We start from the raw sequence: 72,089 nt of genomic DNA on the forward strand, positions 1-72,089 counted from the left end.
TTCAAATCGAATCATTCAACTTAGTGAACTTATCCGATTTAATTTGCATAATAAGACTTAATGATAGATCTCTTCAGAATTTCGATAAAAAGAAAAATATATCTTATAAGAGTACCTGATATACAAATTACAATACAGTAACTTTTGTTAGGGGGAACACATATACGATAGTACCACAAGATAGACCTGTGAACGAAACAAAGATCCTACTTGTTCAGGGAAGACTACGAACTATGTATTTTAGAATGTTTTGTTCTTTTATCAAACCAAAGCTTATTTATATACACGAATGCCCTCTTCAACTTCATACTTTTTGGGGACTTTTTAACACTTTTTTGATTCGAGCGTGACTGATGAGTCTTTTGTAGACGAAACGCGCGTCTGGCGTAAATATAAAATCCTGGTAGTTATGGTGAGTTTATTTAAGACTTAAGTAACTTAAAAGAATGAATCTTATAAACATCTTTATCCTCATATCCTTGTATCCTATAAACGATTTTTGTATTGTAAATTAATACAAACGATCGAGAAAGAATTTTGAACATCTGTCCCGCAAAAATTGAATTTGTGATGAAACTTAATCAATCGGATTATAGGGTTGAACTCTAAGTGTAACTAACTACATGCTTATGGACATGAACAAAAAACAACTTTCATTTTAATCAAAGTTTATATTTTACATTACTGGGTATATTTTTATGGACGATATCACGAGTTGGTTGACAGTTACGGAATACTGTTTCACAAATGATATCGGATATGTTCCTAATTTCGTAACTACAATCACCTTCCCTTTTTACGAATATGACCTACAAAACTAGACTATTTACCGTGTGTGGTATAACATGAGCAACACGACGGGTGCCACATGTGGAGCAGGATCTGCTTACCCTTCCGGAGTACATGAGATCACCCCTAATTTTTGGTGGGGTTCGTGTTGCTTAGTCTTTCGTTTTCTATGTTGTGTCTTGTAAACTATTATTTGTTTGTTTGTCTTTTTGTTTTTTAGCCATGGCGCCGTAAGCTTGTTTTCGATCTATGAGTTTGAATGTCACTCTGGTATCTTTCCCCTCTTTTATAATATATTACACGTATAACGGATATCGCTAAAGCAGTATTATAATTCTGATAGCTTAAGCAAATCGCTAGATTTGGAGAAAATAATGTATTAAATTATTGGTTGTAATTTGATTTGAACTAAATTTCAAAAACTTCGAGTACTCTTATTTCGGTGCTTGATGTCTTTTGTTTCATATTAGTTGATTCAGTATTTTACCTTTTTTTAGTAAAACCAGTTGCTACTGATTTGTATAGTTTGTTCTTATGCTGTACTGTTACACCATTGTTCCAGGTTAGGGCAGAGTTGAGCGCTCCCGAACATGTTTCAACCTAGAGACCCGTCACATCCTTCATGTGTCTGTCCCAAGTCAAGGGTATGTAGTACAGGCACTTGTCTCAGAAAAATTAATTAAGGTATACAGGAATTTTTTTCTGAGACAAGTGCCTGTGGTCTGTAGGTCAGTGGTTTTCCTTGATTATGTCTGTTATATTTGTTTTTCGTAAAACTTTTTTGTTATAAACTACGCCACCAGTTTTCTCTTTGAATTTGTTTTACATTTTTATGAAGGGACCTTTATAGTTCTTTATACGGTATGGGTTTCTCCCATTGTTAGGCTAAAATGTCGCCTGTCTATAATCTATAATTACTTACATCCACTTCACTCTGGTAGATATTTGTTTCATTGGCTATCATACCACATCTCCTTATTTTCATTTTATACAACTTTTTGGTACATAGTTCAGCAAGTCTAATTTGTTTATGAGTAATAAGTTTGTGAAATATACATCGTGTTCATTTTATATCACCTAAAGTCTTTTAAAGTCGTACATGCTTTGCACTTATTACACATATATCTTTGAGCAAGGTTGTTCCGAGGATCACTCCCATCATATAATCTAAATTACAATGTCATTTAAGGATATAAAATTTTGCAAAAACTTAATAATAATTTGATGTAAATCAAAATTTTGAAACAGCTTATTATATATTGATACTTTATAACAATCAAGTAAAAAATAGAAATACGACCTTCAACACTGAGCAAAACTAATCCTTTGTTATAGTAGTAAGCTTTAAAAGGCCTTGGTATAACAAAATGTCAAACAAATTTAAAATAGAAGCTTACAGTTTCATACAACAACAGTTAATGCAAATCAACATTATGACAGACAGCAACACTAGTTATCAAAGGTACCAGGATTATAATTTAATACGCCAGACGAGCGTTTCGTCTACATAAGACTCATCAGTGACGCCCAGATCAAAATAGTTATAAAGCCAAACAAGTACAAAGTTGAAGAGCATTGAGGACCAAAAATTCAAAAAAGTTGAGCCAAATACGTCTAAGGTAATCTATTCCTGGGATAGGAAAATTCTTTCTTTTTCGAAAAAAAAAGTTAACAGGAAGTTTATAAAAATTACCATATAATGACAAACCATTGGATTACAGGCCTAACCTTCGGTGGATAGTCACATACATGTTTTTTTAACCTTTAGTCTTTTGACTACGTCAGAGAAACAAATTAAAATATTTGAATGTCCCTCTGTTATCTTTCGCCCCTCTGTAACTGTTATCTTTCGCCCTTTGTTATCTTTCGCCACTCTTTTAAGGTCAAATTGGTCAAACAGAATTTCTCTGTAAATAGAAAAGAAAGGATATGGACATTCATCAATGACATAAAGCCAAGACACGAACAGAAAACATACTAAAATCAATGGAACAGCTTTTTAATTACTGTTCTTCATCTCGTAGTCACAGCAAGACCTTCCATACGGAGCAAACAATATCACCTCATTGCAAGTTGTTTAACATAACCATGGAGTAAATTCTGTCATAATTTAGCCTGACAATTATCAGTTTACTACTAGGTACTGACTGTCAGTGTGGTCAAACATGTAATTGATAGAAACAACTTTCTCGAAGGAATCGTATTTATAAGATTAATGTCATCGACGTTATTCATGAAACAGGTTTATATTCAGGCTTGATTAATCATGTCAACATTACAGATTAGTAATGTATATATAACCATGGAAGTATTTTATCAATATTATACTTCCATGATATACATGTATAAATCTTGTTCTGGAATAATCTGAGATATATTAGTATTCGCTAGATATTTCCAGTTTTTTCGGTTGTAAATCAACAAGGCGGGCAAACAGTATTGTGCTTCATTTACTTAAATAGATTTTGATTTAAATCTAATTTATAGAAGGGTTTCCTGTCGCCTTTACTATGCTGGTTTATGAAAAGGTTGGAAACTAAAACTTTTAAAACCAGGTTTATACCACCATTTTCTACATCAGAAAATACTGTACCAAGTCAGGAACATAACAGTTGTTATCCATCCATTCATTTGATATGTTTGAGCTTTTGATTTTGCCATTTGATTAGGGATTTCCGTTTTGAATTTTCCTCAGAGTTCATTACTTTTGTGATTTTACTTTTTTCAGAATTAGGTGCACCATAGCTCTTCATCTTTTTAATAAGTTTTGGATTTTCAAATATTTTCACCTATCAACCGAAGTAGGGGAAGGATTTTATGATGGACATAGTCAATAATAAATAAATTAATAAAGATGTTTCCTTAAACATTTTTTTGTTTATTATAGCTTCAAGTATACAAGGTCAACGACCATATTTATTGTTTCGAAATATATAATGTTGACCCCAGAAAAACACGTTTCATCACAATTTAAGTCGATTCAAGCATGTCGGAAGTTGACAAAGCATTTGGAAATTTATGTTTTTACATGAAATACTCAGATGATAGCGGATATGTTCCAAATGTCGTCACCAAAATCCTGTTCTCTTCCCCCCCGAATGTTGACTACCGAATAAGACGTCTTATCGATTTTGTATTAAAATAAGCAACACGACGGGTGCCACATGTGGAGCAGGATCTGCTTAACCTTCCAGTTTTTGGTGGGGTTCGTTGATGATGGAAGTGTTTAACGACCTTGACTTGCTTTACAGCTCTCGCACGGTCGGCTCGATGCCCAAAGGCGTTTGGTGAGCGTTGAAATATTTTCATGCGTGACGATGGGAAGGACGGCCGCCATTTTGGTAAGATCTGTTTGTTATGTTGAATATTTTGGTGTTGTTTACTGGGGTTCGTGTTGCTAAGTCTTTAGTTTTATATATTGCGTTTCGTAAACTATTGTTAGTCTGTTGTTATTTTCCTTTTTAAGCCATGACGTTGTCAGTTTATTTTATGAGTTTTAGTATCCTTTTAGCATCGTTCGTTTCTCTCTTTTATACACAATTCTAAGTAAAGATATTTATAGAAAAGAAACAAAACTAAGAACTAAGATTATAAATTATGCTATTGGCAAGTCATGATAGATTAAACAAAAGGCAAATCGAGAAAAGAAAACAAATATTCGCAAAACAACAAACGAATCTTATCGTCACTTTGCATTGCCTTAACTTTGAAGTAAACTAGTTGTCAATTTGAACGTTTCAATCGTATAGAATTATCAAGAAAGCTTCATTTAAGCGCTTTGAGCTATATCCGAATAAATGACATCTGTTATTTCTTAATGGGATATCTTGTAGCTGTAGCTAAGTATTACACATACGTGCGCAGATGTTATTTCCTTATTTGGGATACTAGTATCTATTCTTGTATCTTTTATCTTTAACAAAAAACTTTAAATGTTCGAAGTACTAACGAAAAGGCTTTTATACCTCAGCAATATATTACCTTATCTGTATTTGGCAAAACTTTTAGGAATTTTTGGTCCTCAATGCTCTTTAACATCCATGGTACTTTATTTGGTCTTTTAACTTCTTTTTTTTTTCGAGCGTCACTGCTGAGTCTTTAGTAGACGAAACGCACGTCTGGCGCAAAAACAAAATGTCTATCCTGGTATCTATTTTGAGTTTATTTCTAAGTATCACACATATGTGAGCAGATGATGTTGGTCTAAAATCATGGTACTTACATCTAGCAGAATTCATAACATTCATTGTTAAACTATTGTTTCAGGTTAGGGTGAAGGTTGGTGCATAAAAAAAAACGTTTAAATTCCCTGCACCAACTCTAATTCAGGAACCTGATGTCCAGTGGTTGTCTTACTATTACTTGCCAAAGCATTATTTGATGTAAGTTCATGTTCTTTACTAGGTCGTCTCAATTGGCGTCTGTTTTCGGCATTAAATAAATCATTATCTCTTTCGAGCTTTATAAAAGTAGTTTCTACTTATCGAATACTTTCTATTGAACCATGTTTTTAATCTTAAAGCTTGTCATATAAACGATTTTATGTATCTTCCTACACGTTTCTGCCGAAGCGTTTGTCAAATTCTTATTCATTTCTAAAACTCAAAACTAGTGTTTAGTATATTAATTGATTGCGTTATTATTATTGTTGATGCAGTTTTTTTTTGAAACAGTTGGCCTCGGTCTAACTAATCGAACTATACTGTACCACTAGCATCTGAAACAATGTGGTTGTATGTTTGACTCCAATCTTAATTTACTAGGATGGTAAGTTTTTCTACCGTTGGTCGGTCGTATTCTCCGGACTTTTCGGCTTCCTCCACCAAAAAAACCCAAACAGCAACGAAATAGAACAACAACAAATGGAAGTTTTTAACGACCTTGACTGACGTTACAGCCCTTGCACGATCGGTAAATAGAACAAATGTGCTTTACATGGCGTTAAACACCTACCGGTATCAATCAATTACATGGCGTTAAGCACCTACCGGTATCAATCAATTACATGGCGTTAAACACCTACCGGTATCAATCTTTACATGGCGTTAAACACCTACCGGTATCAATCAATTCCTTTACATGGCGTTAAACACCTACCGGTATCAATCAATTCCATTACATGGCGTTAAACATCTACCGGTATCAATCAATTCCATTACATGGCGTTAAACACCTACCGGTATCAATCAATTCCATTACTTGGCGTTAAACACCTACCGGTATCAATCAATTCCATTACATGGCGTTAAACACCTACCGGTATCAATCAATTCCATTACATGGCGTTAAACACCTACCGGTATCAATCAATTCCATAACATGGCGTTAAACACCTACCGGTATCAATCAATTCCATTACATGGCGTTAAACACCTACCGGTATCAATCAATTCCATAACATGGCGTTAAACACCTACCGGTATCAATCAATTCCATTACAGTTACAAGACCAGACAAGAACTTCATTACGTAGCGTATTTTGGTTTCCTTCACTTCGCCACCTCCTGATTTTTTTTTAATAATTTGTTTGTAAATATATATGTTTATATGTTCCCTTATGTTTTAAATGTATATAATTGCTACAATTATACCATATTGGTAGTGGTAGTGCTCCACAATTACATCAAAATGCCTTGAGTGTGTAAGTAAAAGTACTATATTTGGTTAGCTTGCTTGCTGTCTGAACCATGAGCTCATTATTATGTTAGGTATACTACCCGCCTTTCGGGGTAGTCCAGTCCTACATAAATATATATGTGTATCTGTCGGACTAGTCTACTCTTAAAGGGTATAGTATATCCTTAGGTTAATAATGACTGCACGGTTCAGCTAGTTAACAAGCTAACTAAAGTCATTACATATACCTATATATATATAATATTGGAACAAAAATAACTCCAACAACAATCACAGTATTCCATGTTTGAACATCATAACTCAAGAGATTTGGAATAGACAAACTTTCAAAATGCTGAAAATTTTACCGTGCAACCAAAAATATGTAGTACTTAAATTTCAAGTACAAGTACCTAAATATTACAATAATTTTAAAGTAACAAAATTACTTGATTGTTAAAAGTAGATTTCCAGTACTACAGATTTTTGGTACAGAAATAGTACCTATGTGAAAGTAGCTGTGTAACATGTCAGTATCACACTTTTAATCTAACATGCTAACAACTGACTCGTCACGTCCAATATAACTGGGTAAAAATCCAGTTTTTAAATTAAAGTCTAAACAAGGCAATATGACTTTTTTTCTAAGTTACTATTGTTACTATGTATGATAATCATGTATGACGATATTTTGGTTTGTTTGTAGACATGTTGGATGTTATTTACGAGGAAGACTGGTAATGGAATAAGCGGTACCGATTTTACTGTAAAGAATGGGTAAAGTTAAATTCAAATAATATTTTCACACAGTCCAGAGAGTGTGATACGTTGATAAACATTTCCAACATCCTCAATTACATGATACATGTAAACATGGTCATACAAGTGAGAGGTTTAACCAGCTAAAAAAACAGGTTTAATCTACCATTTTCTACACAAGACATTTTCTACACAAGAAAATGCCTATACCAAGTCAGGAATATTTTGTCCATTTGTTTGATATGTTTGAGCTTTAGATTTTGTCATTTGATTTGGGGATTTTCCGCTTTGAATTTTCCTCGGAGTTCAGTATTTTTGTGATTTTATTTTATACTTGTCCAAAGGGCGATAATCCAAACTTTCACTTGTAACAATTTGCAGTCGTTGCTGTTAAAAATAAGTTGACATTAAATGTAGATCATTTGCAGAATATATAATGTATTAATTCTTTTAAGTTTAAGCATGACTATGTGTTTGACTCTTTAAAGTTGGTAAATTAAAATTAAGGTTTACCTGAATTGGCAATATTTTTTATAATAATACACCTACCAAGTATATAAGAAATTGTTGACTATCAACTCTTCACCCCAATATGTGCCGTGACTTAGACGATCTAGTTCACCAGTTCACGTGTTCTTTGGTCGTTGTCTGGAATTCGTCTATAGTATCAATGTCTTTTTTATTCCCAACCTTCCCTAGACATGTTATTTCTATCACAACTGTACAGGGTATATATTGACATATTGTAGGTTTCGTTCAAGAGAACGTGACACATGCCCGAATGTGACTTTTTGTCCTTGACATTTTGTCCTTTGACTTTTTGTCTTTCATTCTAAAATCAGAGGACAATTGATACATACTTGACCAGAGCTCCATAGCATCTTCTCACTCATTGTACTACCTACGTGTCTTCACATGATTGTCTGTGGACCTAATATTGGCTACATATTATGATAAGGTAATGTTTAATTTCTATCGGATTCAATGGTAACTTTCGCGGAATTACTGCTATCCTACATGTCACACGAGAAGCACAATATAAGTATTGTTCATATCGAATACTCGCTTCTTTTTTTTTTTAGATAAGATGTTAATTGAGAAATGAAGGTATCACACTTAAATAAGAGTTACAAAATAGCAGGCCAGATAATTTTGTCTGTTTAGAACAATTTATATGTGAACAATTAAGCTAACATTTTAAATGTAAGAAACTAAGTTTTATCAAATATATCGGTTTATATTAAACTCTGAACAATTTACTCTTCAGATTTTTAATAAAATTATTTTCACTATTGGAAATCAATGGACATTAATATTAGCACCATTCTATATTTTCCACATACCTGGCAATGCCTTACGGTATAGTTGAGAGAAAACGCTTTACGGGAATATAGTAAGAGAATCTATACTTTTTCTATGAGGTCACCTCTGAAATAAATTGCACGCCGCAAAATGCAGCGAAAAAAATATTTATAAAAATGTAGCTCAATCTTAAGTAATATGTTGTGTTTTGTAGACGGATTTTTCTTTTAGTAGATTTTTTCGAACTTTGTTGTTTGAATGTTTCTTTTGGTATTGTAGTCCTGTCAGGAAAATGGCCATTGTTATATTATAGTTCGTTATTGTGTGTTTTACATTTTAATGGTGTGATTCTGCTGTATCGTAGTTCTCCTCTTATATTTGATGCGTTTCCCTCAGTTTTAGTTTGTAACCCGGATTTGGTTTTTTTCTCAATCGATTTATGAATTTCTAACAGCGGTATACTACTGCCTTTATTTGGGAATCTTCTGCCTCTCTTTTCAACATAATATAAAAAAGAAAATGTGGTATGATTGCCAATGAGACAACTATCCACAAAAGATGTTGTCTTGTGTGCTTTGCATCAAAGGGTTAATTAGAACCCATAAGAAAAGCGCTTCAGACTCACGACATTTATAAAGTGTTTATGTCATATTAAAGATAGCAGGTTCATGAATTAGAACCCCAAAAAAAACAGTTTTGTCTACATATGAATCGTCAATGGCGCTATACATATTCAAAATAGATTCTATTCAGAAAAGGTCTTTCAGGACGCATTTTGTTTAAACACTAGATAAGGATGGCGAAAGTTGCCAGAATAGTTAGTGTTCAAAGAAAATAGCCTGATATTATAACATCTCAACAAAACGGAATATGTCGCAACCAAAAAAAATCAAACTTAGAGCTATTCGTGCATGTTAGACGCCGCACCTAGTTTAGAACGCATCCTTGTAAACACGCCTGGTAAACCATCTAATCTCAACCAAATGTTGAGACGGAAAAAAGTATTCTGGCACTTCCTGTTGAGCTTTTCTGGTTCAAAATATTCAAAATAAACACAGGGTAGGTCGACTTTTCGTCAATTTACTGAAAATCAATGCATTTTTTGTAAAATCGGAGAATGTCATGCCATAGATAAATATTAATTGTAACTAATATGTCTCTTCTTGGTTTAAAATATTTTAAAATGAAGTAACGATCACTTTTCTCCTACGGATTATAATGTTTACATTCTTTAAATCCGATAGAACTGCTATGACATTAATGACTTAGCAAGAAAAAATGTCAATTATTTGTGTATTTTTAGGCTTTACGATAACCACGTCTGTAAATTGCACAATTATTTGTTTGTCATGCCTACTCTGAGCAGAAAAATAAAAAAATATAAATGGTTGAGATATAAAGGTATTGGTTGAGTCTTTCTGTCACAATGTTGAGACTTTCTGGTTGCGCTGTACTATTCGAGTTTACCTTTTTATTACGGTGAACCTGATTCATGTTTTCTGTCTGTGGTAACATAAAATCTAAATACAGATACAATTTTAAGCATTGCCGATAGAAAAATGCATGCCTTACAAATATAAATAAGATTATTTTACAATGGTTATTTATTAATATGATTTGGATGAATTCGATTCCTAACAGACATTTATTTAATGCCGAAAATGCGTACATTTATAAAGAAATAAAATAGTTAAAAACTAAACAACCGAACAGGACCCCTTTTCTAGGTTTGTTTTTTCGTACACATTATTTCAGGTGGTGATAATTTAAATGTGAGTAAAAGATGTCATTTTTGTCATTATAATACTTATCACAAAAAAAATATGATTCGATTTTAAAATTGCTTTGTGAGTATTATAAGTGACGTCCAACTTAGTGTAATCACAGGTGTTGTATTGAAATAATTAAAACTTAGATGTTTGTTCACAACTGTATTCAGGGCACATCCTTAATATTTGGTAGTATTCAGCAACATTTATATTATAACCCGGGCCCCGTCACACTAGGCCGTGATTGCACTACGATCTCTAAAAAAATAATGCTATTGGCGATCGTAGTGCAGTATGGTCGTGTTACGGTCTTGATAAGGTCTTGGTGATCGTGTTGAGAGTAGCAAACTTTAAACATGTTCAAAACAATCGTGATGCGTTCGTGGCGAAATCAGGTCGCAGTTCTGTTCTAGTCGTAGATTTTAGCCGTGGAACTGTCAGGATTCCAGGTTGAACTGTGTAAATCAGTTCTAGGTAGAACTAACCAATGACCAAATCAGTTCTTGGTTAGAACTGTTCTAGCTAGAACTGTCTTAAAAGTGTCAGGAGATAGTTCCATATTTGTCCGCTAGAACAGTTCTCCTTCAGATTATGACATTTAGAGGTAATCTCCATTGTATGTACATCTCCTTTGCAATTATCTACTTTAAATGGAAATAATTTTTGATGAAATGAATGAATTTAATGATTATCCATTTCTGAATATTAATTCAGTTTTCTTTTTAAATATTTTAAAACTGGATTCGACGTAGCTAAATTGTGGGAGATAGTTAGTTTGAACTCTTGCCTGGTCAACTTAAATTCAAAAATAAAAAATTGTGTGTGTCTATGCTAAGCATGCGATATCTGCTAAAAACTGTGGTCACACCTTACCAGATAGCTCGAACGAACGCCGAAAGGATAAACAAAAGTTTTTCATTTACAAAATTTGCATCCGTTAGGAGTCCGCGATGTAATGACCAAATAAAACGGACGTGTAATATGCCGAAAAATGGGGCGGAAGAGGAATAAGAAAAAAAAATGTCAAAATAAAAAGCCAATAATTTTGCCTGATCATGATTAAGAAATTGAGCCAAAAATATTCATGATACTAAAGAAAACTAACATACCAATAATTGCTTTTTCTTACGCGGTTTGTTTTCAATTTGTATGTATCTGTTTTATTATCAATGTTCTTTCTGTGGTACGATTGCCAATGATACAACTCTCCACAAGAGACCAAAATGACACATAAAGTAACAACTAGAGATCGCCGTACGGCCTTTAAATATAAGCAAAGCCCATACTGCATAGACAGCTATAAAAGGCCCCGAAATGACAATGTAAAACAATTGTAACGAGAAAACTAACGGCCTTATTAATAATAAAAAAAAAAAAAATACGAAAAACAAATATGTTACACATAAATAAATAAATAAATTCTAGCCCTGGAGATGTCAATTACAATATTATTGACGTTAAAGCTTCTGTGCAAAACTGCATCTCAAACGCTAGACTTAATCTCCAGCGTTAGAACTTTAATACTAGTACTTAAAAAAACACAGCTATTTACTATTTAGACTCTATTACAACCAAAGGCCTCTTTAGAAGCTGCTGTGATAACTACAGACAAGATTAAAATGACTGTTGAAATGTCAAACAATATACGGCAAGTTTATGAATTTTGACAGTTGCATATGTAATTGATACTAAGCTACACAAGGTCATGTTTTTCTCTGACTGTTTATGACGTCTTTACACTAAATTCATTGGATGTTGGATGTGTACGGATTGATAGTTTAGTCTTAGATGCATGATTTTTTTTATTAGTTGTTAGTGGCTTTGCACTAGCTGTCAGATAACTGCGATTACTCTCAGATCTGTTCCTAGTGTATTTTTGTTGTCGGGATGTTCAAGAACCCGGCCACGTCCAATTGTATTTTTGTCCATCTGATGAGTTAAACCTTTTTCAACTGATTTTTATAGTTCGTTCTTATGTTGTACTGGGAGGGTTGGGATCCCGCTAAAATGTTTAACCCTTCCACATTATTTATGTATGTGCCTGTCTCAAGTCAGGAGCCTGTAATTCAGTGGTTGTCGTTTGTTTATGTGTTACATATTGAATCATATTTGTTTTTCGTTATTTTTTTAATTATTTTTTTTATATATAAATAAGGTCTTTAGTTTTCTCGTTTAAATTGTTTTACATTGTCATATCGGGACCTTTTATAGCTGACTATGCGGTATGGGCTTTGTTCATTGTTGAAGGCCGTACGGTGACCTATAGTTGTTAATGTCTGTGTCATGTTGGTCTCTTGTGGACAGTTGTCCCATTGGCAGTCATACCACATCTTCTTTTTTATAGTTGAAAATTTCATTCACCAGAAGATCTCAACATGACCTACTTTATAACATATTTAGCTTAATGAAATTATATTAGTAAAGAAAAAGAACAAACTCTAATTTTATGTTTATAATGTTTTAGAAAAATACTAATTTACTGATATATATGCTAGTTTATCAATGATATCACTGTCATTTTGTCAATAGCTGACTGCGCTGGTCACATTTACCTGCTGGAGAAAAGTCATCACGATGTCATTTTAAATCATATTCATTTGTGTTATACACGAGATAAACCGTAATTCCAATATCTATGGCATGACATTCTCCGATTTTACAAAAAATGCATTGATTTTCAGTAAATTGACGAAAAGTCGACCTACCCTGTGTTTATTTTGAATATTTTGAACCAGAAAAGCTCAACAGGAAGTGCCAGAATACTTTTTTCCGTCTCAACATTTGGTTGAGATTAGATGGTTTACCAGGCGTGGTAAAGTTCCTTTGTCACAAGCTGATTTTTTTCTTTGGTAAGCATTTCATTATATATGTTCTTAATTCCCTATTCATATTCTGCTAAATCTGCACTTGTTTTCAATATTCGTGATTGAAACAATCCCACTAGTCTAGTCTACTCATGAATGAAAAATGTGTTTTTATCTTTGCCGATCCTGTCCAATCCAAATTTCGGACAATCTTGTAAACGGAATATGTGAAGTGAAATCTTTAAAAAAAAAATATCAAGTAGAAAGAAAAATAGAAATATCATGCATAGCATTGTGTAAATTATTTATGTTCTATCCATATGATAAACTGACTTTTTTAGGGTAATATATTTCCGATATATAATTTCGTTTAAAGAACGTATAAACTAATAATTGTGCGGACACATGCACTTGAGTCTAATCCTTTCGAACCAAACAAGCAGGCGAAAAGTTGAACGAATTTTGAAAAATATTATTTACACCGTTTTTCAATCTACGTCAAGCCCATAACGAATGGGGTTACACTTGTAAAATCTCATTTAAGATACCAGGCCTATTATGAAGCTCATCGGACGCGCCTTTTGTCTACACAAGACACGCTAGTAGCGTTTTTTCAACAAAATTTTAAGGCCACATCAATATCGAAGTTGAAGAGCTGTCCAAACGAAGAAATCAAAAACAGTTTTTACCAAGACTGGCTTAGGTATCTATGCGGAAAAACTCAATTAAGATAACAAGCTATACTTTTGGTTTTGCAGAACGCGCGTTTCGTCCATACAAGACCCATCAGTGGAACAATTTATACATAAAAAGAATTAAGATTGAGCAACAATAACCGCACATCTTCTAGATGTAAGTCCAAATATGAAGCAGTCTTAACCTTAATATGTGATACCCTTTATTTCAAGTTCGGTGAATCAGATGAGTTTGTCATAATCACAATGCATTTGATTCTTGATAGGACATCATCACTTAAACGGAAAGTGAAGTTAAAGGATAATATAAGTCTCTTTTCATTCTTCCTGGGGAGTCATCTAAGAGCTCTGTATAGTATAGACCAAAGAACAAGTCAACAAGAAGGGAACCCATCATAATGCCGGTAGTCTGTTGAAAAACAAGCCAAACAAATGTAATAAATATGTTGTCAATAAACAAAATCAAAAATCTTGCTAATGTCAGTTTGATAGAATGATTTGTTTAAAGGGGTACTAGCTACGAGATATATAAAAAATCTAAAGTATGATTATTTTTTTTTTCAATTATTAATGAAAGTGAAATAGTGAAATGATAATTTGCTTTTATCAGCTAAAATGGTTAAATTTTGTCGAATTCCACTAATGAACATTCTTAATGAATTATTCACTTGCAAGTGAATAATTCTACATTTTACCTCATTAAATTCATATTCATGTGAACTCCAATTTAACCCCGTAGAAAGAGATAGAATAACGCATGCATTGTCCGTGTACGGTTATTTAAAGGAAAAGAATTTCAACATTGAATGTGAAACAAAGGTAAATAATTTGATTGACTGATTCCATCCACAAAAAATCATTCTTATAAAGGTAAAAACGACGATAAAATACATTTTTAATCTAGAATACAAAATTGAACAGACCTATAAAAATCCAATTGCACGAGTTGCTTAATCTATTTATATCTATGTTTATGTTTTCATCGCTTATATGGTCATAGAAGGTCAACTCGATAGTTAATTAGGTCGTGGCTAACGAAGTAACATCTTATTGAGACCATGTCCTGTAAATTGTTATTTTATACTGTTGATAGTTTGGAAACATGTTTTACATTGTTATAAATAAGATATGAGAATTTGAGTCAAATCGGTGAACATGAATTTGGCAGTTAGTGCCCCTTTAAAGATTTGCGATCATGTCGCGAAACATATATTAACAGAGATTAATTACAAATCTTCTCTTGCATAAATGATAATAATACTACATGCAGTAGATTCCGTCAGAAATCTTTCTGATATGAATTAAAACATGATCGTACAAGTATCGTTCCAATTAAAAATAAAGATGCACATGTTTGTAATTGTAGTGTCACAATAGATATAGGACGAAGTGGTATGAGTGCCAATGAAACAACTCTCCATCCAAAAAACAATTTATAAAGGTAAACCATTATAGGTCAAGGTACGGCCTTCAACACAAGTCTGATATTCTTGTTCACAGTTTTTCGTATTGTTTCGAAAAGAATTCGTCTTTTCCGTTTCATGACTGATGATTTGCATAATATCCCTGAAGTTGATACGAGTTGAGAAGACTTTCGAGAAAAGGAGTCCATTCCAACTGTCCCTTTGAAGAACATGTACAGTAGGATCTATGTTCATTCATAGGAATCTATGGCAAGGTAACTCACCGAAGAATTAACGGACGATTGAACTGAAGTATATAAGTCTGTCAGGTGGCGATACCCGAATAAACCATTCAATCATAGACTGACGACTTAGTTCATTGGGTTCGCTATTTCAGCAAATATCGCTGTAGAAACATAAAATTGTATTTTTGAATCACTTTATCTTTCTTGTGAAAGATAATTTAAAGAGACATGGCTAAATACGACTGTCCATTTTTTAATGAATACAACTATGAAAAATATAGCAATGACGAAACACATAAATTGATCCTAAATTCAATTTGCGTTTCGGACAGACAAAATTGTGTTCCACTTGTTACACAGTTCATGAATTTCAATTTCCAAAAATTTATTAATCAATTTAATATATTTAAAAATGAATAATAACAATCATGTCAGTGACGAAGCACTGGACTGGTGAACCCCTAGGGAATTTGCAGTCAGATCAGGGCGTCTGACGTGTTCTAATGTACAATATTTACCGGACTATGGCGGAATAACAGAAACAGATGTTTTAAAAGGTTCTTCGATTGAAATAATAACAATTACCATTCCATTTGCAAAACATTGATAGAACCTCTGACTTGGTAGAATCACATGTCGAGCTATGCCTATGTGTGGTCTAATAGATTACATAAAATGGGTGTTGAGTCTTACTTACGTTCATTACAAATTAGAAAATGAGATAAAACTTAGTTTTCGTTGATATCTATAAAATTACGCGATTTTCTTTTCTAAACTCAACCAATTGACTTTCGAGGAAAGTGGCTCTATAAAAATGAAAACGGCCTACTGTACCTTTTTTAATTTTTTATTTCAAAATTTGGTTATTTCGAGTAATTAAATGTGAAGAAAATAAGTCCACATTTTTGTTCGGATTCTGCAACATATAATTTGATCTGCGGTTTACCAACAATATAATTAGAATGAATAAGTTATAGTTATTGACCAAGCAAGTCGGTATATGGGATTTAATTTGCACAGCTCGAGTGACCCTGTTTAACCCGAACGACGAAGGAGTTCGGGTTAATGGGTCATCTCGTGCTGTGCAAATTAAAACATATACCGATTTGATTGGCCAATAACTGTTTTAACACATGACGTCAACAATTTTCCCGCATAAATCACATCCGCCCAACAAGACGTTGAAATGGATGGATTTAATCATGAATTATCGGAGGATGATATGATCTTATCACAAGTATTAGAAACATTGGAGAATGAAATGGAACTGAGAAATGTAAATATAGAGGACTTTTCTGGAGAGTTTCCTAGTAATTTGATGGATGAGAATGCATCTGGAGATTTAATCAACACCTCAGCTGTTTCATTTGACCGAGGACTAGACTTAGATCTATGGTTGCAAGTTCCTTCGGAAAACGGAAAGATCCAAAATGTCAAGGTACGTCTTTTTTTTTAGAATTATCTGCCACGCGCAGACCCATTATTGCATGATTTGAGGTGTGGACCCATAGACGGATCCAATGGATGGAGTCCCGGGTCCCTCTTTTGTGGAAAAAAATGGTTAATTATATAGGGAATCACTGAAGCATGACGCGCACCCCCTCCTTTTAGGTCAGTCAGCCCTCCCCCTTAAATAAAAAGTTCTGGGTCTGCTACTTAGACCCTTGATATAATCATTTGCGGAAACTTCCGACTAGTTTTATTGTTTAATTGTTCTCATCCGGAACCTTCATGAAATATTTGCCACTGCCGGATTTGCCTCTGCCATGTGTTGAATTATGTGATATTATCTTATTTTAGGATGAAGAACCTAAAGATCAGGAACAAGGAGTCGAATCAAGGTTTGCAGAAATGACAGACAATGAAATTGATACACTTATTGAAGATGCTGAGAACAAAAACACAAAGAAAGCCACAAAATGGGCAGTTAATGTCTATGAAGACTGGAAGAATTCTAAAATTGGTAGTGGTTTAATTATACCAAACCTGAAGGATTTGTCTGTTCAAGATATTAACAGCATTTTAAGAAAATTTGTAGTAGAAGTTTGGAAAAAGAATGGAGAGAAATATCCAGCGAAAACACTTTATCTTCTTGTAACTGGACTAAGAGGAATGCGGTCACACGGTGTTTCTAATCTTAACTTTTTGAACGAGTCTGATGACAGATTTCTGAGGTTTAGACAAATACTTGATGCACAGATGAAGAAATAAACATCAGATGGGTATGGTATAAATGTTAAACAAGCAGATCCAATTTCAGTTGAACAGGAAGAAATATTGTGGGACAAGTCTGCGTTTGGTAATCATTCATCCGAAAGTTTATTGCATACTGTTTTTTTCTACAACTGTAAATATTTTGGTCTACGTGGTCGTGACGAACATCGTAATCTGCAAATTTCTCAAATACAATTAGGAGAAGATGATTACGGAAACTATATTGAATTCCGGGGTAAGGATAATAAAACGTATAATGGAGGGCTACGCCATCGCTATATTGCACCAAAATCTGTCAGACAATATTTAGAGAAGGATTGTCAGACCCTAAAATCGTATCAGATGTATATGAATGCAATATACGAAATTGATGAATCGGTTAGCAGTCCTTTTTATCGTAGACCTGTTTTATCAGATGGTTCTGTTAAGTTTGACCACATACTGGGTGCTAATAGATTAGGGTCACTCATGAAGACAATATGTCAAAAGGGAGAATTAAAGGAGAATTTTAGTAACCATGCGGGGAAAAGAACACTTGCAACTAGATTGTACCAAGCAGGAGTCAGTGAGCAGATGATACTGGATAGAACAGGTCACAGGAGTGAAAAGGCTGGTCGTACCTACAAAAGACCTGCGGATTCTATGCTAAAAGATGTCTCTAACATTTTGAATCCATCTAATAAGCAGATAAAACTTGAGGATCCCAAACCATTAACCGATACTCGTGCAATCCTTCCTGAGCAAGTTAATATTGAAAATACATAAAATGCATTTAATGTTTCAAAACCAGAAGGAAAATATCGGGGATTGCCAAGTAACAGCTCTTTTCAAAACTGCGTGTTCAATTTTGTAACGAAGATGTGAACCTCACAGATTTTGTTTTCAATTTTTAACACTGAATCGTTATTTTAAGTTGTTTTTAAGCCGTACATAGAAATGTATAAAAAAGCGTTTTTTTTTTTATAGTTTTCATTGTGTCATGTTGTGACACTGATAACTTACATATCAAGACTATAATAGGAAGATGTCGATGATACTTTATTTTCCTTTTTTATAATGACAATTTTTTTTATATTGATGGAAAAATAATTTTAGTATTAAATCAACCTGTGTTCTTTATCTTATTTAGACTTGTATTGTGTTGATTGTAATGCTACTACATTTGTTTTGTATGTTTTCTATTCTGATGTTTTATCAAGTGACTGATTTTTATGTCCGAGTATAGATACATGTATCCACTTGATATTTCTTACAAAATGGAGAAAAACAAATATCTGTAGTAGCAATGGAATCAACAAACGCAAAGTACTGTACAATAAACATTTGTCAAGGACGTGAAGTTCACGTGACCTGTGCAATTATTGAAGTAGTTAATGCACACATGACCCGTGCATTATCCAGATTATACCACAGTAAGATCAAAGGAATTTTGCCTCTGTCATGTGTTAACATTTGAATTCAACATTTGTTGTCATCTTATAAATTTCCAGCTTCCAAATACTGGTTCGGTGCATTCAAATGATAAGTGATGGTTTATTCTCAGACGATGAAAGCAGTCAACATTTAAACCAACCTTCTTAAGTTGTTGCAATCTCTCTCGATGAAAGAGCAAATGACAAATGTATTGTGGACGCAAAAAAAAGAAACACACCTAGAAAATAGACAAAGAAGTTAAGAAATTGTCCTTCAAATCGTACATGTTTGCTATATTAACTTATTCACCAAAAGCTTTCAGGACGTTGACGCGTCGAAGTTAGCACATTTTTTAAACAAATGAGGTCAGACAAAAAAACAGTTAGTTTTAAGTTAAATCAAATAACTATTTATCTGGTGTTCTAAGGTAAAGTTGCTATTTGATGGATTTGTCTATTTTATTAGATTTATTTTTGGTCATACAGCTCTTCAATTGATTCGGTGTTTATAAATCATTGGCCTTGAAATATTTGGCTTTGAGCGTTCCTGATGAAGGTAGTTATAGAAAGCGATTTGGACACATGAAATTTATATAACGTGTTGGTTTTTTTTTGTGTTTTTTTTTGTGTACATCTTTTAATTTATAACACATCTTTTCATGTGTTATAAAAATTAAAATCGTAAAAATACTAAACTCTGAGGAAAATTCAAAACGGCAAATTCCTTATCAAATGGCAAAACCAAAATTTATTTGATTTGAGCTTCACTGACGAGTCTTTTGTAGACGAAACACGCGTCTGGCGTAAACTCTAAATTTCAATCCTAGTATCTATGATGAGTTTATTTTTCTAAATATATTTTATTTTACACTGTATACAAATGTCGGTTTTATAATATATCAATATGATACGGTACAATTTATTATAGGGCATGCATCTGTTTTGTAATGAACAAACCGATATTGTATAGTGTACGTTGGTAGCCATGCCGAGTAGAAGAGTTAAAGATGAGAGTTTTATTTATATATAGGCATATATCGATTCTCTTTTTCGGCTTTCCTTCATATACATTTTTTATCTTCAATATTTTGAACTAATCTCTTTTATTCCTTTATCGTAGATCAATTCACTATTTCAAGAGTTTCAAAATACTTCAGTTATTGAAAAAGACGGTAAGGTTTTTGTAATTCATAATTTGTAAAATATAAGATATAATTGATGGCCATAATAATAAGATTCAAAACTATAGTTTGAAGTTTGCAAAAATAAGTATTTACATTTCTAATTTATACAGCCTTCTTCCTCTTTCACATGTTATTCCTGTTCGGTGTGTTATTATACGATATAGGCTTTGTTCATTGTTGAAGACCGTACGGTTACCTGTTTTTGAATTACTTCTATACAGGAAAACGAAGATGTACAGAGATATATTTTTTCTGAGACAAGTTCGTGCGTGGATGATGAATAAATGACAAGGAATTCAACTTCACTGCTTTAATATCTATTATATTGTGGCGATACAAATACGTATACTCTGGTTTGTTGTTATATATTATATTTGTAATTGTATATAGCAGTTACATGTATGTATAATTTTCATCCAATTGTATATCAAATGTTCTATTCTACGATTCTAATAAAAGTGCAGTACAATTAAGTGCATGGTGGACACTCTTCCATAACAATTCGATTTTTCCAATAGATTGGATTTGAGTAGACATTCATATTTTCCCAAAAAAACTTTCTTCTGATATTCTTCCGCATGCTTTAACACAATTTTTCTGTACGTGTACATTTTTTAATGCATATAAATATTTGTAAAGACATAATATTTTCATATTATAAATTTCTGTTCTTATGAGTATTCATTGAAGAAGTGAATTTATAACAAGCGATAAGAAATGTTATTTTGCACTCGATGATATCCGCGTATTTATACGATCGGTTACCAGTCAAAAACGAAAGTCAAATCTCTATGGCAACAATACATCGGAATGCCCTTACGGTCATCGCGATGTAAAAATTAAATTCAAGCTATGTTTTGTGGCGTTCTGCGAAGATAAAAAAAAAAAAGATCTACTTTACACCGCAGATTGATCGGTTGATTTTTTTTCTAGAATGAGTTGGGAGTGTCTGTAAATTAATACCTTGGAGCTAGCTGCTACATGTTTGTGTGCCATCAATCATATATGTCGGACAACTACTCTCTCACTCTCTCTCTCTTTCGTTCTTTCTCAAATTATGGTAAAAGAAAAGTTTCAAATTTCAATATACTAGTTTCATCACATGCCTATGTACCAGGCAATTTTGTTGGAGATTCGAGAAAATAATCTTCATTCTGCCACACTACTCCTAAGCGTAATAACCTTATTTTTCAAACACATATTGCTAGGTAGATGACTAGGAATTGTTCTATTCACAGTAGATAAAAAATTATCGTTAGCTATACTGAAATGTTTATCACATACAAGTATTTCTCTGATAAAACGTTTTGTTAAATGAGTCGATGCGACAAAAAAAAATATTGCACGTTTTACTGAAATGTTCACGACTTAGGTGTACTTTTTCTCATACAATTTTTTGTGAGAATTTTCATTCATGTGTATAGCTTCGAATTACAGATACTATCTGGCTTAGGAGGATTTCACTTTTGATCGCATTTTCTATTTCAATGTATCTTGCTTTTATAAAGTGGGAGTGTGGTCATTAGTAAGTTATCTCTTTGTTATACCTCCGGGGCCTTGTCTTTATGACGTATCCGAGTTAAATATTTTGACATATTATATCCTTGAAACAATGCAGATCTATATTTTAATGCATATTAAACGAGAACTTTATTTTATATAGATCATACAATATCATGAAATTATGTTATGCCAAATATGCAAGAAAATTCGTATACAGTTTAACGTTATTATAACGCGAACGTCAAATTACGGTTACGGGGACATTTCATTGGACATCTTAGATCGTTTCGGATTTTCTAACAGCAACTCAAACAAAAGTAAATATCATATCATTTTAAAGGAAATTAAATGTATTTTCCATTCATATCAGTAAACAGGTGTTAAAAAATTGAGATATAGTAGAATTTCGTTTGATAAAAAGCCTCTGAATTATTTTCTGTGTTATTTTGTCCATCGGGACATTTTATTGGACACGAGAAAAATGACGATGTTTTTAAAATAAGACCGCAGTTACTTCATTTTAGGTAAAAATGTATATAAAACAATTGCAAAATTTTTAACCATTCTACTTACTAATGAATCCGCACTGGGATTTTAAAGACTCACACAAAACAAAATTGTAACAGCGGGACACCCTTGAAATGACGTTATAGGCATCGAAATGAGCAAAGTTTTTCATTAAAAAATAGACAAAGCACAAAATCATCTATGTTATTGATTTCTGTGGTTTATTTCCTTTCGAATGATATGCATAACATGGATATTTATTGTATAGGATAAGAGCTTGGATTTGAATAACCCGCCTTCTTCTAACCCATATTTCCAAAGTGACACCAATATCGTGCGCAACGTCACACTATTGGACACAATGAATGATGAAATAAAATGAAAATAACTTTTAACTATGTAGAAAGGTCAGAAACATACAGTTGTAGGGCCATATTTGAAAGGCACTAAAACTTACAAAAATTATAATGTATATATGTTAAGATCAATATTCACTTTCATAAATTTCAGAAAGGTTTATGAAATTGTTGACACGACAAAATGTTGTAAAAGACATTGTTAAAACAACGCATAACGTTCTTATATATTTGTATCTGGGTTTTATAGTGTTTCATTGATAACGCTGGGCTGGGATGAAAAATTGTGTCCTGCCTTTTTTCTAGTTGTAATCTCTGTCCTGCCTTTTAATTTCTCAGCCTATTCGGTCCTGCCTTTTTTTTCTTAGCTCATCCTGCCTTTTTTTTTTGGCCAAGTTACTCATCCTGCCTTTTTTTACTCAAAATCCTGTCCTGCCTTTTTTTGCAAATTTCATTCTAACCATCCACCCCCCCCCCCCCCCCCCCATAAAATTCAAATGGTAGCTCCCTTAGAATGTAGAGATGCATGCAGGACAATACTTTAGCAACATTTATCCAGTACAGATTACAAATTTGTTTCTTATTGTAATTGAATTTAGGCAAAATTATATCAAAAATATATCAAATAGATCTACACAATATGATAGCACCATGATCCCCACTGTAACGCTATTAATCAGCTTGACGTTTTAGAGCTTTTAGATTCTGAACAAATCACAACTACTACAGAATATAAATGTTTTTTGATTTATTCACAACAACACGTTATTTTTATAAACATTTCTGCCTAATAATATTTTATACTATTCATCTGATAACGAGGATTTTTTAAATTTTTATACGACTATATCAAAATAAGGTACCAAACCGAATTAGTGAATTCTAATCGTAAACCAGTGCATGACTTCAAACTATTATTTTGTGCGTACTTATTTAATAATTTTCTCAATGTCCTTCTTAAAAACATACATCAAAATAAAGTACGTGAATATGTCATTGCTTTTGGATATTCATTTTATTAAACAAAGCGCACTTTTGTTAAGAAATAGTACCAATAGAACTGCAAAAGTGTATTGTATGACTGTTTGCTTCCTATATATGATAAATGAAGCACGATATATTCTACACTTTATGTTATTTTTTTAAGATAATTGACTATTGATATCTACCTAACAATGATAATGAGCCAGACAATTTCAAAACCTCATGAACTTAATTAACATGAAGACATAAAAAAAATAAGGATAAAAAAATAAAGGACCAAATAACACCTGCGAAACTGGAAAGAAAACATGATATAACGTGATACGAGCAGAAACATAACCATGAATCAAAAATATCTCCAACAATTCATGATGACAAGAATAATAGACTGTCTCAAAACAATATCAATATGAGACCTGTGAAAGAGGATGATGTATCTAAAGGAGGGACGAAAGATACAAGAGGGACAGTCAAACTCATAAATCGAAAATAAACTGACAACGCCAGGGCTAAAATGAAAAAGACAAACAGACAAACAATAGTACACATGACACAACATATAAAACTAAAGAATAAGCAACACGAATCCAACCACAAACTGGGGTGATATCGGGTGCTCCGGAAGGGTAAGCAGATCCTGCTCCACATGTGGCACCCGTCATGTTGCTCTAAGCTAGTCATGTAAAACAGTTTTACTTCTTATTCAAAATGAAATAGATAAAATAATTTTGATTAGTATCAGTTAAATGAAAGATACAACTAAGACATTATAAAAGTCGAAAATAAACTAATCAATGAATGTGTTTGTAGATAGATGTTTTTGTGTTCTGTTAAATTGTTCCTTTTAAAATTGTGACACGATGATGACTGCTGTACCCATATTTTGACTATTTTGTTTATTTTGTCTGTTTAGTTCACGCATCATTGTAAATATAACGGAATTTAATGAGACTGTCATCAAAGTGAGAGGTTTAGCGCTTTAAAACCAGGTTTAATCCACCATTTTCTACATTTGAAAATGCCTGTACCAAGTCAGGAATATGATAGTTCTTGTCCATTCGTTTTTGATGTGTTTTGTCTTTTGATTTTGCCATGTGATTATGGACTTTCCGATTAGATTTTCCTATGAGTTCAGTATTTTTGTGATTTTACTTTTTTCTAATAAGGCAATGGCAAAATAAAGTAAAAGACAAAAAACAAACTACACAACATAGAAATCTAAAAACTTAGCAACACTTTACATCATTGTCAATCTCATTAAAATCCGATGATCCACTAGTGGAGTGGAGCGTATCAGAACATCGGATTTTAATGAGATTGCATCATTGTCTTCATTTGGGAGTTCTAAGCATTACAATAACCAGGTTTGCTAAATTTCTTGCTATATTTCTGTTTAAATGTATATGTAAGCTGATGTTAGTCGTATTTGTATGTACACCATTAACTTATAATAGATAACATGATAAAACTGTAACGCCAGACGCGTATTCATTGCATCCAAAAGACGCATCAGTGACGCTCGAATTAAAAAGGCAAAATAAAGTTGAAAGCATTCATTACCCAAAGTTCCATTTTCTGTTTAACATCATTATCTATTTGAACAAAGAAACGTGGTCTAAACTGTTTGTTTTGTGCAAAGTGCTTTTCTTTTTTTTCAAATATCATTTCATTAAAATCATAACTATTTTTACAAAAAATCGAAAATAGTAAGATACGTCCGCGTGTCTTGTTTTTTTTTTTTTTTCATTAATCATCAGATGAATTTTCTTTGAACCTCATTCTAAAGAAAATATATAAAATCGTCTGTTTAATGAAAATTAAAAATTAGTGTGTAATCAAACAAAAATCATGTTTATGCTCTTTTTTTTTCATTAATTAATCTTTTACAGGAAACACCAGCTCGTTAACATGTCGATAATCAGATATTTAACATTGCTAGAAAAGATTTTTGGTGGAATGCAAAAGTCTAAAAAATTTAATTGAAAGATTTATATTTATTGGTATATCAATTTTGTTATTTATTTTATTATTACAAGATTGATCGTTTATATAAATATACAGTGTTAATTTCCATTGTTTAACCCAAGCGTACATTTTTGATAAATAAATTGAATGAAAACTACGGTTCCTAATTTATGCATTGGGATTAAAAATTCGATAAGTATTATTACTTTCTTTTGTTTACAACGCTGTCTTGTATTGTTCTGGTCGTACTATTTTAAATATTCAATTTCATGACTGTATCATGTGTTTCCATAAGTTAACCATGATAGTACTATCATATGGTTGGGTTAAAAATTAATGGTAAACCCTAGTTTTTAGTGTTTTAATGTCTAATCTTAATACCGTCTTAATTTATTGACATAAGGCCCGAGAACACAGTTATTTCGTAGTGCATTTCTTTTAGACAATAAATTCAAATTAAAAAAATCGCACCTGCTCTTTCTCAAAAAGATTTTTACAGTGTAGTGTACTACCAGTGAGACAAATAATATCAAAATTATAGAAACTTGTACCAGCTATAACTCAAAATATTGTCAATTCTGTGTTAAGGGGGTGTAAAATTCAGTTTGACAGCTTCAGACATGATAAAATATGACTTTTTTGAACTGGACCAAATCAATACTTAACATAAAGATTCAGCACCCAAATTTTTTTGACATGTAATTACATCCCCCTACTTAATATTTCATGCATTTAAAATCAAGAAATAAATTGTGAAAGTGTATCAACTAAAACATGCAAGTTATACACTGTTTACACTAGGAACTATATTCAGAAAACGAAAACCAAAGGACGATAACTGTGTCCTTGTACCATAACTGCACGACTCGATTCTCAATTAACAGTGGTAAGATAATTGATCGTTGCAAAGAATCATGCTCAAACTTTAGTGAAAGACGGGTTTCACTTTGCATTGTTGCGAGAGTTTATATTCTTTGTTGAAGGCAATTATAGTGACCTGCAATACAAGTACCATTCAATTGAGTTTAGTTATATGTCTTGTGTTTCTGTCTCTGCCCTAGGTTTTCTATATTTTGCATGTGTAGTGCATCATGACATCAGACATTGTTACGTGTACCATGATGACTTTTTGACTCCTGACCTATATGTATGCACGTTGGGTGTGTCATCATGTTGCAGTGTGTTCCTCGGTATATTACCTTGACCTCAAAATATAATTTTCAATTGACCTTGCTTCTGAATATGTGGCATGTAGATGATGAGTCTATTAGCACGAGTAATCTCATGTGAGCTTGACCTTTGCTCTCAATGTAAAACTTGTATAATTTGTTTGAATTAAATGGAGAATTAACTGTATGATTGGCACTCGTACCACATCTTGTTAGTTTTGTGTACCACGATGACCCTTTTCAGTGGCGGATCCAGCCATTTTAAAAAGGGGGGTTCCCAACACAGGACAAAGGGGGGGGGGGGGGTTCCAACTATATGTCCCCATTCAAATGCATTGATCGGCCAAAAAAAAGGGGGTTCCAACCCCCGGAACCCCCCCCCCCCCTTCCTGGATCCTCCACTGCTTTTCTCAAAATCCGCTTTGTGTTTTGTCAGGAGTTAAGTTAGGAGTCTCTGGTTTTTTTTAGTCTTCATCGTTGTATGTTTTTAACTGTAAGTTTATTTTTATGATTTGGAGTTTGAACTGGTACACATTTTGTTAAGGGCCATCTGAAGCCCGCCTCTGGGCGAGGGATTTTCTCGCTTTGTTGAAAACCCAATAGTGGCCTTTGTCTGCTTTCTGCTCTTTTGACATGGTTACTGTCTCTTTTACACATTCCATATTTCCATTCTCAATTTTTAAGAATGTTTGCTTCAGATGAAACTAAATCCTTCAATTTCCGTGAAAATCAAGTAAGAAAATTTACTGCTTCAGTAGCATCATGTGCTGCCAGTTGTGATATATAATGCAAAATGTTTCAATCATTTTACCTTAGATTTCGTTTCATGGACATGTAGGTATGGATAGTCTGCTTTTACATCTTAAATATTCACACAGAAGGTATACGCATATCAATAAACTGAACTCAGTGCAAAGAACCTTTAAAGTACACTTAGACAGAGAGCTCAATTTAGTGAAACACTTTGTTAAGTTGGTCACATTTAACTTGAAATATCGCTGTCTGTTACCAAACTGCACCGAGATCCTGAAAAAAATGTGCAAGTAAAGTCCATTAAAAGAAGAATTCAATGGAAGGAAATAAGCTGATTACTGAAATAAATGTAGAATATGTCTATTAACCACAGATGCCCCTGCTTGTGAAAATAATGAGTAAACTTCCACATATAGATGCAGAATTCGCGTAATTTTGACCGTTTTGTGACCATAAGCATTGTGAATAAGTTTCAAAACATTTGGTGGAGGCAAATTAAAGTTAAAGAACGGAAACAACAGATTTAGCAGTTTTCCTATCTCAAGGCTCCGGGTTGACATTTGTATCCTTGGTACTCGTACCACAACTTTTTACATCTAAAATCTCATGAACAGTGACGCAATCAGGACCCAATATCGAACTTAATATATCTGTGTTATGGGGTAATGCGAATCGCGTATAAGGTTCCCAACATTTGATTGAGTCAGACAGCACAATACAAAGATATTTTTACTTCCAATCACTAACCTTAAATATGCTGTAACTTTCTTATGAATGCATACAAAATAATAAAAGAGGTATATATAGATAGATAAAAGATTAAACTTTTAAATGAATGCAATATTTTTATTATGCAATCATTATGTAATCAATTATTATGTAATTAGTGGCAAAATCTCGGTCAGTTCACTTGAATGAATTTAGCTCTTTCATCTCTTTAACTATACAGAAAATTTTAACGAAATCTTAATCAACACATCATGGGCTTCAAAAGGGTGTCTCAAATTGTCCCTATAGTATTTCATTCTCACACAAATCTCTAATGAGTGTGAACATCCTAACCACATAAAAGAAGATAATGTTTAATTAGGTGTAAAATTTGTTCTATACATTCTATCTGAAATCTGAGACACCCTTTTGTAGCTAATGGCCATAAGAACAACATATAATAAAATCAATTCTCTAGGAATACCTATTAGGAAGCTAATTTCAATTGAAAGTGGAAATTTGAGGAAAAATACTTTAGACACAGTTAACATTTTAATGAGTTACATAATTGTTGCATCATACTAACATTGCCTTTATTTGAAAGAGCAATCTGTTAGCTATCCATAACTACCACTTTTATAAATTTTCAAGCATTATTAAGAAAGTTACAGCATTTTAAAACTTGGGAATTGGAGTTATAAAATCTATGTATTGTGCTACCTTAAGAGAAAGGAAACGAAAGAGTCAGCACTTCTTATGTTTTTAAAGGGACATGATAGCTCTTGAACGGTAAAAGTGACACTTAAAAATTTCAAATTTGATTTTGTGTTGAGGTGAGGATCCCGCTTACATGTTCGACCCCGCCTTATTCGGTATGTATGTACCTGTGGTAAATCAGGAGCCTGTAATTCAATGGTTGTCGTTTTTTATGTGTTACATACTTGTTTTTCGTTCATTTATTGTACATAAATTCTTCGTTTATTTTCTCGTTTGAATATTGTTTTTCAATGTCATTTCAGTGCCTTTTATTGCTGACTATATGCGGTATTGTCTTTGCTCATTATTGAAAGCTGTATATGACCTATAGTTGTTATTGTTTGTGTCATCTGGTCTCTTGTGGAGAGTTCACATTGGCACTCATGCCTTATTAGGTGGAGGGTTGGTATCCCGCTAACATGTTTAACCCCGCCTTATTTTATATGTACGTGCCTATCTGGTTTTTCGTTTACATAACTTAGACCGTTTGTTTTCTCGTTTGAATTGTTTTACATTGTCATGTCGGTGCCTTTAATAGCCGACTTTGCGGTATGAACCTTGCTCATTGTTGAAGACCGCGTGGTGACCTAGGCTACATTGTATAGTTGTTAATTTCTGTGTCATTTAGTCTCTTGTGGAGAGTTTCATTGGCACTAATGCACAAGCTTCTATTATATATTGTGTATAAGTTTTGTAGTATTTGGTTGAGGCAAACTTAATTTAGGATAGCGGAATCCGTTTTTATGGGACGTACGGGACGGACGGACTAGGGTAACACTTTATGCCCCTAAATTTTGGCGCCAACACAGAAGTTCTGACTATTGTGCTGGTGATACACATCCCACTAGCACTGTCATTAACACATGTACACATAATTTTATTATAAAAATCTTAATTTTGATTTCTTTATTTTTGGCCGAATGATTATATGCATGCCCTTCACAATGACTGAATGAGTATCAAATTTGACAATTTTTTTGTACATATACATTTTATTTATGTTATTATATTTTACAACGTATTTTCCAACTAATTAAAGCTTACCAACTTATTGATCATCACTTTCCTTTATATGTCTTTTTACATTCTGTTTTGAACAAAACGATTTGTTACATATACTTCACATGTATTTCTTTCAAATCTGACATTATTACAAAGCCATTAAATAAAATTCAGTCGAACTTGAAAATAAATGTGCAATCGAATATATATGCAAGTCGTCACAACTGGTCAAGTGGCTAGATGCACATATCGTTAGCCATATAAACGACATGTCCTAATTGGGTGGTTTTAAAACTTCCAGACATATTTACGTAAATAAGGGATGAGTAAAGGAAAAAATGATAACAGAACGACTGAATTAAATAAAAGGATTGTCGATGTACTGTATACTTCGGTTCATTTTGAAAATCTATACGATGCTTAATTTTTATCTAGTTTCCTTATCAAAATAATTAAAATGAGAAGATAAATACCTTATAGCTTCCTTTACCGTCGATGATAAAATATTTAATGCTATAAAACAATTTTAGCGTCTTTGACCTACTTTACCTTTTTATTCGGAGACTTGCGGTTATCTTCTGTTATGTTCAACGGGAACATTAGAATGATCTAGAATAGAACCCAGATGGAACCAAGAAGTTTGGTTGCCTTAACCAAATAACCCGGATGTTGAACTAGTTACCATGGTTTCGAACCAAAGAACCAAGGTTCAGAACCAGAAAACCCAGATGGAACCAAGGTTTAGAACCAGAGTGCCCGGATATAACCTAATTGCATTCGGAATTCTCATGACTTTTTATACCTTCAATGTATTTTCCAAATCATTTATTTATTTAGTATATTTATATATAATTTATATTTAAATCTCTTCAATTTTCTTTTACTGCAAAATACACATTCATCAAAAAAAACAAGGATTATGTTTAAAGCAAATATGATTGAAAAATATGGAAATTGTTCTTCAAGGAGCCTTTTTCATTCCAATTAAGATTCAACGGTAAAAATTCAAGATGTACAATTCTCAAATTTTCAACTTTACATCTACCCCTTTTCTTCGTTTATGCATTGAAACCGGTTCCCTAAAATTATACCTCAAAATTTAAATTTTATCAAATCAATTCTCAAGTTCTTGCATATTTGATCGAATAATGCACCTACCGACTAAGGGCATGGACACCAATTCATATGTGTGAAGGAAATGGCTAAATGTGTTTTATTTGTCAATGATTTTTAAAATACATAAAATCTCGCCACAATTCATAGATATTTCATAAACGTCTCCAGTATTCCAAAAGTGTGATTTAGTTCAAATTTTATTTGATGAGAACCGCAAAGAAATTTGTTTTCAGAAATCGACAACAGAGAAGGAAGTCAAAGTGCAAAACTACATATTTTTGTCATTCTGTTAACGTTAACACTTATAAATTTTATAAACATACAGACATCACAAGGTTGATAGATATGTGTCGGTTATAATTTTATGAGTTATATATAAATTACATAATCTCAAACCTCCATTCAAACCTACAATAATGGTTTGAGATCAATGAAACACGGACAGACATGGCAGGTCCGTGTTAAAAAAGAGTACATCGTGCGTTGGATGTTACGTAAACAATATGTAAGTTCACGTTTGTATCTCCCTCATGCAAAGCTCTTATTCCTTGCCAGACTTTGGCTAAACTTGTTTGTCCTTTTTGTTTGTTTAAAGCTCTCCATTCTTTTAATAAGCTTTGGATTTTCAAATGATCTGTCATCGAGCATCACTGTATATACATTGATTATCGAAGAGGGACGAAAGATACCAGAGGGACAGTCAAACTCATAAATCGAAAATAAACTGACAACGCCATGGCTAAAAATGAAAAAGACAAACAAACAAACAATAGTACACATGAGACAACATAGAAAACTAAAGAATAAGCAACACGAACTCCTGCAAAAACTACGGGTGATCTCAGGTGCTCCGGAAAAGTAAGCAGAATCTGCTCCACATGTGGCACTCGTCGTGTTGCTCATGTTATAACAAATCCGGTAAATTCGGAACTGGGGCTAAATAATTGGTACCGTTTATGTTATTTCACCAATTCAGATAACATGACAATTTCAGTTGCGTTACAAAATATTCAAACATAAAGTTTTGATGTATTTCATTCTGAATACTTTCCAAATAGCTCAGGGGAAGGCGTCAACAAAAATGAAAGCGTTATATTTTTTGATATACAAAACTTAATAGACTGTTGCTTAAAAAAGAGAATAACGATTTATATAACAATATGAACCGCGTCATATGCAAGAATCGACACATTATACTGTAAAAAAGACGCAAAGATATAACATTCACTTACAACATTAGAGTTATCTTTCTTGTTACAAACATGTGTATAATATTTTATATATATATATGTCGTGTACAAGTTGCGATTTTGTACAGCTTATAACATGTCATGTTATAATTTATACAAAACAAAAATACAAGTTATAACATGTACAAAAGTACCTCATACATGTAAAAAATGAATGAGATATTGCTTACAAATGGTATTAACTTGTACAAAATTTGAAAATAAAAAATATGTTTCTATTATTACATTAACCTTAATAATATGTTAATCATATTTTTGTTATTGTCCATTTATGTTAGTTTGATACCTTTTTGATACAGATAATGACCAGTTAAATAGTTTTAATAACTACTTAATACTTTTAAAAAAAAAAGCTTTTGAAACACACATTTAGTCAATAAACCGGCATTATGCGGTATTCTCTGACCTGGTATTCAAATAGAAGAAGCTATATATTGAATCAAGTTCTGTATTCTATAATACAGATAGTGAAGACCCTTTTACTAAGACAGTCTGCGAACTTAATACCGACATTGGATTTGAAACTGACAAAACAGTGTTAGAGACTGATATTATTACTGACACAAACACTGAAACTGATGTTGAATTGAATGGTCATACTTCAGCCGACAAGAATGAACAAACCATTGGGTTCGAAACAGAAACAATGGTCCTTGAATTAATATCAGTGAGGCTAACATGGATAATGAAGCAAGTTTCAGCATGACCATCACCACCGGGAATTGGGTACTTACGAAGCGGAGAGAAAGGAAAAAATAAATAAACAAGTCTAGAATTCGTTTAATTTAGTTCATTTCTAGCGGTTTGATGAGGGTATCGCTTCTGAAACGATTTACTGATATAAAAAACTTTACTTTTTTATACCAACAAGTAGCAAATAAATACAAAATTTTGTGTTATAATATATCCTTTTTAAGGTGTTTATTTTGTTACTCTTGCTCTGCTTTTGAATTAAACAGGTCTATTAATTTGTTTCCTTATTGAACTTTGTATAGAAACAGCTCTTCGAATATTTCAAAGGAACAAAGAATTTGTTTAAACCATGCATTTATAGATCGATCGAATTAAAATATTTCAAATAAATATCTGGTGTTGATCTAAATCAGAATTCGAGCACATGTTGCTTAATTTTGTCGAAGCGTCATTCGGTACTTTTTCACTTGAAAGTAAGCTTGTTTAACCTTTCACTAAACTTTAAAAGTTAAAAATATCTTTATAAAATAGTCTTAAGTTCTCTCTTACAATTACGTGAAAGCAAGTGTCGAGATAGAATGAGATTCAACATACATACGAATACCATGATGCATATGGATAAAAGCTGATTTAAAATTACTTACAATTCAATAATATTTATTACCGAAATATATCAACAAATGTCAAACAGTTTATTGGAATGAAAACATTTGCGTATTTTATTATCAAATCTATAACAGTTAAACAGAGCCTTTGTATACATTGTACTTTTTAAATGCAGGACTTGTTACCATTTACGTAAAATTTGTTTTTCATTTGGGTTTGGGTTTTTTCTAAACCTGCAATGTTCTTGGATACATTTCGGAAGGTTATTATTCAAAGTGACCTTGTTTAAAACATATATTATTACAACGCCTTTGGCTGATGGATATAAGAGATGATATAAGATCTTAAAGGTATAAATGTATATAAAAATGAAAATTGTGTTAAGGTAGCACAATACAAAGATTTTTCATCCCCAATCAGACATCTTTAAACTGATGTAATTCCACTCATCTTTCTTCAAATTTTATAAATAAGGTACCAAAAGAAAGGAGAAGGATTAATCTTTCAAATTGTGATAATTTCATTATGACATAATTATTACATAATTAATTGTTATGTAATTAGTTACCATTCTGTGATGTCCATACTTGAATAAATTTAGCTTCTGTGGCATCTGAGACACAGTTCAAAACAGTGTGGCTGTGGCCATTGATTGACACATTAAATTCATCCATTGACTGGGACAATTTAGGTGAACGTTTGTATGTAACAACCACTGCTCACTATGTACTTTTTAAAGACACCTAAACTATGGGGTCACCAAAGGTTCTCAACACCTTAATAAAGTAATTCGAAAAACTAATCAGAAATAACACGATGTTTTGATTTATATCAATTATATAAATCAAAACGTAAAGGTTATTCCTGATTAATTTTTTGAATTATTTTATAATTAAAGGCGTTAAGAAACCTTTGGTGACCCCACAGTTTAAATGTCTATCGTAGGTACGTCGTGAACAGTGGTCGTTACAGACAAACGTTCACGTAAATTGTCCCAGTCAATGGATGAATTTAATGTGTCAATCAATGGCCACAGCCACACTGTTTTGAATTTCATTCTATTTATGTCTCAGTACTCAAGTATTTAAAAGTTCTTCTGCTAACTTCAAAAATTTAGTTGTCATTATTCACTTTTTCGCTCTTTTACCTTTGCTATTGTTTTATCTAGTAGACTGTGATTTGTTGAGTGGTCAGTGTTATTTGATTTCTTACATATTTTTATGTATTTACATTTTTCAGGGTGAAATTTTAGTAGTCATTTGTCAATTTTCTTCTTTTGCTTTTGTTTTTGATTATTGGTATTTATTATTTAATAAATTTCAATCTTTCATGTATTTTCTGCTTTACTATTATTTTCAAATTTTGAGCAGGTTAAAACCATTTTTAAGCAATATTTTGTACATGTTGTAACATGTCAATATAATCAAAATATTGATCTCTGATTACGTTATACTAAATAAAGAATAACCATACATTGTCTCGAAATATAAATGTTATTTGTACTCGGCTCGAAACAGGTACATTTTCATTATGAATTTCAGAAGACTACACATCACGTAAATATATATGGTTGTTTTATGTGATGATTATTTCTTCAAATACAACGTATGTTTGTTGAGAAAATCAGTAGCAATAGACCTTATAAATTGTTCTGTCTGGATTTCAGGTTCTGTTCATGATCAATAAATCACGATGTTTTTTCTTCTGAAATTTCATTCAATTTTGAATAAAAGAAGAAAATTACAAAGAGACAGACAGTTGAAAAAGCTCATACACAATTCCACATGCAGACAGCAGAAAACAAGAAATAACCATTTTGATCAAAGGACCATTTAACACCTGCGAAATAGTTATTAAGCAAGAAGACTATGGTCGAAAGAAAAGAAAAAAGTAAAACGTGATACAACTTTAAACATGAAAATACATGATCATGAACATGAAATATCAAGATTACTTTAGCTGAATAATAATAGACAATTGAAAGACGTACAGTGACATACAGATGTTGATTTCTGTGTTATTTGGTCTCTTGTGGAAAGTTATCCCATTTGCAATCATACCACATCTTCCTTTTTTATATCTCACAACAAAAACTTAAATGAGACATGTGAATTTAACCCTTGAAAGAGATAACATTACAACGGTCTCACTTAAATTATTTAATGAAATCATCTTTTTTGTATAACTAAGATAATCAATATTTGTTTTTCTTTGCGCAAAAACATTTAAAAAATAAAATGCAATAATAACATTTTACGATGACAATAACCAGAAAAATATTGTAATAATATAGTATATGTAATTGTCTTCATAATTGAGACCGGACCTATAAAATAACAAGATTCACCAAATTTCTTGCATAACGTTTCCTGACACAATATTTTGTATTTAACTGCTCTGACACTTAGTGTTCTTTTGTCTTACCTTCCAATTATGTTAATTGAACCAAACGTCACAAAATTATCTTCAGATGAGGAAAAGTTTGTTTGGCCTAATTGGAATTTTTTTTTCTTTTCATCGTATATTCTCAAAACTGCAGATGTTTGTTGTAAGTATTTCAGACTTTCAAACAAGTCTATTTCTGTTTCGTTTAAATATCAACAGAAGCATTATCTATCGCAATTTCAAGGCATCTATGTACAAGAAACAGACTGTATCAAAATAGAATTAATCGAATTCAAAATTTAAAAAATATAAAAGCACCACTTTGTAAATTATTATGCTTCTATTTTCATCATGAACTCTAAAAGCCAAGTATTTGAAAGCCAAGGATATACAAAAACTGAAACAGTTGAGTTATATTAGAACCAAAATTGACCTAAAAATAGTAGGCAGATCCATACAAGGTCAACGTAAGAGTTTTTAAAAATGTCCCTCTAGTATCTTTCGTCCATCTTGTTTTTTGCTTGATGGAGATAAAACGTCAGATCCTTAATAATTTGTTAATTTATAAACAGACAATTAATGATACATAAGAAAGATTTGTTATCAATCATGTAATTTACGAAGTACTGGCTATTGAGCTAATTTTTCCTCGGGAACTGTCCATCATCAGCTGTATCGAACCAGTGTAAAATGAAAAAGAACGCTTTGTCAACATCATACGTCTGAATCGCTTTTCTGAACTAACCTTAACTAGGAATGCTCGAAGCCGAATATTGTAAAGCCAGGAATGACTAAGAACCGATACAGATGGAGAGCTATCAAATAAACTCATTATACAGGCCTGGATTTAAATTGTATATGTGTAAAAAGACTCGTCAATGAAGCTCAAATAAAAAATTGAAACATGTCAAATAAAGAAGAAAAACATTGACATCCAAAACATCCGAAAGGTTTTGTCAATACAGCTAATGTTAGCTATTGCTAGGGTAAAACATCCATGATATTTTGAAAACTCAAACTGTTGTAAGCACTTGATTTAAAATTATAAGCACATTAATAATAATGCATGTCAACACTTATAATGGTTATACTCCAGTTTATGCTGAATTGAAACATATATATATACATTTTTTTTAAATCTTGCATTTTTGGGGGATATCAATCAAGAAAAGTGGAAGGATTTCATGTTTACTGGAAGTGGTGCGACCTAGTAAAAACAGCAAACAGAAAGTAGTAACAAATAGTTTTGACTTCAGGATTGCCTAACTTTAAATCTTCGTGGTATGACATGATCCACTTTCGATTAAACCACAAATTAACACTATAACTACATACATGATATGAAGTCTATTTCAAAGATCATCTGTTTTGCACTTTTTGTTGTTATTATGTTCGGCTTTAATATTAATTTTACTGTTGGATTGTTTTATGTGATATCCATTTAACGTGGCTCGGTACTTATACATCCCGTCAATGTGTTTGTGTGTTTCTTTGGCTCTTATAACGTGACTCTGTACTTTAAAAGATCCTGTCAGTATGTTATTGTTCTATAATATGTCATTATGATATATTTCTATTAGAAATTAGAAAATACGTTGAACCACAAACGTCAAAATTAATCAATCGCGTAGTGGAATGAACTATTTGTGGATTCTTATAAATTCTATAGAACTTTTGGACTATTTTAAATCTCGGTCTATTTCTGTAGTTAATTTTTACATACTTTTGATTTTTTAACCCTGTATGCTAACATTGCCCATGTGAAGTTCTAAAATAGTTTGTATAAACATTGAACGACAAAAATATGTGACGTTTATAATTTTCTGACGTCAGACACGCGAAATAATGAATGTGTTTGTTGATAGATGTTTTTGTATTCTGTTAAATTGTTCCTTTTAAAATTGTTACACGATGATGACTGCTTTATCCATATTTTGACTATTTTACTAATTATAGATATAGGAAGATGTGGTGTGAGTGCCAATGAGAGAACTCTCCATATGTCTGTTTAGTTCACGCATCCTTGTAAATATCCAGGAATTTAATGAGACTGTCAACAAAGTGAGAGGTTTAGCGCTATAAAACCAGGTTTAATCCACCATTTTCTACATTTGAAAATGCCTGTACCAAGTCAGGAGTATGACAGTTCTTGTCCATTTGTTTTTGATGTGTTTTGTCATTTGATTTTGCCATGTGATTAGGGACTTTCCAATTTGATTTTCCTCTGAGTTCAGTAATTTTGGAATTTTACTTTTTGATACTTGAAATTGAAAATATCAGGCTTATACTTTTTCACGGCAGACACGCTCTTGGGTTCCATCAGGCTCACCAGCGATGCTTGAATTAAAAAGTCAAAATAAACATAAAATCAAACAGATGCTGTTTGAGGTATGCTGATTATCTTGAAAATTTTGAAACTGAAAAGTACAACAAACACATTATACATAGTTAGAAATAATGTGCGGAAAGTGTAAAAATAAATTCTGCCATTTAGACAAATAAATTTTCAAGTTTAAAATGCGAGAGGGGTAAAATATAGTATTAAGCTATGTTCCCTTTCAGCCATCGTGGCAATGTTTCTTGACGTACGAGGAAGTAAAATATAAAATGTATGCTAAATACGTGAAACTTAATCAGCCCAAGTTTAGCTCAAATTAATTCAGTAGTTGCATTGTGAATTATTGTCTTTAATTGGCAATAACTCCTTAAGGGGTCAACTGACAATGTTTGTCATATAAACTCATGTGTAGATCTTACTTTTCTTAACGTTTTCTTGCTGTTAGTAGTCTATCCTTATCTGTAGTAAAATTCAAGATAAAAAAATCGAAAATTGAAAAATTTCCTTCAAATCATCAATTCAGGGGCAATAACCTTAAAATCAGATACCCCATTTTGCTGATAATTTCAGAGCAGGTATAATACCTTGACATAATGAAGGAATATTTTAACTTCGTGTCTGCTTTGCTTTACAGGTATCCGTATATAACAATGTGGGCAACAACACTTACGTTGGTAATATTACTAAATCATTTACATTTAACTTTTTTTTCATCGGCTATCGATAACAATGAAATTGAGAATGAAAGTGGGGAATTTGTCATAGAGACAACAACCCGACCATAAAACAGACAACAGCAGAAGTTTACTTTCACTCAGCCTTCCGGTAGGGATTCAAAAGAACCATGCATGTGCATGAGAAGAAAAAAGAATGCATAATCTTTCAAAATTAGATGAACACACACGTTTATTCCTCTGCTATTCGTATTATTTGATTTAGGCGATTAGAACCTTTTCGACCCCATAGTTTAAATATCTTTAAAAGAGGAGCGAATGATACGAGAGGGACAGTCAAACTTAAAGATTGAAAATAAACTGACAATGCCATGCCTAAAAAGGAAAAGACAAACAGACAAATAATAGTACACACGTCACAACATAGCAAACTAAACACTGAGAAACACGAACCCCACCAAACTTTTTGACCGTTGAATGTTGCTACATAGAATTGGAAAGTTCACAATTGAGATTCCGAAATCATCTCTTTTGTCATAAAGTTTTGTTTTCAAGCGACCCTCATTGTCAACTTCTAAATGTAAGTCAAAATATGCGGCAGACTTAGCTGTATCTGTATCCTTTATTTCTTGTTCGATGGGATAAATGGCGTTCAACATAGTCACCAAATTTTGAATTATTCAGTGCGAGAACATCATCTACATAGCTGAAAGGAAAGGATATCGCTAACTTCTTTTCTTTCTTCTTAAGAAGTTCTTCTATGACGTCAGCCTCATAATAATAAAGAAAGAATTCGGCAAGAAGTGGGGCATAATTAGTTCCCATGGGAATGTCGGAAGTCTGTTAGAAAACTCTGTTAGAAAACACGTCCTCCAAAGTTTACAAACATGTTGTCAAAAATAAAGAAATCAAGCACCTTGATAATGTCAGTTTCAGAGAATTTCTTGTTTGAATCTTCATAATAACATTAACGGTACCAATTTTTCTGCTACAGATGCGCATTTCGACAATACATGTCTCTTCAGTGATGCTCGTGGCCAAAATATGTTAAATTCAAATCTTATATAAGGTGAAGAGCTATAATACAAAAGGTCCAAAAATTATAGCCAAATCCGTGAAAGGAATCAGAGCTTTGCATGAGGGAGTTACATTCCTTAATTTATAATAAGTTCTAACATTTTGTAACAGCAAATTTTAATAAAAAAAAATCCGTATTTTCATGCCAGTAGCGAAGTACTGGCTTCTGGGCTGGTGATACCCTCGGGTAAAGTAGTATTAATCCCTCCCTATGACAATATACTTGTATCTACGTTATCTTTTATTTTTTATGAAACAAATTAAAGCAATAACGACCCTTTCAGTTTGTCTTTTAGTTTGGAATGGGGAATACTTGTGTAAAATGTAGAAAGTCAAATGTTTTAATACTATTGCAAGATGAAACAGTCTTAGATTGTATGTACTCTTAAAGGTCTTTGGAAATGTTTTTAGTATCCACATCTGATTCACGCCACCTCTAGAATTAGCAGTTTCACAATAACTTTGAAGCCCAGCTTTGATTGCTGATAAAATAGATGTTAATATTTTAGGAAGATGTATTGTGGAGCACTTATAAGACCCAGCAATATATCGTTGTTTGTAAGGACAGTCATGTCGTTTATGTATCTAATACAGTGATGGAAGGTCCCGTCCTTCATCCTTGGTTGAAATTTCAAAGGAACATAAAACAGACCTATGATCATCCAGGCTTTCTTCTTTGGTAAGTGCGGTGAGGGTATATGTTGAGTTTACAAGTGAATTGTCAATGACTAATTCATTTATCAAGCAGTTTATGTTATGAGATCTCAGATTTACAAACAAAAATGATGATGTTTGGGGCTTTATCTGCCAGGACAACAACAAATTTGTCATGGAGGTAGGAGAAGTGTTTTGCAACATTTGGGTCTTTAAAGATTTGCGTAGCATGGGTATTAATAGACACATTTAGTTTCTTAATTCTGATTGATTTGTATCAATGACCTCGCAGCCTTATCAATTCGGAAAGAGTATCTACTTCTTCTTTCTCGCGTTTAGCCAACTGCCTGGCATAGCCCTCGACTGAATTAGTATTTTGAAGTCGTATTTCAAATTGATGGATTTAGGGTCACGATATTTCGGACCTTTGGATAACACATAACGCATGGAAGTGTTATTGACAATGTTGAGGACACCGGTATAATGTTGCCTACCGGTTAGACAGCAGTGAATTGGCACAGGTGCAAAAAGAAGGATTCGACTTGAAGACAACAAATACGATGTGATAAGTTGGCGTTACAGACGAACGTTTACCTAATCTGACCCAGTCAATTGATAACCTGGATGCGCCAAGAAATGATATCGTCCACACTGTTAAAACAATACTGAATGCTTTAACTTGTGAGATATAAGTTTTAATAAATGCATTTTGTCCTATATTCTATTTTTAGCCATGACGGCCACATTTTTAGAGGAAACAGAAAATAAAACACAAACTTTAGTCTAGATAACCTAAGAATTATTCTGCTTAAGTTTGGTTTAAATTGGCTCTATAGTCATAGATGAGAAAAAAATGTATAGATGATGAAAACATGATAAACAAATTGTGTAAAATAGTCTTTAAAAGGAAATAACTCCTTAAGGGGTCAATTGACAATTTTGGTCATCAAACTTATTTGTAGATCTTATTATTCTAAACATTTCTGTTGTTTATAGTTTTTATCTGTATCGTTAATAATATTCAGGATAATTACAAAAAACTGCAAGATTGCCTTAAAACTTCAAATATGGAGGCAGCAACTTACCAATGGGTTCTAAGATTCATCTGGAAAATTCAGGTATGACAGAACTTGACTATTGAACATATAATCCCATGCATGTCAGATTTTCTCCAAATGATTAAGTTTTTCAAATATAAGCTAAAAAATGGGTTTTACCCCTATGTTCTATTATTAGCTATGGGGGCCATGTTTTTCCCCGAAACAAATAATAAAGCACACACTGAGGATCCTTCAGCTTAAGTTTGCTTAGAATTAGTTCAGTAGTTTCAGAGGAGAAGATGCATGAAATAGTTTACATCGGATAGACGACGACGACGGACGCCATGAGTGATAGGAAAAGCTCACATTTTTTTTGGAAGGGTGGACTAAAAAAAGATATATGTGTCTATGTTGTGATGATATATACTATTGTTTTGGGTAAGTGTGAAGGTTGGTACATATCTACACGTCAAAACCCACTGCATTTGTTTGCACCTGACTGTCCTAAGTCAGGAACCTGATGTTCAGTAGTTGTCGTTTGTTGATATGGTTCATAAGTCTTTCTCATTTCTCGTTTTTTATATAAATTATGACGTTGGTTTTTCCATTTGAATGGTTTTACACTAATCATTTATGGGGTCCTTTATATCTTACTGCTCGATGTGAGCCGATGGTCCGTGTTGAAGACCGTACTTTGACCTATAATGGGTTTTTTTTATAAGTTTGGACGGAGAATTGTCTCATTGGCACTCATACCACATCTTCTTATATCTATATATGAAACTTTTCTTTTCCATTTTCTCTTTTATCAAATCGCACTTAAGTGGGAATATATGTCTCTGGTATACCTGAGGAAAATCTGGTTTCGCTTAAATATATTTTGGAATAATAATTTTATGATATCTACTGAAATATACTAATAATGAGCATTACTAAATATTTTATTTTTGAATATGCATTTATTTATATGTATGTTTATTGATAAACATTAATAATGTATGTACAATTAAACCGCAAACAGTATTTGTTCACACCATACATACTTATTACTCAGATCAATTCAGTAATTCATCTTTATTTTTCCCGTAATATTTTTCTCTGACATTTTCGAAATCGGGAAGCCCTTCATATTCCAGGTAGTGCTGTTTAACATATTTGGTAGCATTGATCATATATGGTCCATATTTCTCAGGAATGTGTTTTGAATCTTCTGATTTGGATAGCAGGTTAATTCCTACATCACTTTCATATGATGGTTCAAGGAAAAATCCAGAAGAGTACCGATCTACTCCAATATCTAATACGCGGTGAATTGTTGCTTTGAATCTCCCATTCGTCATCTTTGCAAACAAATCCCCGATATTCATGACGAAACTATTTTTCCTTGGAGCAACTGGGTTCCAACTACCATCCGCACCAAGTATTTCGAGTCCCTGATAAGCAAAAGTACATACCAATGTGAGAAAATTGGTATCGGTATGCTGAGACAGTGTGACACATTTGCCATCATCAGTTATAATAGCATTAGGAGATGGTGTGTCATTCCAAGGGGGATAGTGTGTCATACGGAAAGTACTGCATGGTTTATCCGTAAACATCTCAACAAACGTCTCCTCTCCCAAACCAACGCCTCTTGCTACAAGTCGGAGAATTTCCATGGCTGCCGTATGTGCAGCTTCATATTGGTTTTGATAGACATCTTTAAATGCAAATTTTGTATCTTCTTTCGGCCATGGAGTACGTTCATAAAACCAATTTTCTGGATTATTGTCTTTATCATCGTCAGATATGTCACGGCCGAATTCGAAACATTCATTGTGGTTTGGATAATCTTCTACGACTGGAAAATATCCTCTGTACAAATTTGTATTTTCTGGATTCCAGTAATTTCTCATTACTTTTCGTTTAATTTCATTTGGTTGATCGAAGAACCATTTAGAGCATTGAAACATTTTCTCAAAATCTGCGCCTTCGACATTATCGATATAAAGAAATCCAACCGTTTCTAAAGCGTTAACAAGTTGCCTTGACAGTTCGTCTCTGTGAGTTTTAGACTTTGATAAGTCTATGATAGGGAGATGAAAATCCGCCATGGTCACTTCCAATATATCTGAAAGAATAAAATAATGAAATGTTATTGTCACTGAAAAATTTGAGCAAATAAAACAATTATACTCAAGGATAAATTACAGTTCGACAATTACAAGTATGTGTAAGGAACTGAAGATCGATATCTTTATGTAAAGATTGGAAGATGTATTTTTCTATGTATGGACCTGTCAGTTTCTTTGAAAGGTGTCTCTGTCCATGTTACAATAAATGGTCAAATGTGTGATGAGGTAAGTAGGAATTTCTCAAAATATCCTTATACAATTAAACAGAAAATTAGACATTTTCTCGGAAGTCCAAAGAAGTCGTAGATATGTTCCCATGGTAGATTTGTAGGAGTATTTACATGATATTGTACGCCATTTGAATTAATAAACTGGCAAAATAAAAAATAAATAAAACACTTACAAATTTATAACTATTTTCAGATAGTCCCTTCGATGTCAACTGATGTTTATTTGTCGCTTCGAAGTATTTGTAAAGAAGTTTGTACCACGATATTTCGGTATTATTATTTTACTGGCGAGTACATAAATACAAAAAGACAAGTTACGTTATAGTTTACTACCCTTGCGAGTCGGCCTTGGAAGGTCAATGACTTTAACCTCCCCCGTAGAATTAGAAGTCGAAATTATTTGTACCTACATGAATTGTTGAACTTGTTTTAATATTTCATTAAATACAAAATTATTTGCTCTATATAGTTTTCCCACATAGAATAATTTAACCATATAGAATATCAAAATTAATTCATGTTACGCTCAAAAGACAAATTTAGCAGAAACAAATACTTAAAATTTTCGTTGCGACACATTTTGTACTATCTTCTCTATTTAACGATACAACAAGTTTAAATAACATTTTCAGAAAGAAAAAAAAAAGAGAAAAAATTGTCTTTGAAAACGACCCGTTGATGTTCTGCTGGCAAAGAGAATTTCAAAATGACTAACTATTCGAAGTTCAGTCCGTTACCTTATTAATATTGCTCAATCTTGATAAAACGTAATAGTCAGAGAAATATCTTATAACAAAATCATGTTTTATGCTATATTAACAGTTAAAAACGAATCTACATATATTTCACCAAATTTACTACTTAATTTCTTCGGGCACAGGACGTTTGCGATTTTTTACCTGTAAATCGATAGGTCATTTGCGCTTCAAACACTATGGACATTTGCGCTTTAAATTTTGATTCACCTGTATTAAATTGACCAGACATTTGCCCTTTTTACCTTTAGTCGTATACCTGTAACTATAGTGATAAGTAAGCATTACATAAATATTATCAACTTATATTTGGCATGTTAGTTCACATTAACAAAGTCTTAGACATAAAGTTTAAAGTTATAGAGACTTTTAATTATTAAAGGTAAAAAATGTACATGTCATAATGGATTTTCGTATCGTTTTGATCAAACTCTCAAACGTGAAGAACTTTCATGGAATTGTACCGTGAAAAAGTGTAATGCTAGTATTAAAACGAACAATGGGAATACTAATATTTTATGTCAGAAAAATGAACATATTCACTCACAAACGAACGGAACATTTAATTGTTGCCCAAATTTTTTATACCAGCTTTATACCAGATTGAGTCATGGATTTAAAAATGGGAACTATATTCCCCTTGTATTTATTGTGTTGACTGGGAAGTCTTCAGGAAATTACAATCCTGCCGGACCTAACCCCGGGAAAGAGGAGGGAAGTCATAACAACCAAATATTGCAAAAGCGCAAATGTCATATGTAAAAAGCGCAAATGTCATATGTAAAAAGCGCAAATGTCCTTTAAAAAAAAAAGCGCAAATGTCCTATGTTTTGAAGCGCAAGTGTCCAAATAAAAAAGCGCAAATGTCCTATGAAAAAGCGCAAACGTCCCGTGCCGATTTCTTCTAAGTGATAATGAAGTTACTTCATTACGTGTGCAGACGAAACGCGCGTCTGGTGTACAAAATTATAAGCCTGATTCCTTTGATGAGGTTTTTCATTGTTTTTATTCATTACCTTTTTTCTTATTCTCTTATTTGCACTTTTTGACTCTCCGCACTCGTTGATGCAAAATCTTGACATCAATATTTCCAATTAATAAGAAGGAATGAACTAACGCGATAAAATATGAGAACTGAAATTTATTTGAATTTATTGTGTACATATTTAACATGAAAATACAGTGTCCTAGAATCTTTTTATTTTTAAATATATTTCATAATCATATGCGGATCTAGGATTTTGATAGGCTTGTCCAGGGTCCTTCAAACTAGACAATGTTTGGAATCGAAAATATGAAAGTCCATGCATTAACCATACATGTAGCTCCCTGTCCCCTTTTCAATCCGCCTTTGATGATATGTGTACGACAATGTGCGTACGTAGCATTTACTTCAATTTTCTTTGCCAATTTTGTTCAAGATTCATTTTAGAATCTAGTTATTCTTCCATATTGTTCATTTTTCAGCAATGCACAGGTAGCAATTATACATTTGTACATGCCTTATTATTTTAAAAACATGCAGATATTTTAAATGGAGTTTTCTCTAAATCAACATTTCGATCATTATAGTAATGTCAACTCGAAGAAATTGCAGTGAAATCTCTATCTAACGGCTACATATTTATTAATGACATACGATTTTGAATTATAATGATTTAAAAAGAATAACGTCCTATTCGTGCAATTGTTGGAACTTCAATTGTAACAAAAGATTTTTTTTTTTTTTTTAAACTACATAATAAGCGAATGCATGTTTATAAATTAATTGAAAACTTACCTTTTTTTTTACCTTTTTTATCAATGGCGCTTTCAAACATTTTGGTTTATAAAATATGTCAGTCAGGATACCTACGCCTTTACGCGAGATGTAATGAATGTATAGTAAACTTCCGATATCTACTGATGAAAATACTGATGTTGCATATTATGATATATATGTCATACACATATAAATATATATGTATATTGTCATTTCTGCTTTGGTTCATTAATTCATTGACTAGATTTAATTATAATAAACCAATACCATTCTCAGTGTTTACGACATACATTTCTAAAGAAACCTTTAGAATAACCCTGAGATAACCTTGGGATAACCTTAGATCAGATAGGTTAGGAAAGCAACAAAATTTTCACCTGAGAGTATGAAAAAACTTAAAGAGTCCAATCAGAACTGATTGATTGATTGATTTTTTGTGTTTTAACGCAACTTTTAAGCACAGCTTTTGGGCAATTTCGGCCAGTTTTTATTGGTTGAGGAAGCCTGGGTGCCTGGAGAAAACCCACCGACCTGCGATAGGAAAACTGAGAATCCCAGTCAATTACTCACAACCTCAGTGTTGACTGGGTTGTGATTACAGTAGAAATACTTAGACCACTCGGCCGCCGAGCACCCATCGGAAATTGACCCCTAGATTATGTTTCGGTTGTTTTTTTCATCTAGAGTTATTCAGCATTTTGGACAAATAGGAGAGGTCATAAATGATAAATGCTATCATAAATTGAAATCATGATATCTATCGAGGTTTTTAATTTCCCATGACGGTGTTCAAAATATCATAGCTAAGAAAAAGCATTAGAATATCTTATCTCTTATAGTGTAGTTTAAATGCTTGATTTAAAAAAATCTAATATCGTAAGGAGGTCAAATGGTAAGGGTCATATACTATGGCTACGAAAAAATCAAAATATTTCCCAAACTATGTTTCATTCTAGATACTGGTAACATTATTTAACCTCCCCACCCTATACCTGGGAAAACTGCACACTTGCTTTAATAAAAAATAAAGGTGTCAAAAATGTTAGTTTTAAAAGTAAAAAACGTTTGCATCAAATAGCTTTTAATTATCTTTTTTGATATTTCCTTTTTCAATTCTGAAAACCTTGTATGCTGTATAAAAGAAAGGCGAAAGATACCCGAGGGACATGCAAAATCATAAGTCAAAAATAAACTATAACCAAGACAAGTCGAGGTCTCGAAAATTCTTGATTCAAAGATATGAGTATGTGCTATTACCAAATTGTCAATTTGAACTTTGTGTAAAATATTAGAGGATCAGTGTAAATTATTGCTGAAAACATAATTATGCCTTTGATTTAAAAAAAAAAACTCTTATATTCACTGTACGGAATTCAAGAGCAACTTATAAAATTCAATCTACTCACCACAATATTACTTTTCACTTTTCAATCAGAGCTATCAATGATGCTTTATTATATTGTGTGTTTTGCACCCTGTTGTTTTATTGTTATAAAAAAACCTTTTTATATATTTTTAAGGATCTTTACAGACAGAGATTAAATTGTATATTTATTATTAGATCCTGGTATGAAATACAAATTAATAAAACTTGTGTCTCATTTCTTGATTATCTAATAGAAAAGCTCTTGTGTATATATATATATATGTGGTATGAGTGCCAATGAGACAACTCCCCATCCAAGTAACAATTTATAAAAGTAAACCATTATAGGTCATGGTACGGCCTTCAACACGGAGCCATGGCTCACACTGAACAGCAAGCTATAAAGGACCCCAAAAGTTACTAGTGTAAAACCACCCAAACGGCAAACAAACGTGTATATACGTTTCTCTAATTCTTCGTCAATTTATTCCTTTCTGCACCCATTGTATAAAAAAAAAATTAACGTTTGGTTCGTTTGATCTCGGTTCTTGATGGGTTAATACGATATTTATCCACTATCGACAGTTAAAATTTATAAATATTTAAAACGCTCAGCGATCCTCGCGTTTTAAATATGAAAATTTAACTGTCTCGAGTGGATAAATATCGTATCACACTCGATGCAGTGGTATAATCTATATTTGAAAGTGAATGTACAATTCAGAAGATAAAAATGTCTCCTGCGTACAATCAAACATAATATCTGAATTTTTCGCCCGCAAACATGTTGAACCCCATCACAATTTATATGTGCCTGTCCCAAGTCAGGATTTGATACCTTTCCAATAATTTGATTTTCAATTCTAGATGCGTTTTGGAACAGTATAACTTGGTAAAGTAGTTAAAATAATTATAACGATTGAAATTTTGATAGCCAAGGGGATGGGGTCAAATTTCAATGGTATGGGGTCACAAAACCGTATTTTTTTTCAAATAAAGATACTTATTGAATCGTTATAACTATATATATAAAGTTGAAATGCTTTATCATTTTAAATTCTGACATTTTGGGCTTTGCCACACCATTTAAGAAGTAGAAGAATAATTTATTCCAATTAAGGAATATAACATCAATAATTTTAGATTAAAAACAAATAACAAATGTGGTTCTTATGTTGTACTGTTATACCACTGTCCCAGGTTAGGGGGGTTGGCATCTCGCTAACATGTTTAATCCCGCCCCATTATTTATGTATGTGCCTGTCCCAAGTCAGGAGCCTGTAATTCAGTGGTTATCGTTTGTTTATGTGTTACATATTTGTTTTTCGTTCATTTTTTTCATAAATAAGGCCGTTAGTTTTCTCGTTTGAATTGTTTAACATTGCCATATCGGGGCCTTTTATAGCTGACCATGCGGTATGGGCTTTGTTCATTGTTGAAGGGCGTACGGTGACCTATAGTTGTTAATGTTTGTGTCATTTTGGTCTCTTGTGGACAGTTGTCTCATTAGCAATCATACCACATCTTCTTATATATTACATTGAAATAGATGGACAATGTGTCCATTGGAAAAAGATGATGTCCTCGCTTGCATATAAAATCATAAATGGACATAACTCAAGAACAGAAAAAGTCACGCAACCTAAATTCGAACTTGATCTGTGTTTTATGATAATAAGCAGTGTGCGTAAGAGTCATAACACTTGGTTAAAATTTGATTGCGGATCAAAAGATTTGATTAACACAATTACAGATATGATTATTCTAATTAAAAATGATGAAAATATTAGAAAAACACCCCAAGCCGACAGTGAGTACTTGCTTTGATCATGCATGATTCCACAACATTCATGAGAAAATACACACAAGCCTAAAACAACGAGAATGAAGTTTGTAAATCCAAATCATTCAATTGCTAACCATGTACGACAAAGAGAACGTCTTATCTTGGTCTGATGACATCGACCTTGATGGTTTAGGAAAATGCTACACAGAGTCTGACACTGCTGAGTTTTCAGATGAAGAGTTTGAACCTTTACTTGCCAAAAAGTCAAAGACTGCAACAACAACACCATATCAGCCTAGCCAACTCAACACACCCTGTTATCAGTGTCCAACTTGTGATAAGACGTAAAAATCAATTGCTGCGTTTAGAGGTCATGTACGACAAAAGCATGGCATTACTAGTCTAAACGAATTTTTCTATTCACATCTATATATATATATATATATATATATATATATATATATATATATATATTAATATGTCTTCTTTTCTCAGAGTTTTTTAAAAACATAATGAGACCAGATGTGGAATGATTGCCCATGAGCTTACTTTTATTTTCTTTTTTCAATTTTTTTCTAATGAAATTGTTGAACAATTGTTTAGTTCCTAAATATACTAATTATTCATAAATTTCCCGTTAGTTATACTGTTCCCAGGTTCAACGGTTCTAAACTATGAACCAAACTTCGAAATATGCTTGACAGTTCACAAATTCATACTCAGTAGACACTCTACGTGTTCAACAGGTGTAGAATGCATGTTTAAATGTATAAAAAAAATGCTTGTGTCTATTTGGGGACTTAAAGTCTTATTGTCCTCCAACTTATATTAAAAAAGTATCAAAATGTTTTAATAACAGAATGATTTATTTTTGTTTTAAAAAACGGCACATATACCGGTACAAACACTTAAAAAGAAAATCCTGTATGGAATAATAATCTTCAGGAAATGAACTATTATTGAATTATTGTTTATCCGTTTTTTAATTCGACGACAGCTCCGTATGCATGCAGTGACCTGTCATGTCACCCCTCATGATTAGAAATTCGACAAGTACGCAAGTACAAAGGGAAAATCTTAATGGAAGAAAAGTAAACAAACGTAGAAAGAATGTACTAAAAAAGAAAAATAATAATACAACAGTTATAACAAAGTTTAACAAATGGGAACGTATGGAGAATGAAAAAAGATTACCAAACAAACAAGCAAATAAACATCGCTCTGTCATCAACATCATGGTTATGTTTTAATTGTTTATCAAGGTCGCGATCGGTATTTTAAAAACATTATACATGTATAGATGAGGGTCTGGATGAGGGGGTCTGTTATTCTGTAAACATTTGATTTTCACCCCATTTTTCTCTAATCTTTAAAAAATTAACCCCTTTTTTCTCTAATCTTCCAAAAATTAACCTTTTTTTCTCTAATCTTCTATTTTTTGGCCCATTATTCTCTAATCTTCATTTTTTAAGGGCATTATTCTTTAATCATTTAACCCCATCCAAACCCTCATAGATGGAGAAAATCTGACGGTACCAGTAACTATATATACCAAATCTGTCAGACGACTATACTTGTAAGAGTTATCGCCGATGTTTCAATTTTTTTTTCGCGTCAGCCTGATATCTTGAAAAACAGATCGAGAGAAACTTTAAACAGCAAAATGATAATCAGCAATGAAAAGTCTACAAACAAGTTGAAATGGCAGAAATCGTTGATCGACTTTTACCATCAGGCGTCAAATGGTATCCGCTATTGTTTGTGTCAACTTGGTTTAATTTTTATCGTGATTCGTCAAAATAAACTAAGCGTGATTTGTAGTTATAATTAGAAAAAATATACAAGGAGAAACAGTATTTTATATCATTAACCACTGTATTTGTAGTATTTTATAAAATGAATAAGTATTATATGTATTTTGATAGTCTCTCATAATTCTTTTAAGAATGGCACACACATATATCTAATTGTTTTAACTATGTTTACTGTATATTTAATTAAGGTCTTTCTTAAATGTTTTTTAAATGTTTTTTCTTTCTTTTTTTTCTTTCTTTTTTTTCTTCCAAATGTTTTTGAAATGCCCGCCTCTTGTTTCTTTTGAAGTTATGAAGACCACATATGGACCATCGATAGACCTCATCATGAAGTATTACCAGATAACATTGTTATGGATTTCATCATCCCCTTAAGAAGTTATATCCCTTTTATTGAAATTTAACCTTGACCTTCAAAGTGTACTATGACCTTGACCTAATCACATTTGAAAGGTCAAGTAGTCTTGAGTTGAATGGTGGTAGTCCCGTGTCTCTACCACTTCCGGTTCTCAAGTTTATTATTGCATCTTATATTTGATGATTCATTGTGACCTTGATGAACCTCCAAATTGTCCCAAATGTTTTTCTACAATGTTGTCCTTTAACTGCAGATCATTTATCACTTAAAATATTTGAGATATCTGCTGTCGTTTTAGAGATAATGCCGTTTGCAATTTTGCGAGCGGAGGCATGCATTTCTGAATCAACAACAGATTACCATCTAAAATATTTTAGAAATAGAAGAGGGTAACATAGTTATATGTTTGACCAAATCCTGAAAACATTGCTCGAAAAAAAATCCAATAAATCAATTAAAAATTCTCATGTTCTGCATTGACTTTGTAAGTTGTATGCATAAGTTCTATTTATATAATTGATATTGCGTCATTTTTTGGCACTTTGCAAAATGGGGTCATAAGATACTTCATTGAAGGTCTTATGAGCTCTACTCAAAAATGATAATTTCAAATCCCTTTTTCATCCCAGTGGGTATGGTGTGGTCATTTAGTGCAAAACTTCAAACTTCTCAGATGGTCAGGTTGTCGCATATCAAATGAAATTCCAAAAAGCGTACATTTCAAATATCAAATTGACGTCCACAAAAAATAGATGGGGTGGGGTCACTGAGTGTAAAACATAAATTTTCTTTTAAGATAAGGTTGTTGTATATCAAATTAAATACATTTGAAATATCAAATTCCTGTCCTGCAAAAATTAGTTGGATGGGGTTATTAAGTGCAAAAATCAAACTTTTAGAAAATGGCGTTGTCGCATATCAAATAAACGATAATCTTTAACAAACAATTGAGATACTAGTTTTATAATTGTATCTTGTTTTAAGCATGTTGTATGTGGTGATACTTTAATACACTATTGAATCCCAATCTACAATATGATACAGGTTATGTTATTCTCATTTATTTTATGATGGTATGACGGTATGATACTAAACCTATAACAAGAGGGATTGTCCTTGATTCTCATATGATGTAGACATAATCTTTCTACCAACTTGATTGAAATCTGGAGCTGGCATATCAGTAACTGTTAGTAGTTCTTTGTTAATTAATGTTAATCATTGTCATTTTGCTTAGTTTTTTCTGTTACCTACTCTTAAATCGGACTTCTTTTAAACTGAGTTTTACTGTGCATAATGCTGTGTGTTTGTTTATTCCACGATGCATTGATACAGGTTTAGGGGGGGACTGAAAGCTCACAAAACATGTTTAACCCCGCCAAATTTTTGCGCCTCTCCCAAGTCAGAAACCTCTGGCCCTTGTTAGCCTTGTATGTGTTAATAATTTTGTTTATTTATACGTTTCGGGGTTAAGTGTGACGTCCTTTTTCGCTGAACTAGTATACATTATTGTGTATCGGCCAGCTGAAGCCCGCCTCCGGGTGCGTAGTTTTCACGCTGTGTTGAAGACCCATCGGTGGTCTTGTGCTGTTCTTTGGTCTTTGTTGTCTCTTTGACACATTCCCCGTTTCCATTCTCAATTTTATTCGTTAAAATTATTAGCTTATTTCATAAGTGTCTTGGAGAAACGAAACCTATATTTTTATGCCTCATTTATGCGCATTATGTTTTCTGGTCTGTGCATCCGTCAGTCTGTTCGTTCGTTCGTCCGTCTGTTCGTTCGTTTGTCCGTTCGTCCGTCTGCCCCGCTTCAGATTAAAGTTTTTGGTCGAGGTAGTCTTTGAGTAAGTTGAAGTCCAATCTACTTGAAACTTAGTGCACATGTTCCCTATGATATGATCTTTCTAATTTTAATGCCAAATTAGAGATTTTTCCCAATGTTCACAATTCACTGAACATAGAAAATACTATGATAGTGCGGATGGGGCATCCATGTACTGAGGACACATTCATGTTTCAATATAGCTTAAGCAGCTTAGGGACGTCAAGCACCAGCGGAACAAATAAAATGTTATGAAAACGAAGACGTTTAACATGGGAGTAACACAGTGGTTGTCACTATAGGATAAGAACTACTAACATGTACCTATATAAGATTACCCACGGTCTTTAGTATGGTTCGTGTTACATTTCTTACTTGTGTTTTTTTATGTTTTTTTTATGCATTTTGGACGTTTTTCTACTGGTCAATGTTGAGTTTCGACTCACTGGTGGTATTTTGATTGCTCTCTTTTTGTCGTTTCTTCTTTTTATTTGTTTTTATATATGTTAGCTGCAATAAGTGAAATTAGGCATTAAGCTTAAATTCTGCGCAATAAACTAACGCCTAGGCATTAAGTTACTGCCTGAAATTTTCAGGCATTAAGCTTATTTCCTGAAATCTGATGATGATTATTCATCCTATTGCCGAACATAATTTTAGGCAATAAGTAAAATCTGGAATTTATGCCTATTTGGTGATTTATTCTTGATATAAAGTCGTTTCTTAATTATATTTCTAATATAACATGTATAATTATACATGTTTCATTTGACAGATCTTAGAAGTTTATTTACTAATTTTAGCAGTTATAAAACAGAATTAACTCATACTTTTTTCATGTTTTTGTGGTATTTAAAAATATTAAAAAGATTTAAAAAATAATTGTATCCAATTAAAAAAGGGGAGATTCTATAGAATAATTTAAATATTTATTTGAAAATTTGAACTCATCACTAGTCGAGCTGGTTTTAACTGGTCAAAAGTACACAAAATTAAGATATGATTTTTTGCTCACACCCTTTTCCATTTTTTTTATTGGATAAGTAAATTTTCTTTATTAACAGTTCAATAATTTTTGACAACAAACTAAATTTTAACACAATTTTTCTATCAAGTTTTCATATTTTAAAATTATTATTTGATGCGTTTTAATATAAATAACATATTGTATTAGTGAGTTTATTTCCGGTCTCGTGTGGAGAGTTGTCTCATTGGCAATTAAACCACATCTTTCTTTTAAACTGAGTTTTACTGTGCATAATGCTGTGTGTTTGTTTATTCCACGATGCATTGATACAGGTTTAGGGGGGGGACTGAAAGCTCACAAAACATGTTTAACCCCGCCAAATTTTTGCGCCTCTCCCAAGTCAGAAACCTCTGGCCCTTGTTAGCCTTGTATGTGTTAATAATTTTGTTTATTTATACGTTTCGGGGTTAAGTGTGACGTCCTTTTTCGCTGAACTAGTATACATTATTGTGTATCGGCCAGCTGAAGCCCGCCTCCGGGTGCGTAGTTTTCACGCTGTGTTGAAGACCCATCGGTGGTCTTGTGCTGTTCTTTGGTCTTTGTTGTCTCTTTGACACATTCCCCGTTTCCATTCTCAATTTTATTCGTTAAAATTATTAGCTTATTTCATAAGTGTCTTGGAGAAACGAAACCTATATTTTTATGCCTCATTTATGCGCATTATGTTTTCTGGTCTGTGCATCCGTCAGTCTGTTCGTTCGTTCGTCCGTCTGTTCGTTCGTTTGTCCGTTCGTCCGTCTGCCCCGCTTCAGATTAAAGTTTTTGGTCGAGGTAGTCTTTGAGTAAGTTGAAGTCCAATCTACTTGAAACTTAGTGCACATGTTCCCTATGATATGATCTTTCTAATTTTAATGCCAAATTAGAGATTTTTCCCAATGTTCACAATTCACTGAACATAGAAAATACTATGATAGTGCGGATGGGGCATCCATGTACTGAGGACACATTCATGTTTCAATATAGCTTAAGCAGCTTAGGGACGTCAAGCACCAGCGGAACAAATAAAATGTTATGAAAACGAAGACGTTTAACATGGGAGTAACACAGTGGTTGTCACTATAGGATAAGAACTACTAACATGTACCTATATAAGATTACCCACGGTCTTTAGTATGGTTCGTGTTACATTTCTTACTTGTGTTTTTTTATGTTTTTTTTATGCATTTTGGACGTTTTTCTACTGGTCAATGTTGAGTTTCGACTCACTGGTGGTATTTTGATTGCTCTCTTTTTGTCGTTTCTTCTTTTTATTTGTTTTTATATATGTTAGCTGCAATAAGTGAAATTAGGCATTAAGCTTAAATTCTGCGCAATAAACTAACGCCTAGGCATTAAGTTACTGCCTGAAATTTTCAGGCATTAAGCTTATTTCCTGAAATCTGATGATGATTATTCATCCTATTGCCGAACATAATTTTAGGCAATAAGTAAAATCTGGAATTTATGCCTATTTGGTGATTTATTCTTGATATAAAGTCGTTTCTTAATTATATTTCTAATATAACATGTATAATTATACATGTTTCATTTGACAGATCTTAGAAGTTTATTTACTAATTTTAGCAGTTATAAAACAGAATTAACTCATACTTTTTTCATGTTTTTGTGGTATTTAAAAATACTAAAAAGATTTAAAAAATAATTGTATCCAATTAAAAAAGGGGAGATTCTATAGAATAATTTAAATATTTATTTGAAAATTTGAACTCATCACTAGTCGAGCTGGTTTTAACTGGTCAAAAGTACACAAAATTAAGATATGATTTTTTGCTCACACCCTTTTCCATTTTTTTATTGGATAAGTAAATTTTCTTTATTAACAGTTCAATAATTTTTGACAACAAACTAAATTTTAACACAATTTTTCTATCAAGTTTTCATATTTTAAAATTATTATTTGATGCGTTTTAATATAAATAACATATTGTATTAGTGAGTTTATTTCCGGTCTCGTGTGGAGAGTTGTCTCATTGGCAATTAAACCACATCTTTTTTTTTATATTTACGACGAAACTTGACCCTGTAGTTTTGCATTGATAAAATTTGATTTTTTTTCTCTTTGTCATTTGCAAACGTATGTTATTTGCAGTAATAAAATAAAATAGTTGTAAAGTACTCGGCAGTATTTATATGAAAGATGCACGAGATTTAAAGTATAAAACCGTTACAATTTTATTTCAGCTCTCTCAACACATATAATGATGTTACCGATTACATAATTTGTTTTATTTTACCTCTTTACAATTATTTTGTCAATTCTAATATAAAACGTAGTTATAAAATTGAGAATGGAAATGGGGAATGTGCCAAAGAGACAACAACCCGACCATAGAAAAAAAACAACAGCAGAAGGTCACCAACAGGTCTTCGATGTAGCGAGAAATTCCCGCACCCGGAGGCGTCCTTCAGATGGCCCCTAAACAAATATATACTAGTTCAGTGATAATGAACGCCATACTAATTTCCAAATTGTACACAAGAAACTAAAATTAAAATAATACAAGACTAACAAAGGCCAGAGGCTCCTGACTTGGGGCAGGCGCAAAAATGCGGCAGGGTTAAACATGTTTGTGAGATCTCAACCCTCCCCTATACCTCTAGCCAATGTAGAAAAGTAAACGCATAACAATACGCCCATTAAAATTCAGTCCAAGAGATGTCCGAGTCTGATGTCAGAAGATGTAACCAAAGAAAATAAACAAAATGACAATAATACATAAATATCACAGACTACTAGCAGTTAACTGACATGCCAGCTCCAGACTTCAATTAAACTGACTATATTTATTTTTACTTATGTTTTGTTTCAAAGAGTTTAAAATTTATGTAGTACAACAATTAAAATATCAAAATTATTTATTACCTTTAATTTAAAACTAATAATTATTTTCTAATAATTAATCAGTTTTTAAATTAAAGTTGTTGATTAAATTTGAGACACTATTTCAATTTTTTAATTTGCTATTTTCTTTTACGCCAATACTAAGAACAGCTGTCAGGGCATCCTAGCTAAGAGAAACCTTTAATAGATAGCTTCGATGTGCATGCTGAGACATTTCGTAAGTTTGGACTATACCTTCAGGGCCGTAACTACATTGAGGCAAATGAAGCAAATGCCTCATGTTAGAAATAAAAAAAATAAAAAATGAAACAAAAGATTGTCTTAATATCAAATTGTTTTCACGGAAAGTGTCTAACAAGAAGCAAGTTCTCTTAACTCTCTGGTGTCGCCCCTGCATGTTTTTCGTGATCCATGTTTCTTTTTTACTTTTAGTTTTCAGAGTTGATGGTACTATTGTTTGTACTTCTGTGTCCCGGGTTTTTCTTTTGCTCATTTATTGTCCTACTCTATGACAATAGTCTGAGTGTTGATTTTCATTTGTAAACGTGCGGTTTTGCAATGTTGCATGCTCACCGATGTCCATATATTGTGCGAGAAAATGTTTTAAGAATATACAAGACACAGAAAAAATGGTTGTTTCTGCATGGAGAATTGAATTTGATATCAAAGAATTCACAACTGGCTTCTTTTGGTTGATAAAACTAGATAGCTGACAATGGTTTAAATCAAAGTAAGGTCACCAATTTTCCGGTATCTAATAATTTGAAAAAAAGCAATAATGTATTGCCATATGACCATTTCCATTGATGGGTTAAACTTGCAGTAAGTCATGTTCAGACCCTTTTACAGAAAATAAAGGAATATGGAGTAAATGTGCACGAAACCTAATCGCACACAAAGTCAATGCATAAAAAAATACTAATGATCAATCATTTGGTCAAAGTTGCTGGAGGGTCTTCAACAAGAAAAGAATCATTAATACCGTAAAACAGGGTCAAGATGGTCCCTAGTGTCGACTTAAGCAGTACTAGTATTTAAAACATAATACTGCACTGTCACTATATTTCAATCTACATGTAGCCATAAAAATATCACCAAAGTCTTAAGCACAATACAAGACTAAAACAGACAGACAGATCCGGTATTAATGATTATGAGAATTAAGAGTTTTGCTTTGTCCTACATATCGGTCTTTTAATGTTGTCCATAAAACCTTAAAGTTTTAAATTACAATAAATCTATGTTTTTGCTTTCAGACCAGAATATTGTCGAAAAAAAGCTAACAAATTAATTGCGTTTCAATGTCAGAAAGAGAGCGGGAAACGCTCAGAATGCACGATTTTGCGTTATTTTTCTCAGAGCTTCTGGGGGCCTTGAGCGGCCCCCAGTCCCCTCGCCAAATTTTTTTTACCTCGCTCCGCTCGGCGATATATTTTGCCTCACTATTTGAAGAGGCTAGTTACGGCCCTGACCTTATCATTATTTCTGTTCTAAGAATATCTTAAAGGACCGATCTTAGAATAGTTTCGATAAACAGGCCTTAGTTCTCATAATGTTATTATGTAACAAATATATTTTTATTTATATGACTGATAAATGTCTTTTATTTACTCGCATTTATATTTTAGGCATTAAGCTTAAATCCTAGGATTTAAGACTAATGCCTAACATCATTTGGATCCGCCTATGATCAAATTAGTGCATCATATAGTAATTACAATAATATCTCTAATCTATGTTTCATCTTAAAATTGAGAATGTTATGTTCGTTATAAATAAATTATAAAATGATGTTAACAAAACATATTACAAAAACGTGTGAGGATCAACATATTCTAAAGCATAATTAAGAAAAAAAAAACTGTCTTATCATTTTTCATTTGCAACGGGAAATGTTTTCCCAAGTGTCAGTTTTCCATTTGATTTGATCCTCGGGATACATTTAATTTCTCAATTTGATATTGTTACCCCGGGGTCACATATTGAGGTTGTAATATCACATGTCACTGTTAAAAAGCATTTGCTCTAAATAGATACGAAAAGATGTGGTATGAGTGCCAATGAGACAACTCTCCATTCAAGTCATAATTTGAAAGAGTAAACCATTATAGGTCAAAGTATATAATACAAGTACTTATGTTGTTGACTAGTGCAGGTTGACGTTCTATTCTGTTGTCGGTACCTGGTTCGATTACAGTTCAGGGAAGTAAATTTCAGGGACTAAATTTTAGACTCTCTGTTGACACCATCTGCGTTTTTATGCATTTGTTCATTTTGTAAATTAACATCGCCAACGATCCCCATATATAGTTCAAATCGTTTTTATGCCTACATTAAAGTGTTGATAATATCGTTTCAAACGTTGTGTAAATATCGTGTATCTGTATTATCTAAATATTGTTTATATAGTCTAGATTATCGACAACGCAATTTTGATGAACTATATCACTATATTATTTGAACATAAAAAAACAACATCGTCTAACTTTCATATGCATGCATATATTTTGTCTCTTGCGGACAGTTGTCTCATTGGCAATTATACCACATCTTCTTTTTTATATATAGTTGCTTACATTCGCGCATTGAAATGTCTTACATCTTCCTAATTACTCTGCTTGTCTATAGATCAGTTGAACGTAATGTGTCTGTGTGTGGCTTCTTATCGCTTCACATCGCATTGTTACCATTGTAGCATTGTTAGGATTGCAGCAAAATGACACGAGCCATGACGTTGTCAGTTTATTTTCGATTTATGAGTTTGACTGTTTCTATGGTATCTTTCGCCCCTCTTTTATTGATATCATCATCCCTGATTTAAAGAAAAGATATTTTATGGAGTAGACAAACAAACGTTTTTATACATCTAAACTCTAAAGGAATGAGATTGCCAGTTTATTGACAATCATGAATTTGCTTACATTTTCCAAAATAAAACGTCTTGTTTTTAGACTGATGGAATTCACAGTTAAAAATTTCCCATGGGTAAGGTTGTCTTGTAAGATAATGTTCTTTCTTGGTGATTTCATCTTGATCGGTGCTGCTGATCTTGTCTTGATTAGTGCTGGTGATTTGGTCTTTATCGGTGCTGGTGATTTGGGATGATTTGGTTTTTATCGGTGCTGGTAATTTGGGATGAATTGGTTTTTATCGGTGCTGGTGATTTGGTCTTTATTGATGCTGATGATTTGGTCTTGATCAGTGCTGGTGATTTGTTCTTTATCGGTGCTGGTGAATTGGTCTTTATCGGTGCTGATGATTTGGTTTTTATCTGTGCTGGTGATTTGGTCTGGATTGGTGCTGGTGATTTTGTCTGGATCGGTCTTTATGATTTGGTCTTTATCGGTGCTGGTGATTTGGTCTGGATCGGTGCTGGGTGATTTGGTCTGGATCGGTGCTGGTGATTTGGTCTGGATCGGTGCTGGTGATTTGGTCTGGATCGGTGCTGGTGATTTTGTCTGGATCGGTGCTGTTGATTTGGTCTTGATCGGTGCTTGTGATTTGGTCTTGATCGATGCTGGTGATTTTGGTCTGGATCGGTGCTGGTGATTTGGTCTTGATCGGTGCTGGTGATTTGGTCTGGATCGGTGCTGGTGATTTGCCTTGATCGGTGCTGGTGATTTGATCTGGATCGGTCTTTATGATTAGGTCTTGATCGGTGCTGGTGATTTGGTCTGGATCTGTGTTGGTGATTTGGTCTGGATCGGTGCTGGTGATTTGGTCTGGATCGGTGCTAGTGATTTGGCCTTGATCGGTGCTGGTGATTTGGTCTAGATCGGTGCTGGTGATTTGGTCTTTATCGGTGCTGGTGATTTGGTCTGGATCGGTGCTGGTTATTTTGTCTGGGTCGGTCTTTCTGATTTAGTCTTTATCTGTGCTGGTGAATTGGTCTGGATCGGTGCTGGTGATTTGGTATGGATCTGTGCTGGTGATTTTGTCTGGATTGGTGCTGATGATTTGGTCTTGATCGGTGCTGGTGATTTGGTCTGCATCGGTGCTGGTGATTTGTTCTTGATCGGTGCTGGTGATTTTGTCTGGATCGGAGCTGTTGATTTTGTCTGGGTCGGTCTTTATGATTTGGTCTTTATCTGTGCTGGTGATTTGGTCTGGATCGGTGCTGGTGATTTTGTCTGGATCGGTCTTTATGATTTGGTCTTTATCTGTCACTGTGCTGGTAAATTGGTCTGGATCCGTGCTAGTGATTTGGTCTGGATTCGTGCTGGTGATTTTGTCTGGATCGGTGCTGGTGATTTTGTCTGGATCGGTCTTTATGATTTGATCTTTATCTGTCACTGTGCTGGTGATTTGGTCTGGATAGGTGCTAGTGATTTGGTCATTATCGATACTGGAGATTGTTGGTAATTTGTAAACAAAGACAAGACAGATATTGCTTTTACTTTTTTTAATAAAGGAGAAAAAACAAAATTGGTTGAGATGCTTTAATTTTGTTTCTTTTTTGTTCAAAGGCGAGCAACTAAAAGTGCTTTCTAAGTGATAATTTTTTTAACAAATTGAAAAGAAGAAAAGAAACAAATGCTAATATATATCTAAATTCTGGAAAAAAATCAAACATTAAATAACCACAGATGGTATAGGGTGGATACGTGTGTGCTAATGCTGAAACAGCAGCAATTCATTAAAAGTCAAAACACAAAGACTGAGGCGGTGGGGCCCATTGATATCCATGGAAATGAGATGTGCCAATGTTATTTCAAAAGCATGCTACAAAAGTATCTTTGACCAACCATTAACGGTTTGCCTTTTGCTGACCTAATCACACACTGTTATCATTTTTTGATGCCTTTGATGCTTCTTTCGCCAGTGGAACCATTACGCATGCTCAACTTCGTGACTTCGTCGTGTGAGATCAACATTTTTCGCTTAAGTTAGTAAGTCGCCCAAATGATGCAATAGAAACGGGTGTACCGTTTCCGGCAGTGAATGTCAATATCATTCTGTTTTGTCTCTTTGACCCCAGATTGTTTCATAGAAAAGTCTAATTGAAGCTTTTTCTATAGATCATTTATATTTATATTAACAGGCATTTTCCACCACACCATTCCTAAGTAATTTTTGCTTTGTTGGTTTATTGTGCATGCAATGAAAGATGTTGAACTTTCAAATACAAAAAAGACACATTCTTGTTTATACAACTTCAATAAAACTATGTGTTGTTGAAAAAAAAAACATATTAAGTTGGTATGTACAGATTAAAAAGAAAGCATACCTGCGAACAAGCAGACAAAAAATTATACATTTTATTATGACATAATATTATATTACATCAATAATGTCGTGAAAATGTTATCTAATGTACATATAATCAGACACATAGACACATTCTTTACTAGGCAAAACAATGGTATGGGGGATTGATAGAGTAGATACAAATATCAAACTGTATTACTAGTTTACAAGATTGGTCGTTTATATAAATATACAGTGTTAATTTCCATTGTTTAACGCGAGCGTACATTTTAAATGAATAAATTGAATGAAAACTACGGTTCCTTATTTGTTCATTGTGATTTAAAATTCGTATGTATAATTACTTTTATTAGTTTCCAACTCTGTCTTGTATTGTTATAGTCGTACTATTACAAATATTCAATTTCATGACTGCATCAAATGTTTCTATCAGTTTACCATAGGGGCTATTTCAAAAAAAAAAATGATGCCAAAGTGTGACAAACATGGTTAAAAATTAAGTCATTGCTAATCTTTTTTCTATCATCTTCCTTTAATCCAGAGACATTCAAGTTTACAAAACTACCAAGGGTTAATGCAAAATAATAAAAACAAAAATTTTAACAACATTTTACTCATAAGAATTCATCCACTTTTCAAAGGAAACAACAAAATAATAATATCAACTGACAAACATAAATAAGAATATAAATATCAATGTAATTTTTTTGTTTGTTGCAATAAAGGTACTAAATGATTTTCCTGCAATTTTTCTTACTTATAAACATGGTTTTTTTTTAAATATGTAAATTTCACCAATTTTTAGTGTATTCTTTAATATCTTATTTCAAAAGTTTTTATATCTCTTTGCAAAAGCTTTAATTTTATATAAAAAGTATAAGGAAGCAAACATATATGATCTAATTACATCCTCTGAAAATTTCACAACAATTGCTTCAGTCAATTCTAAGTTTTCTTCATTTAAAAAATACAAACATGTGTTTTTTATCCTTTTGTTACACTCCTGACATATTTTTTCAGTAAATGTAAGACTGTTTTTTAATGGAATGTTTAGAAAATCAGTAATGATATCTATTTTAAATTTACAATCTCACAAATAAATAAATTTATTAGATATTTGATTACATATTTTTTTAATTTCTGAGCAAAGAGCAAACTTTTATCATGTTTAATGAGAATTACACTTTAATTTTTAAGAATCTTTGGTGAATAGTGTGCAGAAAAATCACTTTTACAAGACAGATCGGCTTTCTCATTACATTGTAAAGATGTTACAATTATTTTAATAAAGAATCATGTTGAATTTTGTTATAGATAAGCTACATCAGAAACTTGTCAGGAGTGTAACAAATGTTACACTCCTGACCATAATTTATTGCTACCATATTTTAACCTGAAACTGACCTGAAATCATGTAGAGTCTTTATATTTAACATATTATTTTAGTGCAAATTAAGAACAGGTTAAAAAAAATTATATACTTTTTACATATTTACAAATTTTGCTAATTGTCTATTTAAAAAAAAAAGATGGCTTTCCTTTAAACCTTGTTCAGTCTCTTGTTTGATACTATATATATGCTGTTTTTATGTCAGATATTGTATTATGATAAGTTTGTTCGTACTACCAAAGATGGTAGCAGTATGTGCTCTGGATATTAAAAATTGTCCAAAAATGTACCCAAAAATGTCAGGAGTGTAACGCTTTAAAATGTTTAAGTGTAACATTCATGTTATTTTTTATAGAAACAATGTTGTTATTATTGGTTTTCTTTTCTTGAATTTGAGTGTGAACACCATCTGTTGCATATTTTCAGTAACAAACATGCCATTATTATGGCCTTTATTGCTTGTTTATGCTCAATACTTGTATGTCAGGACTGTAACACATTTAAACAAGCTAGTTCAATTGCAATTTTAGTTCAAAAATTTCAAAAGTAATGATGTAGACTTGTAATCTGTGTTAAGCTGAGATGTAGTAATGTCATTTTATAATAATTGTCAGCTTGTTTTTCTTCCAATAACTTACCTTTGCTAATAAGATTGAAATAAGGCATTTTTTTGTGTTACACTCCTGACATTGAAGTATTGAGCATACAAAAGCAATGAAGGCCATAATAATGGCATGTTTGTTACTGATAAACTGTAACAGGTAATGTTCACTCAAATTCAAGAAAAAACAACAATTATAACAACATTGTTTCTAAAAAAAAATACATCTTAACCCAGTTGTTACACTCCTGACAGACCTGGGTAGTCCTCTTATTGTAACCATAATATTCCAGTAGTAGAACTTCAGGGTCAACTGGATGCACCTGTGCCCAGCTATGATACTAAACAAAAAAAATAAACCGTGCAAGATGTACAGAAACATGTTATTTCACCTACAAAGACATTTTCTGGCAGCATATTGACTTTTACTAACATTTTTTTTTTACACAAACTTATTCGACTTACCTTATGAGGCTCATAAAAATGTAAATATATGGAAGAATTGAACAAGAAATCATAGTCAAGATATAATAGTTGGATGAAAGATATTGTTTGGTATTGTATCTGCCCTTATTTATTCTATATCATCAATGAATGCACATGCTTTCTTCTAAATGTCACACTAAAAGCGTTACACTCCTGACATTTTGAGGTACAATTTTGGACAATATTTTTTAAACAGAGCACATACTGCTATTATCTTTGGTAGTTAGGACCAACTAATCATAATACATTATCTGACCTAAAAACATTACAGATATAGTATCATACAAGAGACTGACAAAGGTTTAAAGGAAAGGCATCATTTTTTTTGAAATAGCCCATAGTGCTATCACATGGTAAGGTTAGAAATTATAACTGCACGACCTGATTTTCAATTAACAGTGGTAAGATAATCGTTGCAAAGAATCCTGCTTAAACTTTTGTGAAAGACGGTTTTAACTTTGAAGTGTTGCGAGAGTTTATGTTCAAGGCTATGTTGAAGGCACTTGTATATAGTGACCTGCAATACAAGTACTGTTCCATTGAGTTTAGTTATATGTCTTCTGTTGCTGTCCCTGACCCATGTTTTCTGTATTTGGCATGTGTAGTGCATTATCTTAGATGCTCATAAAAAATAACAAGATTGTGCATGTTATTGGCAGGAAATGGCCACAGCATTTATTAACTGATATGATATATATGTACTATTATATGAAATGCATTTTGTGATATGATATATGTACTATTATATGAAATGCAATTTGTGATATGATATATGTACTATTATATGAAATGCAATTTGTGATACATGCAGATTTATGAACTAAGATTAACTGATAAAAATGCATGTGTCTTTGAAAATGTTATATGATGATCGCCGAATATGTTTGAGGTGGCAGACCATATATGAAAAGGGGAAGTTCAAGATAAGCTATTAGCCCTGGAAATCAGAGGCTAATGCTTTCATACGATTACAATAAGTCTGTAAACTGCAAATATGTGGCTAAAAATGCGTCTGCTTTTCCTAAATGTCGACGTCAAAAGGAGGATTATGGGTAAATCAATCACTTGCAAAGATCGATAATCCAACTAGAAATCAAATACTATTACTTGACGAAGTTGTATAACGACGGACAGTGGTATGAACACTACCGATAACTGATTTAAAATTTAGATTTTAAATCCTATCATGACATAAGACATTGTTACGTGTACCGTGATGAACTTTCGTGCAGGACTGCTTTGTGTATTTTTGACATGGAACTAACTAAATGTTAAAAACCCATTGGTGACCTTCGACTGCTTTTTGCTCTTTTGTCATGTTACTGTCTATTTAACACATTTCACATTTCCATTCTCAATTTTTGAATTGAAGAATGTTTTGATCAAATGAAAACTAAATTTTTTAATTGCCGTGAAAAATTAGAGAGAACATTTACTGCTTTAGTAGCACCATGTGCTGCCAGTTGTGATAGATAATTCAAAATGTTTCAATCATTTTACCTTGGATTTCATTTCATGGACATGTAGATATGGATAGTCTGTTTAAGCATCTTGAAGAATCACACAGAAGGTATACGCATATCAATAAACTGAACTCAGTGCGAATAACCTTTAAAGTACACTTAGACATAGAGCGGCTCAATCTAGTGAAACACTTTTTTTTATGTTGGTCACTGTCTGTTATCAAAGTGCACCGCAATCCTAAAAAAAATAATATGCAAGTTAATTCTAATAGAAGTATAATCCAAAGGAAGTAAATAAACTGTTTACTGAAATAAATGTACAATAGGTCTATGGGCCACAGATGCCGGCCCCTGCTTGTGAAAACCCACAAGTAAACTTCAACATATAGATGCAGGATTCACGTGAGTTTGACTGTTTTGTGACCATAAGCATTGTGTATAAGTTTCAAAACATTTGGTTGAGGCAAACTAAAGTTAAAGAACAGAAACAACAGATTTAGCATTTTTCTTATCTTAAGGCTACGTGTTGATACTTGTATCATTAGTACTCGTACCAACTTCTTATATCTAATAACTCATGCACAGTAACACCACCTAATATCAAACTTGATATATATGTGTTATGGGGTAATAAGGGTTACGTATAAGGTTTATAACATTTGATTGAGTCAAAAACGAAAACGAAAAATTCAGCATTTTCTTAAAGGAACATGATATCCCATGAACGATAAAAGTGACGCTACCAAATTTTCATTTTTTTTTTATGTGGAAATAAGCAACGAAAAAATCAGCATTTTCTTTAAGGAACATGATAACCCATGAACGATAAAAGTGACGCTACCAATTTTTTTTTTATGTGGAAATAAGCATTGTCCGAGGTTAGGAAGATGTGGAGACCCCGCTAACATGTTCAACACCGCCTTATTCAGTATGCATGTGCCTGTCGCAAGTCAGTAGCCTATACATTTGTCCGTTTCTTTTTCGTTTAAATTTCGTTTTATCGTGTGTTTTTCTATGTTGTGATGTTATAATGTTGTTTTATCCCGCTGCAAATGTTTCCACCTGTCCTAAGTCAGGAATCTGATGTGCATTAGTTGTCTTTTGTTTATGTAATTCATACGTGTTTTTCTTTCTCGTTTTTATATAGATTAGACCATTGGTTTTCCCGTTTGAATGGTTTTACAATATTATAGTAATTTTGGGGCCCTTTATAGCTTGTGGTTCGGTGTTAGCCAAGGCTCCGTGTTGAAGGCCGTACATTGACCTATATATAATGGTTCACTTTTATAAATTGTTATTTGGATAAGGAGTTGTCTCGTTGGCATTCATACAACATCGTTCTATATCTATTTGCTCATTGATGAAGGCCGTATGGTGACATATAGTTGTTAATTTCTGTGTCATCTGGTCTTTTGTGGGGAGTTCTTCTTTGACACTCATGCCACATCAGGTGGAGGGTGGGGATCCCGCTAGCATGTTTAATCAACCCCATTCTGTTTGTATGTGCCTGTCCAAAGTCAGGAGACTGTAATTCATGAATTGTCGTTACATATTTGTTTTTGATCATTTTTTGTACATAAATTTGTCCGTTTCTTTTCTCGTTTGAATTGTTTTACATGGTCATTTTGGTGCCTTTTATAGCTGACTATGCGGTATGTACTTTGCTCATTGTTGAAGGCCGTAGGGTGACTTATAGCTGTTAATTTCTGTGTCATTTAGTCTTTCGTGGAGAGTTCTTATTGGCACTCATGCCACATCCTCTTTTTTATTTTGTGTATAAGTTTTGTAGTATTTGATTGAGGCAATTAAAGTTAAGAGAACGGAACCCTTTTTTTTGGACGTTCGGGACGAATGGACTAGAGTAACTCTTTATGCCCCTTTACTATGGTACCAACACAGAAGTTCTGACTATTGTGCTGGTGCTACTCATCCCACTAGCACTGTCATTAACACACACACAATTTTATTATAAAAATATTCAATCTTAATTTTGATTTGATTATTTTGGGCCTATAATGATTATATGCATGTCTTTCACAAGTAGTATAAAATTTGACAAATTTTTGTACATATACATTTTTGTAATATTTTATCACTTATTTTTCAATTGAATAAAGCTAACACACTTAAATTGATCATCACTTTCTTTTTATATGTCTTTTAACTTTCTGTTTAAGATAAAACGATGTGTTACATATATACTTCACACGTATTTCTATCAAATCTGACACTATATTACAAAGCAGCTATTAAATAAAATTCATTCGAACTTTAAATGTGCAATCAAATATATATGCAAGTCGTCAACTGGCCAAGTGGCTAGATGCATATATCGTTGGCCAATTGAACGACAGGTCCTAATTTTGTTGTTTTAAAACTTCTAGAAATATTAACCGAAATAAGGAATGAGTAAAGGGAAATAAATAAAAACAGATCGACTGAATTAAGTAAAAGGATGTTCGACATAATGTATATTTCGTTTTATTTTTAACATCTAACGATGTTTTATTTTTATTTAGATATATACTAAAATATAGTTAGATATGTCGGTAACATGAAAGAATCTTGAGTAACAGGACAGAGTTGGTAACAGAAAGGATTTTTTTTCTCTCAAAAAAATGCTTTATTTTATAGTTTAAGAAAAATACATCATTTCAGATTGGTAACAATTGGAAGATAACAGCAAACAATGTCATTTATCCTTTGAAACTGTATTTGCAAGAGGAAAAATCTGTCTAGGTAATGAAAAATTCTAAAATAAATTCCTTTCTGTTACTTCTTTTTCTCTTCTTTATTTACAGAAAACCATCAACATTTTCAAGATTACATTCTGACGCATGCCTGATTGAGGATGTTTTTTAAAGTTAATTTCATTTTTTCTTTATTTTTAAACTTTACAATTTTTATTAGTGTTGTCAAATCGTACACTTTTGCCTAACCGGTTAATCGGATAATCGTTCGACCGGTTAACCGGTTAACCGGTAGTTTTAGTTGGTGTTTGAAAGCCTTATCAATAGTACCCTACAGATAGATATAAGATGTTGTATGAGTGTCAATTTGACAACCTTTCATCCAATTCATTAATTTACGCTTTTAGAATTTAAGTTTGTCCTTTGGTACTATAAGGCTTGTCTGTGGCGATTCCTGGCGAAGTTTGACTTTTAATAATCAACTACACCGTATCAACTATAGAGTTTGTACCAATTTCAGATTAAACGATAAAAAAAACTTTTTGATCTCGTAAAATTGAATATGTCTGAAACTGATAATTCTTCCCTTTTGAATTGTTGTCTCTGAAAATAGTGTGGAATGTTTCAATTTGAATGATTAATTATAATTAAGAAGATGTGGTATGATTGACAAAAAGACAATTCTTCACAAGAGATCAAAATGACACAGAAATTAACATCTATAGGTCACTGTGCAGCCTGTTTCTTTACTTTGTTTGCATGTTACGCGTACTATCACGTATACATTGCTTACATTCACATTGGTTTGCATTTCACAATTTTTGAATTAGTATTTCGGTGACAAGTAAGACTAAGCCTTGCACGACGGAGGTTGCACATTTCGATGTAGGTTTACATAATATTAGATCAGAAACGAAATAATGAATTAAATCGTAAAATTTAATCGGACTACTGATTTAGAGTTACTGTTAAAAAAACATGTATACTAATGATGTTTCTTTAAGATTCTGCCCCGAGCTGATAGACATGTTCTAATTAGTTATATAATTATAGGATTAACAATAGCAATCAATATACTGGACAATTGATCTGTCAAATTAATTACCATGACTAAAAATCTTCGACCAAACATAACTTTTAATAATTTTATCTCAAATTTATATGAAATCTATCAAAATTGGAAAAAAAGTCCGGTTAACCGGTTAGCGTTTTTGGTATTCGGTATTCGGTCGTTCGACCGGTTAACCGGTTAACCGGTTAATCGTTGACAACACTAATTTTTATTGAACTTTTAATTTTTACATTTTTTTTTTTTAAATTAAGATAAAAACAATAGGTACATTTAGTTTAAGTGAGAAAAGGTTTTAAGGAGTACTTCATGGGTAAGTGCATCCTTAAAGTTGTATGTAGAAGTTTTGTTTGAAATTTCAGGTGGTAATTTATTCCAATCTTTGATTGTTTGGCGGAAGAATGAGAATTTAAAACTGTCTGTATTGCATTGGAGCTGTCTGAATGTTAATTGATGAGAAGATCTTGTTTTGCACTGGCTTTTATGAGAATATCCTGAGATGGTATTGCAATTTCGTTATTTATTATTTTGTGAAACATTTTTAATCTGGTTTTAAGCCTTCGTTCTTGTAGGGTTTACCAGTTCAGATTTTGAAGCATATCAGATACACTGCTGGTGTTGTGAAATCTGTTGCAAGTATATCGTGCAGCTCTTCTTTGCACTTGTTCCAGTCTGTATATATTTTCTGATGTGTGTGGGTCCCAAACTGTACAGCAGTATTCAAGTTTTGGTCTTACTATTGTTTGATATGCTCTTTCCTTCACTAATTTTTAGATTGCGTCTGACGAATGATAAAGATACTATCTACTACTAGTATACTAGAATTGCACAATGTTTTCTGCTGTTATCAAAAGCAAAAAGCCTATTTTTTTCATTCAATATACTGTATATTTTTTTGAAATTTTTTTGATATGGTGATGATAACTTATATCAAATGAAATGGTTGGCATATAGTCGATTAACATTTTGATTCATCAGTGAAATTGTCTTGAACATCCTTCCTGTTACTATTTAATGGTTATGCTGTTACTTTTTATTAGGTAACATGACAGAACGTAACAGAAAGGAATTACGCAGTATTCTTTGTTCATTTACTCGAATTGTGCAGAAGTTTACTGTCAGTAGATATCAATTTGATAGTGAACTCGTGCTGACCCGCAAGACCATTGACCAATGAGAAAGATGAAATTAAATCATGCATTGGTCATAAGTGAAATTTCTCTGTACGTGAAAACATGTTATCTAATTTCAAATATTTATTGTTTAATTAAGTAGGACACTTTGACCCTTTGAGCAGACTAGAAACAGCATAAATTTACAGTCTAAATAGCTCACTTTTTAATTAAATCGGTTAGTAATAACCAATTAAACAGAATTATCTTCTCTGCTGTCTTAAATTGTTTTATTCAGTTTAATTTTCAATTAGCAAATAAAATGAGTTATCATCAAATACATTTCAATATTATGAATGAACACGAATGCGGCCACTTTCATTTAAAACGAAAACCGTCTAAAATTTAACTAAAATGCTAAAATTGTGAGGATTTCAGTACTTTAGCATGACTTAATGATGCTAGT

The 72,089-nt window shown here is 32.6% G+C and overlaps 2 protein-coding genes across 2 annotated transcripts; one reads left to right on the plus strand and one right to left on the minus strand.

The window, feature by feature from the left end:
• The first annotated feature begins 16,559 nt into the window (after positions 1-16,559).
• On the plus strand, positions 16,560-18,595 carry LOC139522556 (uncharacterized). The gene is made up of 2 exons (XM_071316023.1): positions 16,560-16,820; positions 17,183-18,595. Exons 1-2 carry the CDS (start codon positions 16,569-16,571, stop codon positions 17,591-17,593), a joined length of 663 nt encoding a protein of 220 aa, XP_071172124.1. The 5' UTR covers positions 16,560-16,568; the 3' UTR covers positions 17,594-18,595.
• Positions 18,596-42,669: 24,074 nt separating this feature from the next.
• On the minus strand, positions 42,670-46,740 carry LOC139524762 (uncharacterized). The gene is made up of 2 exons (XM_071319821.1): positions 46,608-46,740; positions 42,670-43,838 (listed from the first exon to the last, which is right to left on the minus strand). The coding sequence occupies exons 1-2, from the start codon at positions 46,645-46,647 to the stop codon at positions 42,784-42,786; spliced, it is 1,095 nt and encodes a 364-aa protein (XP_071175922.1). The 5' UTR covers positions 46,648-46,740; the 3' UTR covers positions 42,670-42,783.
• Positions 46,741-72,089: the final 25,349 nt, after the last annotated feature.

This window comes from Mytilus edulis, chromosome 5 (genome assembly GCF_963676685.1).
Source record: "Mytilus edulis chromosome 5, xbMytEdul2.2, whole genome shotgun sequence".
In the NCBI taxonomy this organism is placed as follows: Eukaryota; Metazoa; Mollusca; class Bivalvia; order Mytilida; family Mytilidae; genus Mytilus; species Mytilus edulis.

Bases quoted from the DNA above. Each gene is read 5' to 3' on its own strand.
- LOC139522556 (XM_071316023.1), top strand. From the start codon at position 16,569: ATGGATGGATTTAATCATGAATTATCGGAGGATGATATGATCTTATCA. The intron at 16,821-17,182 runs GTACGTCTTTTT...ATCTTATTTTAG, and splicing joins GAAAGATCCAAAATGTCAAG to GATGAAGAACCTAAAGATCA.
- LOC139524762 (XM_071319821.1), bottom strand. From the start codon at position 46,647: ATGTTTGAAAGCGCCATTGATAAAAAAGGTAAAAAAAAAG. The intron at 43,839-46,607 runs GTAAGTTTTCAA...TTATTCTTTCAG, and splicing joins TAAAAAAGGTAAAAAAAAAG to ATATATTGGAAGTGACCATG.